The 72,089-nt window shown below is 44.6% G+C and overlaps 2 protein-coding genes across 2 annotated transcripts; one reads left to right on the top strand and one right to left on the bottom strand.

The window, feature by feature from the left end:
* Nucleotides 1–33,052: 33,052 nt before the first annotated feature.
* TRIR (telomerase RNA component interacting RNase) lies at nt 33,053–42,535 on the bottom strand. Its single transcript, XM_073622719.1, has 3 exons — nt 41,855–42,535; nt 37,915–37,995; nt 33,053–34,708 (listed from the first exon to the last, which is right to left on the bottom strand). Exons 1-3 carry the CDS (start codon nt 42,317–42,319, stop codon nt 34,601–34,603), a joined length of 654 nt encoding a protein of 217 aa, XP_073478820.1. The 5' UTR covers nt 42,320–42,535; the 3' UTR covers nt 33,053–34,600.
* A 259-nt stretch (nt 42,536–42,794) lies between these two features.
* GET3 (guided entry of tail-anchored proteins factor 3, ATPase) lies at nt 42,795–65,562 on the top strand. Its single transcript, XM_073622718.1, has 7 exons — nt 42,795–43,021; nt 48,710–48,857; nt 49,604–49,752; nt 57,118–57,268; nt 58,103–58,210; nt 62,533–62,730; nt 64,999–65,562. The coding sequence occupies exons 1-7, from the start codon at nt 42,879–42,881 to the stop codon at nt 65,128–65,130; spliced, it is 1,029 nt and encodes a 342-aa protein (XP_073478819.1). The 5' UTR covers nt 42,795–42,878; the 3' UTR covers nt 65,131–65,562.
* Nucleotides 65,563–72,089: the final 6,527 nt, after the last annotated feature.

Genomic DNA, 72,089 nt, shown 5'->3' with positions numbered 1-72,089 from the left:
GTAATTGTCAAAGTGTGAGAGCACTGAAAGCTGAAAATTGGTCTGGTCATGAGGGGGATTTAAGTGCCCAGTTGTCAAGTGGTTAAAAAAAAAAAAAAAAAAAAACAAGACTTTATAAAGGATAAGTTCACCTTTATAAAAGAAAAATAGGATTTTTTTAACAGCTTACCTGTAAAATCCTTTTCTTTGAAGTACATCACGGGACACAGAGCCATAGAAGTTACTATGTGGGATTTCCCATAGCAATGCCAACTGAAGGGAGGGACGCCCTAAATTAAAAAGTGCCCTCCCTATATAACCCCTCCCAGTGGTGGGAGTACCTCAGTTTTGTAGCAAAGCAATACACGTTTATACCAAAGAAGGGAGGGACCCCTGTGTCCCCTGATGTACTTCAAAGAAAAGGATTTTACAGGTAAGCTGTTATAAAAATCCTATTCTCTTATCGTACATCACGGGACACTGAGCCATAGTAGTTACTATGTGGGATTTCCCATAGCAAAGCCAACTGAAGGGAGGGAGACACAACAAAGTAGGGCACCAAGAGACTAGAGGACTCATACTGCAGCCTGCAGTACACTGCGCCCAAAGGCGATATCCCCATGATCTTTTACATCTACTTGATATAATCTGGTAAATGTATGGACTGAAGACCAAGTTGCGGCCTTGCAGATCTGAGCCATAGAGGCTTGGTGATGCACTGCCCAAGAAGCACTAAAAGCCCTGGGGAAGTGCGCTTTAATATGAAAAGGAGCAATTTTCCTCTTTAAACCATAAGCTTGAACAATCACTTGACGAATCCATTTAGAGATAGTAGATTTCAACGCTGCCTGTCCTCTTTTAGGACTGTCTAGCAACACAAACAAAACATCTGTTTTATGAATCTGAGCGGACACTTTCAATAGACTTTGACCGCTCTCACCACATCAAAAGAATGTAGTGACCTTTATTCCACAGAACAAGGTTCTGGAAAAAAATTAAGACAGAACAATATCCTGGATTAAATGAAAAAACGATACTACCTTCGGTAGGAATTCAGGATGAATAAACCAATATGGCTCTTTACAAGAACTCTGATACTCTTCCTGCAGAAGATATGGCAACCAAGAAAATTATTTTTCCTCGTCAAGAGGACCACGGGAATATCTCGTATTGGCTCAAAAGGCTGCTTCTGTAAAGCCGACAGGACTAAATTTAAGTCCCAAGGGTTCAGGGGTGATCCAACTGGAGGATCAATCCGCGTTATCCCCTGAAAAGGGTTACGAACCAGAGAGTGTGAAGCAAGTGGTCGTTGAAAAAACACAGATAAAGCCGACATCTGGCCTTTGATAGTACTCGAGGCCAGCTTTATTTATAAACCTATCTGTAGGAATTCAAGGATCCTACCTATGACATTTTTCCTGGGGTGCCAACCCCTGGATTCACACCAGGAGATATATGCCTTCCAGATTCTATAGAATATGACTCCGGAGGCTGGCTTCCTAGCATTAACCAAGTAGAAACTACTGAAGCTAACAGCCCACGATCTTTTAGAATGTGGATCTCAATAGCCAAACCGCTAAGTTTAGCGTTTGTAGGGTAGGATAGAATACCGGACCTTGCGAGAGAAAGTCTGGCCATAGCGGTAGGGTCCAGGGGTCCCCTACCGCCATTTTTACGATCTCTGCAAACCAAGATCTCCTGGGCCACGCTGGGACCACAAGAATCACCTCCTTCCCTTCTTGCTTGATCCTGCAAGAAGGCGCGGAAGCAGCAGAACAGGAGGGAACGCATAGATCCGTGAAAAACTGATCCCACGGAAAAAAACAAGGCATCTGTTCCGTATGTCATCGAATCCCTTGTCCTTGACGCAAAGTTGTCGATCTTATTGTTGAACCTGGACGCAAACAGATCCACGTCCGGAACTCCCCATTTTTGGCATATTGACAGAAGATGTCGAGGCGAAGGGACCATTCCCCCTGGGAACAATTGTTGGCGACTCAAGTAGTCCGCCTGACAATTCTCTATCCCTGAAATGAAAATTGCTGATAGGCAAGGAATGCTGTTCTCCCAAGATAGAATATGATTCATTTCTCTCTGGGCTGCACGACTTTGCCTGAGGAAAAAAACACCCTCTTCTGAGCTGTATCTATGATCAGCCCCAAGTACTGCAATCTCCTTGATGGTTTTAAGGAGGATTTTTCTAGGTTGAGGATCCAACCTAGGTATTCCAGGTAGCTGGCTGCGGTGATCAAACTTTGGTTTTAAGCAGGCTACTGATTGATCTATCAAGAGTAGATCGTCTATGTAGGCTAGTATTGTTATACCTTGAACCCTTAACTTGGCTAAAGGAGGAGCCAGGACCTTTGTAAACACTCGAGGTGCAGTAGCAAGACCGAAGGTAGAGCTACAAACTGAAATGAAGATTTCCTACCTCTAAGCGCAGAAATTTCTGGTGAGCGGGGAAAATCGGCACATGGAGAAATGCATCCTTGATGTCGATTGATGCCAGAAGTTCTCCCCCTTGTAGAATGGAGACTATTGATTGGATTGACTCCATGCGAAAAGAACGGATATTCAAAAACCGGCTTAGATCTTTGAGATCTAAAATGGGTCTGACATCCCCATTTGGTTTTGGAACCGTGAAAAGGTTTGAATAAAAACGCTAATCCTTGTCTTCCAAGGGGACCACCGATATCACTCTTTGAGCCAAGAGATGATCCAAAGCTAGAAAGAGAGACTTCTTTTTTTACTGGATCTCTGGGAATGTCTGAACTGAGAAAAACGAGGTGACGGGAATCCTCGGAACTCTAGTTTGTAGCCTAGAGAAAATTGAGGAAGCCACCCATCTGTCTTGACATTGTTCCTGCCAGACCCTTCATAAAGAAGCTTTAGTATCTTGTTTTGTGTGTTTCCTCCCCTAGGTCCTCTTTTAGCCCTGGGACTGACCCTGAGGTTTACCTCTTGAACCTGATTGTGGAGGCCGTCATGACTGCCTGGAGGCTGATGCCCCTAGCACCGGAGAAAAAGCGCGTTTTAAAGAAAAACCAAGTTAGACTTACCGGTAACTTGTTTTCCAGAAGTCTTTCAGGACAGCACCTGAGAAATAGCGACTCCTCCCACCGGACCATAGGAAACACCTTCTTCCTCCAGAACTTTTAAAACGGAGGCACCTCCCTACCATACCTCAGTTGTAGAAGAGAACCTCTGGCCCCGGCTGGAACACATACGTTAGTCACAGCATAGTATATTAAATACAGTAGGGCGGGATGTTGCGGTCCTGAAAGACTTCTGGAAAACAAGTTACCGGTAAGTCTAACTTGGTTTTTTCCAAGGCGTCTTTCAGGACAGCACCTGAGAGGATAACAGAGACTTACCCCCTTAGGGCAGGACAACAGCTTGCAGGACCTTCCTGCCAAACGCCTGATCGCTAGCAGATGTGAGGTCCAGCCTGTTATGTTTCAGGAATGTGTGAAAACCTGACCATGTTGCCGCCTTGCAAATTTGTTCAGGGGTGGCACCAACTCTCTCTGCCCAAGTGGCCGCCAGTGCTCTGGTTGAGTGTGCACAAACTCCTGCTGGTGGAGATAGACCTGCCTGTGAATAAGCCTCTAAAATGGATAATTTCAGACATCTTGCTAAAGAAACTTTAGAAGCCTGGCAACCTTTCCCGTTGCCCGAAAATAGCACAAATAGTGAATCTAAACATCTAAAGAGCTTTGTTCTTTCCAAGTAACACAACAAAGTCCTCCTGACATCGAACATGTGGAAAAAAGTTTCCTTCTCCCCTGCTGGGTTAGGGAAGAAGGTTGGAAGTACAATATCTTGAGCACGGTTCTGCACTGAAGCTACCTTTGGTAGGAATTTTTGGTCTGTCCTAAGTATAACTCTATCTGGAAAAATAGACAAATAAGGCTCCTTAATTTATAGAGCGTTTAGCTCACTGATCCTGCGTGCAGAGGCAATGGCAATCAGAAACATGGTCTTAAAAGTGAGATATCTGAGAGGCACTTCTTCCAAAGGTTTAAAAGGACTCTTTGTTAGAGACTGCAGGACTACCGACAGATCCCATTTAGGAAAAGACTTAAGCGGTGCTGGTCTAGATCTCGTAAGAGCCTTAAAAAATCTGATTACCAGCGGATTCGAGGCCACAGTCTTTTCTAAGAACACTGCTAGCGCAGAAACCTTCAGGGTACTAACCGCTAGCCCCTTGTCAGCTCCAACTTGTAAAAACTCTAGAATGGCAACAAAACTCCCTGGGTCCTGGGCAGATGAATTACACCATGTATTATAAACCTTCCAGACCTTGGAATAAATGTCCCCTGTCACCTTTTTCCTACTTGACATTAGTGTTGTAATCAACCAGTTTGTAAACCCCTTGCTTTTTAGGAGCTGCTCCTCAGATACCAAGCTGTGAGCGCCAAAGTGGCTACCTCTGGATGATTTACCAGGCCTTGTAACAGTAAATCGTGCCTGAGGGGCAGATGCCAATAAGGCCTGACCGCCATTCTCAGAACGGTTGAAAAACAGGCCCTTCTTGGCCAAAAGGGCGTGATTAGGATGACTGGTACCATTTCCTTTTGAATTTTCCCTAATATTAATGGAATTAACTGGAATGGGGGGAAGGCGTAGCAAAGATGGAATTTCCATGGATAAGCCAAAGCATCTGTCCCTAGTGACCCATTGTGATTGTTTAGGGAAAAGAATTGAGGAACCAGGGCATTCTCTTTTGAGGCGAACAGGTCCACCTCTGGCAGCCCCCATTTTTCGGTAATCATTGCGAAAACCTCTGGGTTCAGTGACCATTCTGCTTCCTGAATGGGGTTCCTGCTCAGGAAATCCGCCATCCTGTTTAGAGTCCCTTTTAGGTGGACTGCTGATAGAGACAGCAAGTGTTCTTCCGCCCACTGAAGAATGTCCATGGCTAGTACTTGCAGTAACTTGCTCCTTGTACCCCCCTGCCTGTTTATATAAGCCACAGCCGTGGCATTGTCTGTTAGTATCTGAACATGCTGAGAGTAAAGATCCTGAGCAAATGACCTCAGAGCCAAGTCGATCGCCTTGAGCTCCCTCCAGTTTGAGGACTTTGTTGCCTCTTTCCTGGACCAGTTTCCCTGAGTGAAATTCTTTCCTAGGTGGGCCCCCCCAACCCCAGGAATTGGTTGTCAGTCTTTTCTCAACCGGAAAAGCCCAGACTAACCCCTCCGATATGATATCCTGCCTCTTCCACCACCATAGTGACCTCTTCACCTGAGTTGGAATTTTTACTTCTGTTTCTAGGGATTCCAAATTGTGATCCCATGATCTCAGAAGAAAGACCTGCAGACATCTGAAGTGTAGCCTTCCCACTGAACCGCTGGTGTCTTGCTGAAAAAGTTCCCCCAGCAGATAAGGACCCCCCTGTTCTGCGCAGGCGCAGCGCTTGCGCAGTACAGTGTCTTGCCGAAAAAGAATAATGACCCCCATGTACTGCGCAGGTGCAGCGATTGCACAGTATGAAGCACTACCGAGCCGAAAATAGCCAAACATACACAGCTGAGCGTCAGCTGTACACCGAGCCTGTGCACATTTAACACCACATTCTACCACACGCTCCCGATGCTACCAGACAATGCCGCACGCTCCCGATGGTCGTGCTACATTGCAAGGTGCGAATAATAAACACATTATCACAGTAATACACCCACCTCTTGCAGAGTAGCACGAGCATTGGGAGCGTGCGGCAGCGTCGGCCACAATGTCTTGCTCAATGCGCAGGCGCCGTGGACAGCTCACACACAGCTGTTCAGCTTTGGATATTTTTGGCGGCTCCCTTGTTGTTCGTACTGCGCAAACGCTGTGCCTGCGCAGTACAGGGGGGGGGGGTCATTATCCGCCGAGGGGAACACCGGCATTGATGAAGTCAAAATACTCAAAGCTGACATAGCTTGTCTTACCGTCAGATGCTGGTTGGTCTGCAGCATCGACACTGTATCGAGAATTCTGTCCTTCTCTAAAGGAAGAAAGATCTTTTGATCTACAGAATTGATTACATACCCTATAAACCGAATCTCCTGAGATGGGTCTAGGGAAGATTTTTGGAAATTTAGAATCCATCCTAAAGACTCCAAATGGCTGCGTGCTCTGTCTAAATTGCTCTGCAACTCCTCTCTTGAGGGGGCGAAAAATAGCAGATCGTCTAAATAAGGAATTACTGCGATTCCCTGAAGACGAAGCGTAGCTAGTGCTTCCCTCCATCACCTTGGTGAAAATTCAGGGTGCGGATGATAGACCGAAGGGTAAGGCTCTGAATTGTAGATGATAAATCTTGCCTTCCATCCTCACCGCCAACCTGAGATACCTCTGGGATTGGGACGAAATTGGAATATGCAGATATGCATCCTTTAAATTTATTGACGCCATGAAGCAACATGGAGACAGTAGATTTCTGACAGAGAAAATTGAGTCCATCTTGAACTTTTCTGTATCTGATGGCTTCGTTTAGAGGCTTTAGATTGAGAATCAATCAAAATATTCCTGTTGTTTTTTTTTACCAGGAAGACATGAGAATAGAACCCCTCCTGCCGTTCTTTTAGTGGCACTGGGATTACTATACCCTGCTGCATCAGTTCCTCGAGAGAGGACTTCATGGCCAGGGCCCTTACTGGATCTCGTGGGGTATTTGTTATCAGAAACCTTTTTGAGGGGCTTCTGGAAAACTCAAGAGTATAGCCCTGCGAGAGAGTGGTCAGAATACACTGATTTGAAGTTATCCCTTACTACTGCGGAAGAAACTATCGTAATCTTCCGCCCACCCGCAGGTACAAGTCATTGTGATTTCTCGGCCTGTGAAGGAGGACGGAAGAGAATTCTGCCTTTACCCTTCGCTTTTTTTGTGCGGACCAATTTTTTCTCCTACCCTGAAACTTGCTGTCTTGCTCCTGAACTTTTTTAGGTAGAAAAAGGCATCTTGGGACCTGCTTTTTTTTTTTGACCGGGAAGGACCTCTTTTTATCAGCAGTTCTGTCTAGGATATTTTTCAGATCAGGGCCAAAAGGAAGGTCACCCGAAAAGGGAATACCACAAAGCTTGCTTTTTGAAGCTGTATCACCTGGCCAGCTCTTTAGCCATAAAGCTCTTCTTGCAGCATTTGTCAAAGCTGCTGATCTAGCTGACATTTTAATTGCCTCAGCCGAGGCATCTGCAATATAAGCAACCGCAGAGATCAGGGTAGGAAAGGAATCTAAAATCTCCTTCTTAGGGGAATCTGCCACTTTATGTGATCTAAGTTGGTTCACCCAGTATTCCAGATTCCTGGCTACACATGTTGTGGCCATTGTTGGCTTTAAATTGCTCATGACTGATTGCCACGATCTCTTGAGCAAAAGATCCATGCGCTTGTCCATTGGATCCTTCAGAACCCCCATGTCTTCAAAAGACAGGTCTGTGGATCTTGAGACCTGGGAGAATGCAGCATCCAACTTGAGCACCTTATTCCACACCGCAGAAGGGTCCTCCTCAAAAGGAAAACGCCTTTTGTGGGCTTTGGGAAAAAAAGGGTTTTCTCTCTGGATCCTGCCATTCTTTAGAAATGGCATCAGTAATGACCGAATGGACCGGCAATGTTCGCCTTTTAGGTTCGTTTAACCCTGCATACATGCGGTCATGAAGAGATAATTCCTTCTTTTCTTCACTTAAGCCAAGCGTAGCATGAATAGCTTTAAGGAGCCCATCAACCTTTTCTAGAGATAGCTTAAATTTGGAAGGGGCCACCTCAGCCTCCTCACCTGCCTCTTCTCAGTCTTTAATTGAAGGAGCAGGGGACTGCTCTTCCCTGGTTGAAGGGTCTTCAGGTAGAGCTTCCACCACGGGGATAGAAAGGGAACCCTGGGAAGACTCAGAAGTGGATGGTTGACTAGCAGCTGGATTAACTAAAAATCACAAAAAATTTTGAATCGTGGCATATAGTGCCTTCTTTACAGAGGCAACCAGGTCATCACAAACAGAAGCTGATTCCTCCTTGATTAAAGAAGTGATGCAAGCACTGCACAGGGCTTTTTTTCCAATTCTCTCCCATTTTGGCCCTGCAAGAAGGACATCTCTTTTTTGGGTCAGAGCTTTTAGTCTGTGAAAAAAAGACAAAAAAGGGAAAAAAAACAGGGGACCTTTTAGTGAGACCCAGTCTCTGCTTTCACAAGGACCACCACACAGGTGCACTAAGAAGAAACCAGTCAGCCTCTAGTGCCCAGACAGGCCCCTTGCCACCAAGGGGATAAAGAAAAAAAGAAAGAGAAACCATAGACCAGGTATTAGGAAATAAGGCAGAATTTAACTGCTGCTCCTACCTGAGCTTTGCTGGTGCCTGTGCCTGTCCCTACTGCTGCAGACGCTGACTCTTCCATGGCCGGTGTGCAGCTTTCCACTCGTGGCTTCACATGCTGCTTCCAGACTCCCATAGTGCCTCTGCACTGGACCGGAAGCGGAAATAGGCGCCAGCTCCTGTCCTCCCTCCTCCCCCCGCGTCTACGCCAGAAACCCGCTTTGTCACTTCAAGGGCGACTGCCGGCAAATATGGCGACAGTGCAGGAGCGCCACCGCTTCCTAGGACCGTGCCGGCCACCAAATCTTCGTCTCTCACCGAGCACCAGGAGGGGAAGAGGAGCCCGATTCCTACCACTGCTGATGCCTGGGTAGGCCAGGAGGACAGCGGGTCTCTAGAGGAGGAAAAAAAGAGAAGGAAGCCCTGTCTCTTAGGAGCACCCAAGAGATCTTGACTCCCCTCCCAAAGATGTTCCCTCGGGGTCGGAGGAAACGCAACAACTGAGGTATGGTAGGGAGGTGCCTCCCTTTAAAAGGTCTGGAGGAAGAAGGTGTTTCCTATGGTCCGGTGTGAGGAGTCACTATTTCTCAGGTGCTGTCCTGAAAGACGTCTTGGGAAAAAATGCTTAACTTCTTTTTAACCGGTAAAAGGGAACTTTTCCCATTAGAAATTCTTTGGATATACCTACCTAGATCGTCTCCAAATAACCGTTCACCATAAAATGGGAAACTGGCCAAGAGCTTTTGCATGGCGTTTTGGCTGACCAACCATAGGATTCTACGCACATGTACCAGCCCTAGCATGAGCCGTGAGGCCTGGAGAATAGAATCTTTCATAGCGTCTACTGTAAAACACAGCGCTTCTGATATCCAGGCCAAATCTTGGGCCTGCTGATCAGGAATAATCTTGAGTACCTCCATAAACTGGTCCTTTAAGGACTGAGATACTCTGATCGCTGCCAGTGCAGGCTGAACCTGCGAGCGAAAAAATTGTTCTTTTTTTTTTAAAAAAGGAATTCCAACTTATCTGTTGAGTCCTTTAGCATATGCGCATTGTCTACTGGACAAGTCAGGTTTTTGTTTACAGAGGATATAGCAGCGTTAACTGCTTGAAATCCCCATTTCTTATAGAACTCTTCCTCCATAAGAAAAAGTATTGAAAAACTTTTTTGGAGGAAAAAAAACTGTTTATCTGGGTGCTCCCACTCAGAGTACATAAGCTTTTTTAGCCATGAATGGATAGGAAAAGCAGATTGAGGAGGCTTTAGTGAACCCAAACCAGAAGTGGGCCCATCATTTGACTGCCTTATTGGCAGTAAAAATGTGAAGCGGACCAATTGTCATCTCTCACCCCTTGTTCCTCAGCATGAGGGTCCTGAGCAATGGACGGAGACCTGTTATCCTTAGTCCCACTCTGGGATGCGATTAAAGCATCAATTTTTTTGCTCCAAACTTAACCGGTTCAATACAGGGCATTTTCACCCCCTTCCTTCCCAGACCAATTTTTAGTTTTCAGCGCTGTCGCACTTTAAACGACAATTGCGCGGTCGTGCGGTGCTGTACCCAAACAAAATTGACGTCCTTTTTTCCCCACAAATAGAGCTTTCTTTTGGTGGTATTTGATCACCTCTGCGGTTTTTATTTTTTGCGCTATAAACAAAAGAAAAGCGACAATTTTGAAAAAAACACAATATTTTATACTTTTTGCTATAATAAATTTCCCAATTTAAAAAAAAAAACAACACATTTTTTCCTCAGTTTAGGCCGATACGTATTCTTCTACATATGTTTGGTAAAAAAAAAATCGCAATAAGCGTATATTGATTGGTTTGCGCAAAAGTTATAGCGTCTACAAAATACGGGATAGATTTATGGCATTTTTAAAACATTTTTATTTATTTATTTTTTGCGATTTTTGCGATCGGGAGGAGACCGATCGGTGTTCCTCTGTACTGGGAACACAGATCGGTCTCCTCTCACCTGACAGGACGTGGATCTGTGTGTTTACACACACAGATCCATGGTCCTGCTCGGTTAACGGGCAATCGCGGGTGGCCGGCGGACATCCCTTGTAATAGAAAAAAAGCATGACAGGACCTCTTAAATAAGAGATGTGGGGTCAAAAAGACCTCAGATTTCATATTTACACTTAAATGCAATTAAAAAATTAAAAATTTGTCATTTAAAAAAAAAAAAAAAATAAATTAAAAAAATGGCCTTTTAACCACTTGAGCCCCGGACCATTATGCTGCCTAAGGACCAGAGGTCTTTTTCCAATTTGGCACTGCGTCGCTTTAACTGCTAATTGCGCGGTCATGCAATGCTGTACCCAAACGAAATTTGCGTCCTTTTCTTCCCACAAATAGAGCTTTCTTTTGATGGTATTTGATCACCTCTGCAGTTTTTATTTTTTGCGCTATAAACGGAAAGAGACCGAAAATTTTGAAAAAAAATGATATTTTCTACTTTTTGTTATAAAAAAAATCCAATAAACTAAATTTTAGTCATACATTTAGGCCAAAATGTATTCGGCCACATGTCTTTGGTAAAAAAAATGTCAATAAGCATATATTTATTGGTTTGCGCAAAAGTTATAGCGTCTACAAACTAGGGTACATTTTCTGTAATTTACACAGCTTTTAGTTTATGACTGCCTATGTCATTTCTTGAGGTGCTAAAATGGCAGGGCAGTACAAAACCCCCCCAAATGACCCCATTTTGGAAAGTAGACACCCCAAGGAAATTGCTGAGAGGCATGTTGAACCCATTGAATATTTATTTTTTTTGTCCCAAGTGATTGAATAATGACAAAAAAAAAAAAAATATTTACAAAAAGTTGTCACTAAATGATATATTGCTCACACAGGCCATGGGCCTATGTGGAATTGCACCCCAAAATACATTCAGCTGCTTCTCCTGAGTATGGGGATACCACATGTGTGGACTTTTTGGGAGCTTAGCCGCGTACGGGGCCCCGAAAACCAATCACCGCCTTCAGGATTTCTAAGGGTGTAAATTTTTGATTTCACTCTTCACTGCCTATCACAGTTTCAGAGGCCATGGAATGCCCAGGTGGCACAAAACCCCCCCAAATTACCCCATTTTGGAAAGTAGACACCCCAAGCTATTTGCTGAGAGGCATATTGAGTCCATGGAATATTTTATATTTTGACACAAGTTGCGGGAAAGTGACACTTTTTTTTTTTTTTTTGCACAAAGTTGTCACTAAATGATATATTGCTCACACAGGCCATGGGCCTATGTGGAATTGCACCCCAAAATACATTTAGCTGCTTCTCCTGAGTATGGGGATACCACATGTGTGGGACTTTTTGGGAGCCTAGCCGCGTACAGGGCCCCGAAAACCAAGCACCGCCTTCAGGATTTCTAAGGGTGAAAATTTTTTATTTCACTCCTCACTACCTATCACAGTTTCGGAGGCCATGGAATGCCCAGGTGGCACAAAACCCCCCCAAATGACCCCATTTTGGAAAGTAGACACCCCAAGCTATTTGCTGAGAGGCATGGTGAGTATTTTGCAGCTCTCATTTGTTTTTGAAAATGAAGAAAGACAAGAAAAAACTTTTTTTTTTTTCTTTTTTCAAATTTCAAAACTTTGTGACAAAAAGTGAGGTCTGCAAAATACTCACTATACCTCTCAGCAAATAGCTTTGGGTGTCTACTTTCCAAAATGGGGTCATTTGGGGGGGTTTTGTGCCACCTGGGCTTTCCATGGCCTCCGAAACTGTGATAGGCAGTGAAGAGTGAAATCAAAAATTCACGCCCTTAGAAAGCCTGAAGGCGGTGCTTGGTTTTCGGGGTCCCGTACGCGGCTAGGCTCCCAAAAAGTCTCACACATGTGGTATCCCCGTACTCAGGAGAAGCAGCAGAATGTATTTTGGGGTGTAATTTCACATATTCCCATGGCATGTTTGAGCAATATATCATTTAGTGACAACTTTGTGCAAAAAAAAAAAAAAAAAAAAAAAAATTTGTCTCTTTCCCGCAACTTGTGTCGCAATATAAAATATTCCATGGACTCGACATGCCTCTCAGCAAATAGCTTGGGGTGTCTACTTTCCAAAATGGGGTCATTTGGGGGGGTTTTGAACTGTCCTGGCATTTTATGCACAACATTTAGAAGCTTATGTCACACATCACCAACTCTTCTAACCACTTGAAGACAAAGCCCTTTCTGACACTCATTGTTTACATGAAAAAGTTATTTTTTTTTTGCAAAAAAATTACTTTGAACCCCCAAACAATATATATTTTTTTAAAGCAAATGCCCTACAGATTAAAATGGTGGGTGTTTCATTTTTTTTTTTCACACAGTATTTGCGCAGCGATTTTTCAAACGCATTTTTTGGGGAAAAAACACACTTTTTTAAATTTTAATGCACTAAAACACACTATATTGCCCAAATGTTTGATGAAATAAAAAAGATGATCTTAGGCCGAGTACATGGATACCAAACATGACATGCTTTAAAATTGCGCACAAACGTGCAGTGGCAACAAAATAAATACATTTTTAAAAGCTTTTAAAAACCTTTACAGGTTACCACTTTAGATTTACAGAGGAGGTCTACTGCTAAAATTACTGCCCTCGATCTGACCTTCGCGGCGATACCTCACATGCATGGTGCAATTGCTGTTTACGTTTGACGACAGACCGCCGCTTGTGTTCGCCTTAGCGCGAGAGCAGGGGGTGACAGGGGTGCTTTTTTTTTTTTTTTTTTTTTCTTTATTATTTTTTTTGCTTTTTTATCTTATTTTTAAACTGTTCCTTTCATTTTTTTTTTTTTTAATCATTTTTATTGTTATCTCGGGGAATGTAAATATCCCCTATGATAGCAATAGGTAGTGACAGGTACTCTTTTTTGAAAAAATTGGGGTCTTTTAGACCCTAGATCTCTCCTCTGCCCTCAAAGCATCTGATGACACCAAGATCGGTGTGATAAAATGCTTCCCCAATTTCCCAATGGCGCTATTTACATCCGGCGAAATCTAAGTCATAAAATGCTCGTAGCTTCTGGTTTCTTAGGCCATAGAGATGTTTGGAGCCACTCTGGTCTCTGATCAGCTCTATGGTCAGCTGGCTGAATCACCGGCTGCATTCTCAGGTTCCCTGTTGAGACAGGAGAGCCAGAGAAAAACACGGAAGACGGTGGGGGGGGGGGGCTTTCCCTCCCACGGCTTGTAAAAGCAGTCTAGAGGCTAATTAGCCACTAGGATTGCTTTTACATGAAAGCCGACCGCTGGCTGAAAAGAATGATACCAAGATGATACCTAAACCTGCAGGCATCATTCTGGTATAACCATTCAAAGTCGTGAATGGCGTACCTGAAGACAAAAAAATGGTTAACAATAAAGCACAGTAAACGGTAAAGTATAAAAAATTGCATACCTGAAAAGCAAACATGATAAAACATAATAACAATAAAACATTGCAGAATAGAATACAGTAAAAAAGAGCAGAACAAGAGAGGGAGAATAGAGAGAGAGAGAACAATAAAACGACAACTATTTTTTTTTATTTTATATATTTTTTTTTTTTTTACACTTTTTTTGTAACTAACTTTTATAACTGTAACCGGTTCCAGGTTCGGGTCTCTCAAAATGCGATGGCATCTTGGGAGACCCTGTGAAAGTGTGTCCTAGTCTGTGGAATGCTGTACCCTACACTAATACTCAACTAGTGAATGGTAGCGTTCAAAACATTCACCAATGCAAAGACCAGGATTGTCAGGACAGGAGGGACAATAATAGAGGGTGTCACGCCTATATTCGCGCTTGCTGCAGACACGACATCTTTTTTGGGGGTTCGTTGGGTAGGGGTACTCGGGAGGACATAAAGAAAATGCCTCTCATGCAGCCGACTGCATTTGGTTGGGGATGTGAATGGGGGAAGTACGGGTGCTGCAGAAGTGGTGGGTTCCCAATTAGGATTGGCAAATGCAGCAGGAAGGGCATTATGGGTACGACGGGCCTGTGTTTGTCTTCTTGGTGGCAGCGGGACACTACTTGTGCTTGCCACCTCACCAGCTTGAACTGCACTTATGGGACTCGCCACGTCACCAAGTGTTACTGCAGTGCTGGTTTGACTACGACCGGGGTGTACTAGGCCGCTGGCGCTTGCCAGTTCAATAAAAAGCTACCAAAAAAACTGTTAGCGATCGCAGGGATCAGGCCTGACTCTGCGAACGCTGCAGTTATGCGTTAAGTGTTTTGTAAGTGACAGTGATCGATCGATACTGCACTTGGGTGGGCTGGGCCGGGCGGAGGGGCAAAATGCAGGTGCTAGCAGGTATCTGGGCTGATCCCGCTAACACTGCGTTTTTAGGAACCCTAAACTGCTGGGGACGCCAGTATAGATCTGATCGGATCAGATATTGATCCGTTCAGATACTATACCACTAAGGGAGGTGTACGGTGCGTGCGTGGGTGTTAGCGGTACTGGTGCTAATCTGACGCTGCTTGGGGCTGGTGCTTGCCAGTTCACCAAAATACTACCAAAAAAACTGTTAGCGATCGCAGGGATCAGGCCTGACTCTGCGAACGCTGCAGTTATGCATTTAGTGTTTTGTAAGTGACAGTGATCGATCGATACTGCACTTGGGTGGGCTGGGCTGGGCCGGGCGGAGGGGCAAAACGCAGGTGCTAGCAGATATCTGGGCTGATCCCGCTAACACTGCGTTTTTGGGAACCCTAAACTGCTGGGGACGCCAGTATAGATCTGATCGGATCAGATATTGATCCGGTCAGATACTATACCACTAAGGGAGCTGTACGGTGCGTGCGTGGGTGTTAGCGCTACTGGCGCTAACCTGACGCTGCCTGGGGCTGGTGCTTGCCAGTTCACCAAAATGCTACCAAAAAAACTGTTAGCGATCGCAGGGATCAGGCCTGACTCTGCGAACGCTGCAGTTATGCGTTTAGTGTTTTGTAAGTGACAGTGATCGATCGATACTGCACTTGGGTGGGCTGGGCGGAGGGGCAAAACGCAGGTGCTAGCAGGTATCTGGGCTGATCCCGCTAACACTGCGTTTTTGGGAACCCTAAACTGCTGGGGACGCTAGTATAGATCTGATCGGATCAGATATTGATCCGTTCAGATACTATACCACTAAGGGAGGTGTATGCTGCGTGCGTGGGTGTTAGCGGTACTGGCGCTAATCTGACGCTGCCTGGGGCGACGCATATCACCGCCGGGCGATCAGGGGGCTAAACCTTTATTCGGTAATAAACGGCGGGTGCCCTGACACTATAAAAAATAAACAAACTAACCAGCGTCACCCGTAACGGTTATACGGTGATCAGTGGTGAAAGGGTTAACTAGGGGGCCATCAAGGGGTTAAAACATTTATTGGGTAGTATATGGGGGTCCCTGTCGCTATAAAACGCTGACGGCGAACCTAAATATTTAGGTCCCTAACTAGCGTCACCAGCGACACTAATACAGCGATCAGAAAAATGATCGCTTAGCGACACTGGTGACAGGGGGTAATCAAGGGGTTAAAACTTTATTAGGGGGGGTTAGGGGGGTATCCTAGACCTAAAGGGGGGTAATACTAACTGTCCCAACACTGTAACTGTCACAAACTGACACCAATGCAGTAATCAGAAAAAAAACAAAAAAACTGCTGGTGTCAGTTTGTGACAGGGGGGGGTGATTGGGGGAGGATCGGGGGGCGATCGGGGGGGGATCGGGGTGTTTAGTGTGCCTGGCATGTTCTACTGTATGTGTGTGTGTTTGTGCACTCACATACCTATCTTCTCTCCTCGGGCCGGAACGGAAATTACCGAGCCGAGGAGAGATGACATAATTTCCTTTGCTGCTGTTTAGCATACAGCAGCAAAGGAATGATGTGATTGGCCGGCGGCGATCGCGAGGGGGGGGCCACGAACGGATGGCCTCCCCCTCACCTCTGATCGCCGCTGGACAAAAGACGACCGCCTCGGGCACCGGGGGGGGGTCCGATTGGACCCCCCACCCGTGGAAGGCAAATCACGTATATGTACGTGATTTTGCCTGTCCGTGCCACCTTGCCGACGTAAATCGGCGTGAGGCGGTCGTCAAGTGGTTAAGAGCTATGGGCGGAAGTGACGTTTTGACGTCGCTTCCACCCTGCATTGTTATGGAGACGGGTGGGGGCCATCTTCCCCTCATTCGTCTCCATGCCCAGCAAGATCCCATTGCCTCTGCAGACGGCTCTGGTAAGCGGCGGAGGGCACCGGAGCGCCGCAGAGAGACCACTCTTATCGGATACCGGACCGCTGGCTGAAGAAGAGGATACCGGGGGTTATGGCAGTTAGCTGTTGCCATAGCAACGATATCACCCTTCAAAGTAAGGACGTATATCGGCGTGCGGCGTGCAGCGGTCCGGAAGAGGTTAAAGTGGTTGTAAACCTCAGACATGAAATATGAACAAAGTATATCCCTCTATAGTGTGTACTTGTCTCAATCCAGAGCACTAAGTGTCTTTTTTGTCTGCTGCTCCCTTCCTCTGCCATCAGCATGAATCAATTCTGACAAGTTTTCCTGACACCAAGAGGAAAAAAAGGTTACAGAGGAGGAGCTCCAGCACAGCGCCTGTGCTTGTCAGCCTCAGCTCTGTTCCTGTTTGGTTGGGGGGGGTTGTCCCTTCCCTCCAATCAGCTCTCAGAGCTCTCCCCTCTGAGCTCTGCATAGTGTAATCTCAGATCTCTTCCCCCTTTCTTCTGAGCTCTCAGACAAGCTTTAAAATTCTGGACTTTGAATGCATGTAAAGAAGAGAAGACTGCAGATAAACCTGTACAACTTATGTAGGAGGATGTGTATCACCTGAGGCCAGTCACTTCCCTGGGGAAGGGTTCACAACCACTGAATATATAGAAATATTTTTTATATATTTTTCTGGGAAATTATTGTAGTAAGCATAAGCACCAAATAAAACCCCAATGTATCCAAGTTTTTGGCCTTTATAGTTGCTTATTGTTTTGGAAATGTTCATTTAAGAGAGGCTTGATGGAGTTTGCTCTTTTTCATTCACCATTCTTGTGTTCATATTACAATTGCTGTGATTGACATTTGAGTGATCTTTTCCTTCAATAATAAATATTTATATGTTTACATTCATGAAATATTTACAAATATCATCGCCTGGCCACTTTACATTTTCATTTGGAGACAAAAGTATTTAAATTGTGTATCTTACCGGATATTCAACCACATTGTGCCATCTGGAGTTTGCAGTGGGAATTACAGACACACAGTACAGCTGAACATACACCTGAAACTCTTTAAAAAAGAAAAAAAAAAGTTCTCTCTGCAAGATAATTATTATTATTATTACACGTACTTATATAGCGATATAGCGTCATAAATTTACACAGCACTTTACATATATATTGTTTACAATCTAAGGTCCCTAATTCGCATTCATTCATACACATACTAGGGCCAATTTAGACAGGAGCCAATTAACCTAAAGTCTTTGGAGTGTGGGAGGAAACCCACGCAGGCACAGGGAGAACATGCAAACTCCTGGCAGATAATGACATAATGTGCCAGTATGCACAGCATACAGGCACATTATAAAAGACTTACCTAAAAAATAGATCTCTCCAGCAGCGACCTGTCCCCGCTGACAGGGATTCCATCTTTACCCAGTCTTCGTCCTGGGTTCGCGGGCTCTGGCCATTTGAATGGTCGAGCCATGATGCATGTGTGGGAGTCACAGCCCTGGCACAGCTCCCTCAATAGATGGCATGCTTTCCATTGAGAGCACAGTGCTCATGTGGCCGGTGACGTCACCGGCTGCTAAAGCTGTTAATATCTCACACAGTGAACTTGGAGATATGTCCAAAGAGTGAACTTGGACATGTGTAGTACGTCCAAAGAGTGAACTTGGACATGTGTAATATGTCCAAAGAATGAACTTAGACATATGTAGTACGTCCAAAGAATGAACTTGGACATGTGTAGTACATCCAAAGAATGAACTTGGACATGTGTAGTACGTCCAAAGAATGAACTTGGACATATGTAGTATGTCCAAAGAATGAACTTAGACATATGTAGTACGTCCAAAGGATGAACTTAGACATATGTAGTACGTCTAAAGGATGAACTTAGACATGTGTAGTACGTCCAAAGAATGAACTTGGACATATGTAGTACGTCCAAAGAATGAACTTGGACATATGTAGTACGTCTAGAGGATGAACTTAGACATGTGTAGTACGTCCAAAGAATGAACTTGGATATATGTAGTATGTCCAAAGAATGAACTTAGACATATGTAGTACATCCAAAGGATGAACTTAGACATGTGTAGTACGTCCAAAGAATGAACTTGGACATATGTAGTACGTCCAAAGAATGAACTTGGACATATGTAGTATGTCCAAAGAATGAACTTGGACATATGTAGTATGTCCAAAGAATGAACTTGGACATATGTAGTATGTCCAAAGGATGAACTTAGACATGTGTAGTACGTCCAAAGAATAAACTTGCACATGTGTAGTACATCCAAAGAATGAACTTGCACACAAGTACTACGTCCAAAGAATGAGCTTGGACATGTGTAGTACATCCAAAGAATGAACTTGGACATGTGTAGTACGTCCAAAGAATGAACTTGGACATGTGTAGTATGCCCAAAGAGTGAAGGGTTAAGCACAAGCTGATGACAAGTAATAGATGCCATCAGGTTTGTGCTCGTTTTCCTCAGCTGGCTCCCGGCTGTACAATAAAAGTGATCAGGCAGCTGTATAAGGCACCTGATCACTTTTACAGTGCGGGCGATGTGGGTACCCCCTTCCCCCTGTATGGTTCCCAGGCTCTCCCACTCTTGCCAGAAGCCAGGGACCACATCAAATGGCTTCAGGATCCCGAGTGGGAGGAGACCGAGGAAAATCCATTCCTTGATCTCCTCTGCACTGAATGAAGTCAGAAACAACAATGATTATGTCCCTTTTGGTTTCCAAGCTGTCATTGTCTGACTGATACAGCCAGGGAATCCTCTAACAATCTTTGCTTGGTTGGATGCTTTGCAGGGCAGGAGGGACACTGGGATCTAATAGACCCCCTGTGTTTCTATAAAGAGTACCTGTCACCTGTCCAATGCATTCACATGATATTTGTGATAGCAATAAAGTTAATAATAAAAAAAAGATAATAAAATGTATTATAAACAAAAATAAATAAATGTATCCCCATTGCCCTGCACACACTCTGTATTCAGAAAGTATATAATATTCTGGGGGGTTTCAGTCATTTTATAGCATAAAATGCTGATTTTTTTTACAAGTATGCGAAAAAATGGTAAAAAAATTGCTCTAATGCTGAAGTTGTTAAATGTTTTTTTTTTTTTTTTTACAATATAAGCAGAATAAATACCTGGATTTCACTTCAGGTATCAGCGTGTTGCAGCCCCTGTGCAGCAAAGCGGGAGAGGAAGAAGCAGCACAGTGACCACATCAGTACTCATTAATACATCATTACATTTACAAAAAAAACAATATAAGCAACTAAATTTGTCTGGCTATGGGCTGCTGTGCAGAAGAGCTTAGAGTGGGAGAGGAAGAAGCAGCAGAAACAGCCAATCCGTTCATGAACTGACAAGAAGCATGCTGATAGGAGGAGAGTGACAGAAGGATGAGCTCATCACTGCACTGCTTCTCCTTCATTGTCCAGTCACAGGGGCGGGTCCATGACAGCACAGTGAGTGAGTTGAATGATCCTATCTGTTTGAGGACATCTATTGATCTATTGGTGGGGGAAAAAAAAGTACTGTGGGGGGCAGCTCTGGATTTACAGTGGGAATTGTAGCAAAAGCTGCTTGTTCTATTTTATCTTTTAAAGATTTTAATTTTGGATAGAGTCCAAAACCATCCGTGTCTCATTTCTGAGATTTCCCTTCACTTCCTGTCCTGTAGCCAAACAGGAAGTGAGAGGGAATCCCTGCAAATTAAGGGACCCCACCAGGTCACCAGAACTAGTGTCCACATTGGAAGATTTCTCCTCTATTACTTTTTACAACCCAAAAATTAGTGATTTTTTTCTTTTTTACACTTTCAATGACAATGGTAAACAGGACAAATAGAAAGGGAGAATCTCCCTAATGGGAACACAGACAGCAATAAAAACTGACAGGGGTTCTAATACCTCGCCACTCCATCCAAAACTAAAAAAAGTTTTGCCTTTAGTTAAACTTTGTTTTTATTTTTTTGTCTGGGGATCTACTATAACGTTTTATACATCTATGGTATTGTCCTCTTTGTTTTTTGTTTTTTTCTTTCTTCCTCTTTCAGAGTGAACCAAGCGTGCTTCAGAGATACCAGTCTAAGCCTCCTCTGTGCTGTACTGATGGCAAAGAAAGGGGCCCATTTCAGACATTTGGAAAAGCAAATAACAAAAGCATTATTGAGCAATTTGAAGAAAGAAAGAAAAATGGCCAAAGAAAAATATGAGAGGTAGGATGCCCCTCCATAGGTTTACCTCTATGGATTGTCCAGAATGTCGTTTTTCCTTTACAGATGACTGTGCAAAACTGGAGTCAAATTGCCCTTTTGTAAGTGAAAAACAATGATAGAAAAGGCAAAAGCAACATACAAATTTACCAGCATACCATTTCTTTTAACCAGCGAGCAATTAAACCAGCTGATCTTCCAGATTCATGAAACTATACAGGAGGTAAGCAAAAGATGAGCTGTGCCTCATTGTATATACCCATGAGCTATTTCAGTATAAATATAGTTATTTCTACACGTTGTTTTGTCAGTTGAAATGTCTCTCAGCCATGTGGAAGAAAACACAAACTTAAAGTGCAAGTCGCTTTTGGATTCTATGGATGCAACTTCTAAGGCCTGTGAGTGTGCTGCATTATTAGTGATGCTTTGTCTTTGTGATCCAGCAGAGGGCACCAAAGATCTGCAGTCAGTTCAAAGAGTGTAAAAAGAGAAGGGCAGTGTGGACCTGTAGCAGTGTAATGCCCGGGGTAACATACCATGTAGTGGGAGTTGTATAACTAAATAGTGTACATTTTTGTGTTTCCGTTACTATAAATCCATTTCTTTTAAAGGGAATATTTGTTTTTTCATTGAACTTTTCCAACCCGCAATCTGTTAACATTCCCCAGCATAATGCCCCATGCTGGGTCTATGCTCCCTCTTTAGGAGTCCAAGGGGAACATTTTGTGCTACTGGTGACTCTCAATCCTGGCTGTGACTGACAGCTCAGGTCCTCACTGATGACTGGGAACCAATCAGAGTGGTTTACTAAAATGTGATCACTAGGTCAGCTATGACCTAGTGATCACATGCAGGCCGGAGGTTTCATTGATAAAATAAGCCTTTAGGCTTATCTTTTGGTAGATGAACACTACCATCTCTGTGCTGCAGTGGGATCTGAATTGACATCCATTGAAAAGTTTATTTGTGAGATACAAGTAGAAATCAGAATTGACATCCATTGAAAAGTTTATTTGTGGGATACAAGTAGAAATATATATTTCTACTTGTATCTCACAAATAAACTTTTCAATGGATGTCAATTCAGATCCCACTGCAGCACAGAGATGGTAGTGTTCATCTACCAAAAGATAAGCCTAAAGGCTTATTTTATCAATGAAACCTTCGGCCTGCATGTGATCACTAGGTCATGGCTGAGATATATATATATATATATATATATATATACACACAGTATCTCACAAAAGTGAGTACGCCCCTCACATTTTTGTAAATATTTTATTATATCTTTTCATGTGACAACACTGAATAAATGACACTTTGCTACAATGTAAAGTAGTGAGTGTACAGCTTGTATAACAGTGTAAATTTGCTGTCCCCTCAAAATAACTCAACACACAGCCATTAATGTCTAAACCGCTGGCAACAAAAGTGAGTACATCCCTAAGTGAAAATTGTCCAAATTGGGCCCAATTAGCCATTTTCCCTCCCCAGTGTCATGTGACTCATTAGTGTTACAAGGTCTGAGGTGTGAATGGGGAGCAGGTGTGTTAAATTTGGCGTTATCACTCTCACTCTCTCATACTGGTCAGTGGAAGTTCAACATGGCACCTCATGGCAAAGAACTCTTTGAGGATCTGAAAAAAAGAATTGTTGCTGTACATAAAAAAATGGCCTAGGCTATAAGAAGATTGCCAAGACCCTGAAACTGAGCTGCAGCACGGTGGCCAAGACCATACAGAGGTTTAACAGGACAGGTTCCACTCAGAACAGGCCTCGCCATGGTCGACCAAAGAAGTTGAGTGCATGTGCTCAGCGTCATATCCAGAGGTTGTCTTTGGGAAATAGACGTATGAGTGCTGCCAGCATTGCTGCAGAGGTTGAAGGGGTGGGCGGTCAGCCTGTCAGTGCTCAGACCATACGCCGCACACTGCATCAAATTGGTCTGCATGGCTGTCGTCCCAGAAGGAAGCCTCTTCTAAAGATGATGCACAAGAAAGACCGCAAACAGTTTTCTGAAGACAAGCAGACTAAGGACATGGATTACTGGAACCATGTCCTGTGGTCTGATGAGAGCAAGATAAACATATTTGGTTCAGATGGTGTCAAGCATGTGCGGCGGCTACCAGGTGAGGAGTACAAAGACAAGTGTGTCTTGCCTACAGCCAAGCATGGTGGTGGGAGTGTCATGGTCTGGGTCTGCATGAGGGCTGCCGGCACTGGGGAGCTACAGTTCATTGAGGGAACCATGAATGCCAACATGTACTGTGACATACTGAAGCAGAGCATGATCCCCTCCCTTCGGAGACTGGGCCGCAGGGCAGTATTCCAACACGATAATGACCCCAAACATACCTCCAAGACAACTACTGCCTTGTTAAAGAAGCTGAGGGTAAAGGTGATGGACTGGCCAAGCATGTCTCCAGACCTAAACCCTATTGAGCATCTGTGGGACATCCACAAACAGAAGGTGGAGGAGCGCAAGGTCTCTAACATCCACCAGCTCTGTGATGTCATCATGGAGGAGTGGAAGAGGACTCCAGTGGCAACCTGTGAAGCTCTGGTGACCTCCATGCCCTAGAGGGTTAAGGCAGTGCTGGAAAACAATGGTGGCCACACAAAATATTGACACTTTGGGCCCAATTTGGACATTTTCACTTAGGGGTGTACTCACTTTTGTTGCCAGCGGTTTAGACATTAATGGCTGTGTGTTGAGTTATTTTGAGGGGACAGAAAATTTACACTGTTATACAAGCTGTACACTCACTACTTTACATTGTAGCAAAGTGTCATTTCTTCAGTGTTGTCACATGAAAAGATAGAATAAAATATTTACAAAAATGTGAGGTGTGTACTCACTTTTGTTAGATACTGTACTGTGCACATGGTAGCTGAAGAGGAATGGGATAGGGAGGCGGAGCTCTTAGTGCTGTGCTCAAGATGGGAGACTGCTGGCAAGCATCAGGGGTGGTGAAGGGCTTGGAAGGGGGAGCCCCCCTCCCCAGTACCCCCCTAGATTGGGGCATATTCTTACCACTGCTGTGCTGGAGGGAAGGGTTTCTGGATGTAGGGTGCTCTGAATAACAATACTAGCCAGATATAGGTCCATAGTGTAGATCCCGGTCCGGCCAGCAGAGGGCAGCCACAGATGGAGACACCCAGAGGACAGCCGCGCTGCCGGGACCAGCATGGATTGCAGGGCCCGGAAGTAACGTCAGCTGGAAGCGACCCTGCAACTGCTCTGATCCCTGCTGCTGGAGGGGATGAGGAGGCGTTCGTCTTCAAGTATCGGTTTCTGGTATCAGCTCATTTTCACGAGTACCGATACTCACGAAAATGCCTAGTATCGGCACCGAAACTAATACCAACATTGGTATCAGTGCAACCCTGATATTAATCACCAAAGTTTCTCAAATTATTATTATTATACTGGATTTATAAAGCGCCAACAGTTTGGACAGTGCTTTAAAATAGAAAGGAAGACAGTACAATAAAATAGTGTATCTAAGAGCTTACAATCTAATAGGGTGGGGCAAGTGGTACAAAAGGTAATAACTGTGAGGCCCGAGGGATGATGGAAGAGTTAAAAGTTCAGTAGTTAGGTGGAGGTGTGATAGGCTTCCCTGAAGAGATGAGTTTTCAGGGATCGCCTGTAGCTGGCCAGAGTAGGAGATTGCCGGACAGATTGAGGTAAAGAGTTCCAGAGGATGGGAGAGGCTCTGGAGATGTCCTGGAGACAAGCATTGGAGGAGGAGACAAGAGAGCAGGAGGTTACATAGTTACATAGTCCATCAAGTCCAACCAGTGTGTGCTTTTATGTTAATATTATATTGTATATCCCTGTATGTTGTGGTCGTTTGGGTGCCTATCTAATAGTTTTTTGAAATTATTGATGCTCCCCGCTGAAACCACTACTTGTGGCAGAGAATTCCACATCCTTACTGCTCGTACAGTAAAGAACCCTCTATGCAGTTTAAGGTTAAACCGCTTCTCTTCTAATTTTAGTGAATGGCCGCGTGTCTTTTTAAATTCCCTTGCGTGGAAAAGTTTTATCCCTATTGCGGGGTCACCAGTACAGTATTTGTACATTGAAATCATATCCCCTCTCAAGTATCTCTTCTCCAGAGAGAATAAGTTCAGTGCTCGCAGTCTTTCCCTATAACCATGGGCGTAGCATAAGGGGTTGCAGGGGTCACAATCGCAACCCCATCCCTAGCTCCAGGGGGCCCCAGCAGCCTCCCTGTCATATTATCATATCCTCCACAAAGTCCAGCTCTGATCTGCCCTAGGGCCCCACATATAGCCGTCCTATAGCCATGATAGGAACGATGTCACTGATGAGGTAAGACACCGCTCAGTGTCTTTTAATCACCAGCTGGGATTCTCTGTACCCCCCCACTCAGGGATGTCCGCTTACCCCACTTCCCTGACAACTGGGAAAAAGACACACACCTCCAGGAGGTGACCTTCCCCCAATACCTGCCAACACTGACAGAGAAACCTTCAGAAATTGCTAAAACAAATCCCTTAACACCTCCTCAGGGGGCCCTTGAATTGCTACAGACTCCAGATTTTATGTCACATGGCTTTGCCCTCCCAGATCTAAGTTGCACCCCCCCCCCCCCCAAAGCCCCCTGACCACCCCCTCTGCCCTGGATACTATGCCGGCTGCTGAACTCCTTTCCCATTACAGCACTCTATACTGCTCCTCCTCCGCAGGACTGAAATCACGTTCCTTTATAACACAGCCAGTTAGCCATGATCTGCACAGGATGTATCTGCCTACTGCAACTACACTGCCGTTCTGACCAGAGAATTTCACAGGTCAGAAGGGCAACATAAAAGTCAGAAACAGCCTGTGAAGACTGAGAGACTGTGTGTAAAGGAATGTGATTTCAGCCCTGTGTAGTGTGGGTGGGGGGAGCTGCATACAGTGCTGGTATGGGAAAGGAGCTCTGCCAAGTGACCTGCCAGGAGTCCCTGTCCTCTGATTCGCCAGCGGTGATCTATGTACTCTGATGTAAAGAGGAACTCTGGGAACTCAAAACTATTAAGCCACTTTGAGTATCTTGGTGTGCGGTGGATGTATCTGCACGCACGGTGGGGGGAGGGGGGGGGGGGCAGGTCAACTTTCGCATCGGGGCCCACAAGCTTCAAGCTTCGCCTCTGTGTGGTGTGGTCACTGTTTACATAAGTATGCAGGACCTACATGCGTGTTTACATTTGTGCATGAGCATGGGTGTATGGGGCGCTTACACTTTTAAATTTTTTTACACTGTACTTTTTTTTTTTTTTGGATCAACTTTATTGCTATTGCAAGGGATGAACAACATTCATGGGCTGTGACATATCCTGTTTTTTTGAGAAATCTGGGGTCAATTGTGCCCATATCTCTCCTCTGGCCTCCAAGGCATCTGATCAAAGCAAGATCAGTTTGATGAGATGCTGTACAAGCCAGTAATGGCTTCTAATCAAACCAAAAGTAATGTAACAGAAGAGGGGAAGGAACTCTTTCACAGTGATTGTGATTAGAGCGGTTATATGGGTACCGGGCTCCCCGATGGGACAGGAGAGCCCGGTAAAGGTGGAGGGAGGGCAGGTCCCCCTTCCGCCATCTGTAAAAGTGATCAAGAGGCTGTAGAGCCACTTGGACCATTTTTTTCCAAATAGGAAATCGCTCACAGAAAAAGAATAATACCAAGACCATTGTTGTAGCTGCATTGATCCTGATCTTTGCTGAACTTGAATCCATGTATGACTGGCTTTAGTTTGCCTCTGTAGATACCCTGTGCTGTTACTCCAAGCATAACAGGCCCCTGTGCACAGGTGGCATCTCACACTGTGTATTTTCGGCACAGGGATGACATCTAGCACCGTGTGTCACTGGCCGACAGACCAGGTGGCACACCGGATATGGCAGTGGTACACACATGAAAGGAGGATGGGAAACAGTCCATTATATAACATTTTTATAAGATATAGGCCCCTTTCACACTTATACGACTTCAAAGTCGCGCGATTTTACCGCGATTTTGCGGTGCGATTTTACCGCGATTTGGGAGCAGTACTACTTTGCCACATTTTTGGCATTAACAAATGAAAACATACAGTAGTTGGTATGAATCATAAGGGGGAACTCCACGCCAAGTTTCAAATAAAAAAACTGGCGTGGGTTCCCCCCCAGGGGCATACCAGGCCCTTAGGTCTGGTATGGATTGTAAGGGGAACCCCCTACACCGAAAAATCGGCGTGGGGGTCCCCCCAAAATCCATACCAGACCCTTATCCGAGCACGCAGCCCGGCAGGTCAGGAATGGGGGTGGGGACGAGCGAGCACCCCCCCCTCCTGGACCGTACCAGGCCGCATGCCCTCAACATGGGGGGTGGGTGATTTGGGGCATGGGGGGGGCCCTGCGGGCCCCCCCCCACCCCAAAGCACCTTGTCCCCATGTTGATGAGGACAAGGGCCTCTTCCCGACAACCCTGGCCGTTGGTTGTTGGGGTCTGTGGACGGGGGGCTTATCGGAATCCGGGAGCCCCCTTTAATAAGGGGGGCCCCCAGATTCCGACCCCCCACCCTATGTGAATGAGTATGGGGTATATGGTACCCCTACCCATTCACCTAGGCAAAAAAGTGTCAATAAAAAACACAGTACACAGGTTTTTAAAGTAATTTATTAGGTAGCTCCGGGGTCTTCTTCTGACTTCGGGGGTCTCTCCGGCGTCTTCTTCCGGTGTCCGCATCCTCTGCCGGCTCCACCACTATCTTCTGCCGTTCTTTTGCCAGCGGTGGTCCGGACTTCTGGATCGTCTTCTTCCCTCTTCTCTTCCAGAGATGTTGACACGATGCTCTCTCCAGCTGGAATGGTCTCTGAACGCTCCGCAACGGACTTATATAGGCGGTGACCCCGCCCCCTTATGCCGTCACAGTCCCTGGGCATGTCCCCTCCCACTCCTCTGGTATAACAACCGAGCGGCTTTAAGCCGCATCGGTTGTTATACTCGGGTAGCCGATCGCCCGCTGTAAACAACGGTACCGGGATGATGCCTGCAGCTGCGGGCATCACCCTGGTATAACCCCGGAAAGCCGAGTACGCATATCTGCGTACAGTCGGCGGGAAGGGGTTAATATCACAGCTTATGGACTATCTCTGTTTTTGCATATTTATTGTTTGCACATTGCTACTTACTGGGTGTGTAATATATATGTGTATTGTTTATGTTATCGCATTACCTAGCGCCACTATTTACTTTTAATCTATGTTTAGTAGATGCTGTTTTATTATATCATTTCTTTTAAAGTGGCCGCTATATATATATATATATATATATATATATAAGGTTTCTCTTTGGCGCAGTGATAAGATCTTAGGTAGCGGCTCATTGTGATCTGGTTGTGTATTATTTTTAGCAGTATGATGATGCACTTTCATAGTTAAATGAGTGGGCGGGTCACAAAGGAAGTTGTGACAGGAAGTAGTGGTGTCACCTGCCTGGCTGTACAGTGTGACAGGGGTTTGTTGAATCATCAGACCAGCTAAGCAGAGGCTTTGTTGAGTGGCAGTTTTGTCAAGAAAGTGTGTCATTTATCAGCCCTGAGACCAGAACACTGCAGCAGCAAATGGGACTCCCTACTTCTGAAAAAATCTGGAGCCATTAAAAGAAATACTTCTCCTGGCCCCATTAGTTCAGTGGGGAGGGGAGTGGGTGGGTGGGTGGCGGGGGGCGCCACTGCAGAAAGGAGACAATTTCTTCACTTTCGGGCTGAGAGCTCTGCTGTTTCTTATAATTTAACCTAAAATCCCAGCCTCTTTTATATCAATCTACCGGATTGCTCTGGTGAATTTATATAGAAGAGGCTGGGATTGAAGAATCGGATCAGGTGAGGACAGCTCTGGATGTTTGGGCAGGTAAAGTGTCTTTATATTAAAAGTTAGCAGCTATAGTATTTGTAGCTGCTGACTTTAAATTTTTTGGGGGGAGACTGGAGCGCCTCTTTAAAGTCCCGCAGCTTGCAAAACCTTGGGATCAGTGGACATGCTTCCTACAAGTGTGGTTTTTTTTTTTTGCTCCTTGCTCCTCACTGGCTCAGTAAAAAAAAAAAAAAAGCCAAAAAAAGGCAAATGCTATAAAAAAAACAAAACACTATTGCAAAAACGTTGAAAAACTCACTGCAAAGCTACTAGCATTTTTATACCTTTGTTATAACGTCCAGTGTGCATGAGGCAGCTTGTTTTTTTTTTTTCCTTTCTCGGCATTGCACAGAGCAGGTAAAAAATAAAAGAACAAGCTTCACCATCACTGTAATGTATGGCAATTGTTTAATATTATAGAACGACTCCTATTGTAAATGAAAATACATTCTCAGCCTATGGCTTTGCTACATGTGCAGCTAAAAACAGTTTATGTGGAATATTTATTTTTTTTAATTTGGGGACTATGTATACGTGTTATGTGGGTAACAAGGGGTTAAACGTGTATGTGGGGTCCTTTTTCTTTCCATATTGTAAATCTCTGCCATTTTGCTGGGTGGCACTGGGGTCATCAGTCCAGCCTGTAATAAGTGGCATGCAAGGCTTGTTCAAAAAAAAAAAAAAAAAAGTCAGTTAGTAGGTGACAGTTGGAAAAATAGGGGGGGGGGGGGGGGGGGACTTGGCTCAGAGTAAACAGATCTAAAAATAGCTGCTTGCTTCTCTTGATTTAAAAGTAAATCCTCAGAATGGTGTTTACAAGACAAAAGCCAGCAATGTCTATTATGGCCATCCCTATACATGTGTACATATGGGGGGTGTGTGATTGTCATCAATGGGAGGAATATAATATATAATATAATATCAATATCCATCAAACTTACCAGCCCTGTGTTCTTTTTTCCGGCGTGGTCCATTGGCTTTACAGCCGACATCAATGATTTTTAAGTACGGAAGTTTGCCGCCATTCCACAAGCGTGCGCAAGCGTGACATGTTAGGTATCTATTTACTCTGCGTAACTTCATCTTTCTCATTACGCAAAAAAATTGGGCTAACTTTACTGTTTTTTTTTTTTTAAACCATGAAACTGTTTTTTTTTTTTTTTAAAAACACATTTGAAAAATTGCTGCGCAAATACAGTGCAAGATAAACAGATTCAACGACTGCCATTTTATTCTCTAGAGTCTCTGCTAAAAAACACACACATATATATATATATATATATATAAATAAAATATGTTTGGGAGTTCTATGCAATTTTTCTAGCAAAAAAATGATGATTTTTACACGTAGGAGAGAAATGTCAGAATCAGCCTGGGTGGCAAGTGGTTAACTGTCAAACCAAGTACCCCCTCCCCCTACACACACAAATAATAATTTTCCATTTCTCACCCATATGTTCAGTTATAAATAAAGGAAAACGTTCTTATTGTTAGTGTTGGATGGAGTGGAGAGGGATTAGAATCCCTGTCGGGTTTTTATTGATGTCTACGCCCCCTTTAGGGAAAGTCACTCCCTCTGTTTTTCATGTTTACCATTTCCACCAAAAGTGAAAGATTCCAGATTTTTGGTTGTCACCAGAACAGGAAATAGAGGGGAAATCTTCCAATGGGGACACTAGTTCTGGTGACACCCGGGAATTATGTCACTTTGAGGGATTTCTCTCACTTCTTTTTTGGCTATGGGAAAGGAAGTGAAGGGAAATCCCCCCCCAATGGGGACACAGATGGCAAAAAAAACCTGACAGAGGTTATAGCCCTCCCTTAATCTATTGTAAATGAAAAAAAAAAGTTTGTCTTCAGTTCTATTTTAGCTGGTATGTGGAGGATGGTGGGGACTTGGTCCAAAAGAGGGTGCAGCACAATACACATGGGGCTATGGGGGGAGGGGTGTGTTGTGTCTGCAGACCCGAGCAACTGCCACTGCCAGACGAGGGGGGAGGGGTGAGCGCTCAGATAGTAATTTTGAGGGTCATTTTAGCCCTTTCACTGTTGGACATTTTTTTTTCTCCATTTTTGCACATGTGCTAAATGCTGATTTCTGCTCTCCAAGCATTCCATAGTTGGTGAAATGATGAAGGCCCCAGTTACACCTCTGACATACACCTGGATGGCAAACACCCATTTTCAATTTTTTTGCCCAACAAGTATAGAGCAGCCCATCGATTTCCGTGCACTTCCCTATGCGCGACAAGCAGGGAAAAGTAGTTTATGGTGTGTTTTGGTTTGTTTTACTTACAGCGGATTTTGCCACATTTGTTGTGTTGGCGTCTCACCTGCCATACAATAAATGGCACTACAAGCACGAGGCACATATTTTTGCATGTTCCAGGATCGCATGGAGACGTGCATTTCTGTGCGCATTACCGGAACGCGCAGATGTGAACAGAAACTAATTTTATATGGTGGAAATTTGTCACAGCGGCATGCGGTGTTCCGCCATATTTCCATTTTATCCCCTTTTGTTCCCTGTTACAATTTTTCCTTTTTCCCCAGATATGGGGCATGAGCAATTGTACATACAGAGCAGGAGATCTATGGACGGGGGAAGGATGTTCAGTAGATCAATAGAGCATATGACTGGAACCAGGGCCAAGACAAAGGGGGGGGGTCATATGACCTGGACACTATGCTCGGGGGCAGGGGCGGACTGACCAGTCGGGCACTGCCCGAGGGTCCCATGCCACTAAGGGGCCCCATCAGGGTTGCCAGCCTCAATAAAACCAGGGACAGTATGTAAAAATCTGTGTTTTTTCAAAAATAGTTCCCCTGCCTCTCCAGTACCTTTTCAGTGTGTGTATGTGTATTCTGTGTGTGTGTGTACTGTATGTGTGTGTGTATACTGTGTGGCCCCATAATCTATTGCCTGAGGGCCCCATAATCTCCTATTGCCTGGGGGCCCTATGAGTTGTCAGTCCGCCCCTGGATGGAAGAGATGGGACTGAAGAGTTCATGGGATGGAGCAGATGGGACTCGAGTAAGAGTACATGGGATGGAGGAGATGGGACTGCAGGAGGACAAGGATGTGGGATGGAGGAGATGGGACTGGAGAAGGAGTACATGAGATGGGATTGCAGGAGGGCATGGGATGGAGAAGGAGGAGGACATGGGAAGAGCCTTTGTGGAATGGCCAGTGGGCAGACTTGGTGGGACAGCCAGAGAGCAGGCAAGTGGGGAATGTTTATGATCAGTCCCTGGGGGGGGGGCTCAATCTCTAAAGCTGTGTAAGGGGCCCCAACATTTCTGATGGCGGCCCTGGCCCCAGCAGCAATGGTCTGTCACTCGAATGACGTGGCTCTGCTCCTGTTCAGTCTCTATACTCCAAGTGCAGATTATGCAAGGCTGTGCTTGGAACAAAGATCGATAATGTAGCAAGGAGGAGTGAATTTTTAACCCTCCAACAATCTGACACTTTCAGAGGTGTTTTGCCACTTCTCACTATTGCCAGCTTAAAGCGGTAGTAAACTCCTAGATTGTACGCTCTAACAAGCAGGGCCTTTTAATTCCTCCATTGAATTGTATTGTAATTGTACTGTCTGTCCTCATGTTGCACAGCACAAGCTATTGGTGCTATATAAATCCTGTATAATAATAATTTCTCCTAGGCAACTGCACACCGTGTAAAGTAGTATAAAATGACTTACAAGTAGGTGGCTTTAAAAGTATTTAAACCTGTGCCATTTAGGAGATATCGCCCGATGTTTCTGTCAATGACATCGCTTTCACATGTCCATTTTTTCCCCAATTACGGGCACAGCCAGAGTGCCGTCAGTCTGTGCATTTATATGCCATGCCTCTGTCAGCACTCTTGCGTGATTGCAATGCTGTGGAGTTATGCTGACCATTCACAACATCGTGAAACACCCCATGTGACTAGATCTCTCGGGGGGGGGGGGGGGGGGGGGGGGGGAGCGTACAGGGAGCAAGGGGATTGCACATTCTATTGCCGGGTTTTACATGAAATCGAGGCTTGGTTCTCGTTCATTGTGCACAGGCAAGATTCTGCCAATTACATACTGGAAAGGCGGAAGTACAAGCGTGGAAAGGATCAGAAAGCAACCACAACGAAGAACAGAAATAGGAAAACAAGCTGCACAAACCTGTTACGAGTCTACAGTGTATCCCTGTGTTTACAAATGCAAATCATAGTGGTCTTATGCTTGCTGGGAATTCTTTTTTACTACCGCTTTAAGTTAGTTAAAGGTGGTGATCGGGTCTCTTTAGTAAATAAATCTGAAATAGGACATGATTTTCAAAATAACAGGCACGCTCACTATATCCATCAAAAGGTGCAGAGGAAGACGGTATAAAGATCCCTGTAGTGATTTAAATCTTTGTGATAAACACTCATGGTAGAGAAGAAATTTATTTTTGGAGAACAAGCATAATGGGAAAAGAATAACACAGGGCCTGTCCATACACAGGCAATTACTTCAGCAGAACCTGCTACAGATCAAATCAGGATTTCATTGAGATATTGGGACTGTAACTCGTTTCCTATAAATAGGAACAAGGGTAGGGTTAGAAGAGGCTGGGAGTATTGCATTAAAATACATGTGATGTCCCAGAACCCCAAAGCCTGAGGCGTCCAGGCAGCCTTGTACAAACTAAGCACCCTAGTTTTGTGGGCCCATGGGGTGATCCTAAAAAAAAACCTGGTTACATCTCAAAAAAAAAAAAAAAAAAAAAAAAAAAAAAAAAAAAAAAACTTACAGCCAGCTGCAGTAGAAACTGCTAAAATACTTACTTCTCAGGTGGGCAGCATGTAAAATCTTTGTGGTCTTTTTAAGCCCTAGGCACCATTGTTACCCAACACTTTTGAGTAACAGATAGCGTGTCCCCCACTGGGCTGTCGATCCTCCTGCTGACTGCTATGTTACTACATAGTAGTGACCTGAAGGTAGCAGGAAAAAAAACAGTGAACACTGTGGGGGACTGAAGTAGTGAACACTTGCAGTAGTGCTGGTTTCCCAGCATACTTTGGGGTACAATTCCTCTTCACTGGAGCGGTATTTGGTAGTGCTTGTAGCAGAGAGGGCTAGGCTGCCAATCATGTTCCAGAAGCTACAACTGTGGTGAATGGGTACTATGCAGCTTGTGGTAAGGGTAACATTGCCCTCAAGGTCACGCTCACACTTACCCAAATTGGATGCGTGTTTCTCCGCATCCAATTCGCACGACAGGAGAGTGTGACCGGATCTCAATGGAGCCGGTTCACACATCTCCGGGGTGGCTGCAGTCTGCACTGGAAAAGGGTCATGTGCGTCTTTGGCTCCGTCTCAGGCCTGAGCTAATTTAGACCTGATGATTCGCTCCTGAAAACGGTGAACAGACACGCACCGGACCCCCCTGCTTCGAGCCGTGGTTAGTGTGAACCCAGCCTAAAAGGGAAACTAAAAAAAAAAAAAAAAAAAAAAAAAAATTTGCTAGGATGGGAATGTAATTAGGGTCAGGTTACCTTTCATGTCACAGGGCAACATTCTACATTGATATTGATCTGAATGCAAGCATTGTTACAAATGAAGTGAAAGAAGTCATGCCCACAACACAAATAAAAAACAAAAACAAAGTTTATATTCCTCCATTCTGCAGCAGCAGACAGGTTAGGGGAAAAAAGGTGCTCTAAGAGTCCAGGTAAGGAAAAGCATCCTCTTTGAGGAGTGAGCATTTCACCAGCACAGCATTTTAGCACCCACTAGGAAAGTCTCTTCTCTCCTTGGTAAAATTAGCAAGTCCAAAACAGATCAACAATATACACTCCAAGGTGACATTTGGGGGCCAGCAGAAGGATCCTGCAGTATATGCAGCTGGTGTTGGGAAAGAATTACTCTTGGGTTTGGGAATCCAAAGCCACCCCCTAAATTCACTCGGCACAAGTCCATACATTTTTCTGTGTTATTTGACAAGCGGTCGAGTTTTGTCGTCATCACTGCACTGGTGGGCTTTGTATTTTTTAACTTCTGCCATGTACTGTGCCCAAGCCCCTCCTTTCTGTACCACAACCTGGAGGAAAAAAAAAAAAAAAAAAAAAAAAAGTAGTATATTACAGTGAGGCACAATTAATAAATAATTTTTAAAACAAGGTATAATAAAAGGGGTCTCCCTTAGAAGATGCTTAGTGTATTCAAACTGGATATACATGGTAAAAAGGGAAGAAAAGAAAGGGATCCCCCCCAGCCACACAAACAAGGTGGATGGAGAAAGCCTCGCTGCTGCAACATTATATTCAGACAGTTGGACTCTCTGCTAGAATACACCAATCAGCGGCCGCAGCTGGTGGTCGATGAAAGTGTTCCATCGTGACCACGCAACAAAAGTCAAATGATGAACTTCTGTCAAACAGAGGACCACACACACAGATCAAAATTAAATTCGTCTGTACCCACTTTAAAAAGACAAGTACAGCTTTTGACAAAAAAATATATGCAGGGGAAGAGAAAAAAAAAAAAAAAAAAAAGAAAAAAGGGTACAGTTATTTTTTGTTGCTGGACACTGTAGGTATTGTAAAGCATTGCACCAGTGATCAGCAGATCGCTGATGCCATGCAGGTCTCCTACAGACCTGTCAGTGTACCTGCTTGCCAGTACCTCATACAAGCAAGCCGATATACGCCAACAGGAAGAAAAAAAAAAAATATATATATGAACTACCACAGCGCCATTGTAGTTCATTGAAAGCTGCAAGCCAACAGCCACTAAAAGGTGGTCAGGACTTTTAGTTTTCCATTCACAGGACACCGTGAATGAGTGATGACACTGGGAGGGAGGAGCTCTGCACAGCCACTTTTTTTTTTTTTTTTTTTAATTGTTAAAGCTAGGGGGGGGGGGGGGGGGGGAGATCCCTCACCCACTAGCTATCAAAGTGGGGAAGCGGGAGCTGGTCCTTTCATACAACTTGTTATGAATGTTGAACTTATCCTTTAAATTAGATCAGACGGATTGCGTTAAGGCAAACAGATTCAGTTCTTTTAGGCTGGGTTCACACTGCTGCGGTGGCAGACATTGTATGTGATTCGCAGTGCACTGCTGTTCACATCACATGCGATGTCTGTGCTGTGCGATATCAGCCATACAGATAGTATGGCTGATATCGCACTGCATTCGGTCCAAACTCGCACAGGACCCTTTTTTTGTTCGGACCAGAATCGGATCGCATGGGTGTTCACACCTATGCGATCCAATACATGTCCGAATTGTCAGTTCGCAATGCGATATGCGGGCTGAACTGGGGGTGTCATTAACATTGTATGACACTCCCCAGCAGTTCGCATATGGCAGTGTGAATGACAGTGTGAACTGCCGTGCGAGTTGGTGCGATGCGGGATCCCGCAGTAAATTCGCTGCGTTCCCGCACCGCAGCAGTGTGAACGCAGCCTCAAGGAAAGCCTATTTTCAGCAAGATTTGTTTACTAGCAGATTAGTGCCCATTCATGAAGGAAGTATTCTGGAGGGGGTGCAGCCTGTTAAATTGTTTATGTGGATTTTTTCATAGAAGAGGAGATTTTAATTCTATTTTGGGTAGACGTTCTAAAAATGTTACAAGAAGGTCTCATGTAAAGTGCTGCTGGTAAAACAGACATTTAGGAGCAGTTGGGTTTTTTATTCAGCTGAACTCTCCTCCAAGTTATCTTATCAGTACATGTACACAGGGTCATTTATAGGCAGTTTAGAAGCATTTTTTTGGAAAGAAAAAAAAAAAAAAAGTGTTAAGGACGAATGTTCAGAGGCATTTGAAATGCCTGTAACAGCTTGTAAAAGTGGTAACTTGCATTTCGTTTTTCAGGCATTTTTAATGGAGATATATTTTTGACTATTTGAAAAAAAAAAAATGCTTCTAAAACGCGGCATGTAATTGCAGCAAAAATGCCGTTTTTAAATGTCGGTTACTATCTGTCAAGTTAAATCGTTCAGGAGAGGCTTCAAAACGACCCGTGTACATTAAGTCCAAGTTACATTTTAAAAGCAAATGTGAGCAATTAAAACAAGGATCAAGGTGGTACTTGCAAAATAAATGGTACCAGAGTAATTATGGTATATAAAACACTCAACAGTCAGAAACACAGAGACTCTGCAGCAATGCCCAGAGTAATGTTGGGTTCTGGTGTGTGGTTGTACCTTTTCTGGAGATGAGGGCTGCCTCCATGTTACCCTGCCTGCTCTCCATACATTGCTATAAAATATCCCATAGTTAGATACAAGTTTTGAGTTATGGGGCCACACTATTCAGAGGTGCCTTGATTCAGCATTAAGCTTCACATATATTTAAAAAGCTCAATGCAAGATGGTTTGCCACCGAGCTACCTCATCTTGGCACGGCCAACGGGATTGACACCCAGAGAAGCCACCCAGCTGAAAATGTCAGCAGCCGCCGTGGAGCTCCTGGAGAACAGGCGAGTAAAATTCCATTTAATAGCTGAAATTTTTTTATTACATTTTAATGGGTAGAAATGTTACGGAATTGGTAATACTAAGCCAGTCAGTAGTTGTAGTTTGTTTTTTTTTTTTTTTGATTAGCTGGAAAGTGTGCTGGGGAAATTTTGTACAGCTTTTAGGCCTCATGCACACTGGACGTTAAAATAAGGTTCTAAAAAACGCCAATAGCTTTGCAGTGAGCTTAACGTTTTTCAACAGCGTTTTTCCACCAATGGATCAAAAACGTCAAAAAACTCTGGTGAGCCGCATTTGAGCGTTTAACATTAGAGTGTTTCTACAGTTGAAAACAGCTGGAAAAAACTCCTCTCAGAGCCCACTAGTTTTGTTTTTTTTTTTTTAAAGCCAAAAAACGCCTAAGCCAAAAACGGCTGACAACAGCCTGTGTGCATGCACACATAGGATAACATGATGGGGAGTTTATTGACTGTAGAAAAACACAAAAAAAAACATCCAAAGCCAAAAACAGCAGCTGTAAAAATATCCAGTGTGCATGAGGCCTTATAAATTTTCTTTTGTTTTGCAACAGAAAACCTGCAAGTATTGGACTTCCTGGATCAGACAGTATGAATACAATGACCCTCAGGAGATCAGGCAGTCGTAGCATTCTGCATCACATCCAGGTAACACAAAAATGAACACTTCTAAGTCAAACTATTGGGTTTCACAAACAGGTATCCAGAATTGCCAGTTTATTACAAGTACTGGGAACACTGGTTACCACATTCCAACTGTTCTTACAAATGTGAAGCATGGACATGCAAAGTAGAAGCTTCTTACCTCCTCCTCGTCCGTCTTTGGCTTCTTGGCTACCAGGCCAGTCTTCAGGGCCAGCTTCGCCCCTCCTCTACGCCTGCCCACCTGGGGGTGGAAGGAACAGAAGACTGCAACCGTTATACGAGCCCTTGCAGCCTCTCTGAGTCCCTCTATATAACAGAATATAAGGGAGGCCTCAGTTAGACAGGCACAAGACACTCCCCAACTGCAATGCTTAATAAACCAAACAACTCTCCACACTTCCTTCTATACATCCCAGTTGTGGGGTGCTAAAGCCTTTAAAGGTCAGCTGAATATGAACAGGGGGACTCTCTCTCAATTAGCATGCACTCAACTACATCTGTCAAACAACCCCAAAGGACAGCTTGCACCTTTGTTTTAAGAATCCATATTGTAATGAACCTTGCACTTATTAAACACATATGCTAGAGCTGCACGATTCTGGCCAAAATGAGAATCGCAATTTTTTTGCTTAGAATAAAAACATCACGATTCTCGCAGCGTAAAATCTTTCACATTATACAAAAAAAAAAAAAAAAAAAAAAAAAAAAAAAAAAAAATTGGGCTAGCTTCACTGTTTTTTTTTTTTTTTTTTTTAATTCATTGAAGTGTAATTTTTTCCCAAAAAATTGCATTTGAATGACTGCTGCGCAAATATAGTGTAACATAAAATATTGCAACAACCACCATTTTATTCTCTAGGGTCTCATATCCTATATCTCCCCCCCCCCCCCCCCTTACACAAACTAAAATTTTGCCCTGGATAACTTGGCTATTGCTAAAAATTAACCAAAATTGTGGCCACTTAGGACATCACTAACTGACCATCCAGACTCCTGTGGAGGAACAAGTAGACAGGTAGTACTATCCTATGCTCCACAAGTCCCACCATTCAATGCACCTGATGAAGCCAACTAACCGGCTAACAGATGGGTGAGATGGAAGAGGAGATTGGTCAGAATTTGACCAATAAAATTTTTTAGGGTGCAACATGTGCCAGTATCCGCAACCTCTCCCCCGTCCCCCCTCTTACTGGTGACAACGGATCCTCTCTGTACGGGGCTCCACCCACACAGCCGCATCTTTCATTCATAGTTTCTTATGAATGAATAAACTACAAATACCATCGTCTACTGCGGCTGACAACTTGTAGTTCTGATTAAACTACAAGGGCGCTGGTGAGCGCTCTAGTCGTTGACCGATTCTTCCTATTCTCAGGTAACTTCCTGCTTGTACAAGGAGACAGCTAAGCTGCATGTCTGCGGGAGCCTGAGATTGCACCCACGATCTGCTAATCACAAATGCAATGCCCTGCAGGCTCCTTAGGAAAAAAAAAAAAAAAAAAATTAACTAAAATAATTTTTATTTTTTTTTAACCTGTCAAAAAAATAAAAGTGAATTAAATTTTTAAAGGTGAACTTATCTGACTACCTCAGAAAGGCGTTTACTCATCACAGCTCCTTGCTAGTGACTGAGATTCCACCATTCTGATCAGCGAGGGAGTGACTGCAAGAGGGCCAATAATCCAAAACTACTGATTTGGCCCAAATGAGCAGAGAACGAACTTCTTAAAAAGCAGTCCAACCGATGCAAAAATTCAATAAACGCACCCATAATAATAACATTAAAAAAAAAATAAAAAAATTAAAAAAAATTTTTAAAAATACATGTTTAATAAATTTTTGCACTGGAGCCCAAAGAGCATTGCAACCATAATCTGAGTCATGAGTGCAACGTACGGTCCTCCCGCGGACTAGAGCTGCATGATTAAACAAATAAAAAAAAAAATTTGCGATCTCGATTCAGTCCCCTTCACGATCTTAATCTGGCATTTCCACCAATTCATTCAAGCAACAAGTGCAGAGCTGTTCTCCGCTCACTCACAGCTGTCAAAAATAAAATAAAATACATAACCCAATTTTTTTGTAATATAAAAGATGTTACAGCAAGTAAATAGATGATGTGCTTAAAAATTGCACAAATCAGTGCAACGGTGACAAACAATGTAAATTTAACTATTCTTAATACACTTTAAAAGTCTTTACAGGTTGCCACTTTCCATTTACAGAAGAGGTCTGGTGCTAGAATTACTGCCCATGCTCTGACTTTCACGGGAATACCTCTTATGTGTGGGACAATCGCTGTTTGCTCGTGTGCGGGACCAATGTACGCGTTTGTCTTTGTGTGCGAGTGCTCACTTAAATTATTTTTTAACATTGTTGCTTTGTTTTTTTTCCATCACTTTTACTGCTGTCATAAGGAATGTAAACATCCTTGTGACAGCATTAGGCATTTGACAGGTACGCATTATGGAGGGATCCGGAATCCACAAGACCCCACATCTCTCCTTTACACTAAAAGCGGAGCGCCACCCAAAAGAGGAATCCCCGCCTGTTTGTCTGAAGGAGCTCCTCTTTAAAAGCGTTCAAAAACACTGAGATTGGCGTTTTTGAATGCCTTTGATATTTTGAAAATGGCACCGATGACATCCCAGTGAACTGGAAGTGATGTCACGTCATCGCTTCTGGGTTACTATACAGAACAGCCAATCCCGGCTCTGTCTGGCCAGCAGGGGGACGAGCCGGCTGGTAGCTCAGGTCTCCCGGTCGGACGGGAGAGCTCGAGCAAGCTCCAGAAGGTGGCGGGAGGGGGACGTCCCTTCGCACTGCTTGTAATAGCAATCCAGCGATTGTTATTACAAGAGAGACGATTGCCGGCTTTATAAAAAAAACGGTACCAGGAGCCGCAGGCATCATCCTGATACAACCACCTGAAGACCGGTGATGTACAAAGTACATGACTGGTCAGCAGGTGGATAACCTAACCAGCATGTCTTTGGAGTGTGAACATGCAAACTCCATGCAGATAGTGTCCTAATTGGGATTCAAACCAAGGACCCCAGTGCAGAAAGGCAGACGTACCACTAAGCCACTGTGCTATCCTGTGAACTATATAGAAATGAATCCATCACTATACAAAAACGGTTTATTCTGTATAGAGTAAGGGAGGAGTATAACTCATGTCAGTGTATTTTTTTTTTGTCATTTGTGTCCCCATTTGAGGAGATTTCCCTTCACTTCCTGTCTCATAGTCAAAACAGGAAGGGAGTGGAAACCCTCCAAAGCGAGGGACTCCTCAGAACTAATGTCCCCATTGAATGAGTTCTCCTCACTTCCTGTCTCATAGCCAAAACAGGAAGTGAGGAAATCCTTCCAAAGTGAGGGAATCCCCAGCACTAATGTCCTCATTTGGGGAGATTCCCCTTCACTTCCTGTCTCCTAGCCAAAACAGGAAGTGGAAGAAATCTCTCAAAGGTGAGAGACTTCCCAGAACTTGTGTCCCTATTGAATGACGACTTCTCCTCACTTCCTGTCTCATAGCCAAAACAGGTAGTGAGAGGAAATCCTTCCAAAGCGAGGGAATCCCCAGCACTAACATCCCCATTTGGGGGGATTCCCCTTCACTTCCTGTCTCATAGCCAAAACAGGAAGTGAGGGGAAATTCTTCCAAAGTGAGGGAATCCTCAGCACCAATGTCCTCATTGAATGATGATTTCTCCTCACTTCCTGTCTCATAGCCAAAACAGGAAAAGAGAGGAAACCCTTCCAAAGCGAGGGAATCCCCAGCACTAACATCCCCATTTGGGGGGATTCCCCTTCACTTCCTGTCTCATAGCCAAAACAGGTAGTGAGAGGAAATCCCTCCAAGGTGAGAGAATCCCCAGAACTAGTGTCCCCATTGAATGACGATTTCTCCTCACTTCCTGTCTCACAGCCAAAACAGGAAGTTCAAGAAAATCCTTCCAAAGTGAGGGACTCCTCAGAACTAGTGTCCCCATTGGAAGATTTCCCCTCACTTCCTGTTCCGGTGACAACCCAAGATGTGGGATTCCGGTGACCACACGAATGAGTACAATGGAGGGGTGAATCTCCGGGGATCTTACAAAGCTGATAGGCTTCCTCTTCTGGGGCTCGGGGGGTTTCTTCTCCTCCGGGGCGGTGGCGGCCTCCTCTTTGCTCCCGGCCGGGCCTTGCTCCATCTTCTTCTTGAAGAGCTCCAGGAAGCTGCCGTCGTTGGCGAAGACGTTGACCCCGGGGGTGGTGGAGGGGAAGGCCGGAGCCGCGGGGGTGTAGTAGGCGGGGTAGGCCGGCATGGTGAGGGGGAAGGCCGGGGGTGTGGGTAGGAGAGGCTGGGGCGCGGTGGAGGCTGGTGAGGCCTGCTCCTTCTCTTCTTCCTCCTCCTCGGGCGGCGGTGGTGGAGGTTCGGGGGTGGCGGCAGCCTCCTCTTCCTCCTCGGACTCCGGAGCCTCCTCTTTCTTCTCTAACACCGGGGCCTCTGCGGCTTCCTCTCCCTCCTCCTCCCCCTCGCTCTCCTCCCCTGACTCCGGCCGTGGGCTCTCCTCTGCCATCCCGGAGCCTCCAGACCTCACCGACACTCCGCCACAGCCGCCCCGGTCTCTAGGCCGCAACGTTCAAGCCAGAAAACCAGCGGGAAAGCTTTTCCAAGATGGCGGACAGCGGTAACCCGCAAGAAGAAATTTCTAGACTTACGCAGAGTCGGTGACTGGCAAGCAACAGCCAATGGCAGCTTACTCACGACGACGCTACGTAATGACGAGCCCACAGAGGAGAGAAGATGGACAGAAAAACTAGCCAATCTGTACGCTGCTTTTGCAAGCACAAATCCAATCAGAAGATCGACTGCGAAGACGCATCTGGGCGTGTTTTCCCTGACGTGCCCAATGATCACTTCCAACCAATCCTGTATTAGAAGCGCCGTGCAGTCCATCAATAGGACGCCGCTTATGAAAATGAAGCGACTGACATTGATTGGCGTGTCTCCCGGCCAATCAGCGCCAGGGACGTTTCGGGATTGGTGACAGCTGAGGCGGGGCCTTCCTTCTCTGTGTGATGTGGTGCGGGCCCTGTGTGGGTTGGCTGTCTGTGGTCACGTGAGTCTGACTGAAGATGGCTGCGCCGGTAGATGAAGAGTTTGAGGATGCCCCAGACGTGGAGCCGCTGGAACCTACCCTGCTCAATGTGATAGAGCAACGCTCCCTCCGCTGGATCTTCGTAGGAGGGAAGGGAGGAGTGGGCAAGACCACGTGCAGGTGAACGGCGCAGCCTGTACTGCGTAGGCCAGGCAGGAGATGGGTGTAGGTGGACCGTACCAACTCAGCATCTCATGGGGGGAGGAGTGTGGGAGAAACTATCTGTGTAGGAGGGGTGTCTGATTGGGTTTCCCTAGCAACCTCTGATGGCCTTATTCTGAGGGATCTGTGCACTGACAGCTGATGGTCAAGGCATGCTGGGAGATTGGGGGACCTTCCTATATGGAGTGGTCAGGGCATGCTGGGAGATTGGGGACCCTCCTATTTGGGGTGGTCAGGGCATGCTGGGAGATTGGGGGACCCTCCTATATGGGGTGGTCAGGGCATGCAGGGAGATTGGGGGACCTTCCTATATGGGGTGGTCAGGGGATGCAGGGAGATTGGGGACCCTCCTATATGGGGTGGTCAGGGCATGCTGGGAGATTGGGGGACCCTCCTATATGGGGTGGTCAGGGCATGCAGGGAGATTGGGGGACCTTCCTATATGGAGTGGTCAGGGCATGCTGGGAGATTGGGGGACCCTCCTATATGGGGTGGTCAGGGCATGCAGGGAGATTGGGGGACCCTCTTATATGGGGTGGTCAGGGCATGCAGGGAGATTGGGGGACCCTCTTATATGGGGTGGTCAGGGTATGCAGGGAGATTGGGGGACCCTCTTATATGGGGTGGTCAGGGTATGCAGGGAGATTGGGGGACCCTCTTATATGGGGTGGTCAGGGTATGCAGGGAGATTGGGGGACCCTCTTATATGGGGTGGTCAGGGCATGCTGGGAGATTGGGGACCCTCCTATATGGGGTGGTCAGGGGATGCAGGGAGATTGGGGGACCCTCTTATATGGGGTGGTCAGGGTATGCAGGGAGATTGGGGGACCCTCTTATATGGGGTGGTCAGGGCATGCTGGGAGATTGGGGACCCTCCTATATGGGGTGGTCAGGGGATGCAGGGAGATTGGGGACCCTCCTATATGGGGTGGTCAGGGCATGCAGGGAGATTGGGGGACCCTCTTATATGGGGTGGTCAGGGTATGCTAGGAGATTGGGGACCCTCCTATATGGGGTGGTCAGGGGATGCAGGGAGATTGGGGACCCTCCTATATGGGGTGGTCAGGGCATGCAGGGAGATTGGGGGACCCTCTTATATGGGGTGGTCAGGGTATGCAGGGAGATTGGGGGACCCTCTTATATGGGGTGGTCAGGGGATGCAGGGAGATTGGGGACCCTCCTATATGGGGTGGCCAGGGCATGCTGGGAGATTGGGGACCCTCCTATTTGGGGTGGTCAGGGGATGCTGGGAGATTGGGGACCCTCCTATTTGGGGTGGTCAGGGCATGCAGGGAGATTGGGGGACCCTCTTATATAGGGTGGTCAGGCCATGTTGGGACTTGTAGTCCTCTCCCTGTGGATGTGGGGACTGGGTTTCTGCTGAGCATCTACCAATCATTTATGAAGTAGAATCTGTCCCTATACTCATTCACAAAGACAGGTTCTCTTGAAGGCCCATCCACCAACACTCCCCTGCTACATGTCTGCTCAGCACTGTCATTATAGGGGATCATGAGACCATCTCCCCTCCTCCCAGAATGCAGGCTTGGACCTGAGCGGCCAATCACTGCAATGCAAGGGAGGGGAGAAAGTAATTAAGTTGATATTAGACCCTCTTCCTTTTACATTTTTATGTTCAATCTCTTTTTATTTAGTCTTATACATTGCATACATAAAATGGGAAGAACAGCAGGTTGTGATCTATACATGCGACCATCATAATAGTAATAGAGATACATAAGTGACAATGGGTCATATAATGAAACGTAGAACACATAGGTACTCTCCAAAGTGAAAAGAGAATCAAACAAGACCATCTCATTCATAAATGAGAGTGAACTAAGGCTGTATAGATACGGTGCATACGGACATTATTCACAACGCTTCACTTTTTCCACATTTTGTTATGTTACAGCTAGAGCTGCACAATTAATCGTTAAATCGTGATCTCGATTCACCCCTCTGACGAGCTGTCAAAAGAAAGCATCCGGGCAGTCTGCCAAGTTTAGAACTTGAAACATTGTAACTAACTTCCTTCTTAGATCAAAGGGATAGAACTTCTCTGTGTAAACAAATGGGCAATCTGCCAAGTTTTAAACAACGTGTAAATGCAGGAAGTTTAACCACTTAAAGTCTAAATCTTTTTCTGACACTTCTTTCTAGAACCCCCAAACTATATATATATATATATATATATATATATATATATATATATATATATATATATATATATATATATATATATTATCTCTATCAGGGGCAGACTGACCATTTGGCCACTCGGGCACTGCCCGGGGGCCCCATCAAGGTTGCCAGCCTCAGTAAAACAAGGGACAGTATGTAAAAATCTGTGTTTATTTTACATCCTGTCTCTGAAATGTCCCCTACCGACATCCTTTTGGTCTAAAAATCTCGAGATTATAGCTGCCCCACCTCTCCGGTACCTTCTTAGCAAATAGAAACATGTGTGCGTATACTGTGTGACCCCATAATCTCCTATAAATTAAATCTCAATAAATTAAAAAAAAAAAAACGAAACAGTAAAGTTAGCACAATTTTTTTTTTTTTTTTGTTTTAATGTGAAAGATGATGTTACGCCGCGGAAATCGCGAGAGAATCGTGATCTATCCTCTAAGCAAAAAAATCGTGATTCTCATTTTAGCCAGAATCGTGCAGCTCTAGTTACAGCTTTATTTCAAAATGGAGTACATGAATTATTTTCCTCAAAATTCTACAAACAATACCCCATAGAGACAAAGTGAAAGAAGTTTGTTTGAAATTTTTGCAAATGTATTAAAAATAAAAAATAAAAATCACGAGCAAAGTATTTATAGCCTTTGCCATGACACTCAATTAAGCTCAGGTACATCATGTTTCCACTGATCGTGATTGAGATGTTTCTACAACTTGATTGCAGTCCACCCATGATAAATTTAGTTGATTGGACATGATTTGGAAAGGCACACACCTGTCTATATAAGGTCCCGTAGTGCATGTCAGAGCACAAACCAAGTCATGAAGTCCAAGGAATTGTCTGTAGACCTCCCAGACAAGATTGTACTGAGGCACAGACCTGGGGAAGGGTACAGAAAAAATTCTGCAGCACAGTGGCCTCCATCATCCATAAATGGAAGAAGTTGGGAACCAACAGGACTTTTCCTAGAGCAGGCCGCCCGGCCAAACTGAGCAACTGGGGGAGAAGGGCCTTAGTCAGGGAGGTGACCAAGAACCCGATGGTCACTCTGACAGAGCTCCAGTGTTTTTCTGTCTGTGGAGAGAAGAGAACCTTCCAGAAGAACAACCATCTCTTCAGCACTCCACCAATCAGGCCTGTATGGTAGAGTGGCCGGACAGAAGGCACTCCTCAGTAAAAGGAATATGACAGCCTGCTTGGAGTTTACCAAAAGGCTCCTGAAGGTCTCTCAGACCATGAGAAACACATTTTTCTGGTCTGATGAAACAAAGATTGAACTCTGACCTGAATGGCAAGCATCATATCTGAAGGAAACCAGGCACTACTCATCACCTGGCCAATACCATCCCTACAGTGAAGCATGGTGGTGGCAGCTTCATGCTGTGGAGATGTTTTTCAGCGGCAGGAACTGGGAGAGACTAGACAGGATCGAGGGAAAGATGAACGCAGCAATGTACAGAGACATCCTTGATGAAAACCTGCTCCAGAGCGCTCTGGACCTTAGACTGGGGTGAAAGTTCATCTTCCAACAGGACAACGACCCTAAGCACACAGCTAAGATAACAAAGGAGTGGCTATGGGACAACTCTGTGCATGTCCTTGAGTGAACTAGACTTGAACCCGATTGAATATCTCTAGAGCGATCTGAAAATGGCTGTGCACTAACGTTCCCCATCCAATCTCATGGAGCTTGAGAGGTCCTGTAAAGAAGAATGGGAAAAACTGCCCAAAAAAAGGTGTGCCAAGCTTGTAGCATCATACTCAAAAAGACTTGAGGCTGTAATTGATGCCAAAGGTGCTTCAACAAAGTACTGAGAAAAGGCTGTGAATACTTATGTACATGGGATTTTTTTCGTTGGGTTTTTTTTTTTTTTTTTTTTATAAATTTGCAAAGATTTCAAACCAACTTCTTTCACGTTGTTATTATGGGGTATTGTTTGTAGAATTGTGATGGAAAATCCATTTTGGAATAAGGGTATAGCATAACAAAATGTGGCAAAAGTGAAGCGCTGTGAATACTTTCTGGATGCACAGTACAATCAAGTAGCTAGAAGGTTGTATGTCAAAAGCAAACCTATACAAAGGATATGAACGGCATCAATGTTGGAACAAGTGATAAGTATATAAGTACCTCCTATCCATACCATTGTTACTTGGTATTATAGAATTAACAGTAGGATGATGGAAACCGGATGGTTGACCTCATATTATGAAACCGAGAAAGTAAGTAAGACTTAAGCAGAAACACAAAGTGGATAAAAAGGAAGGAAGAAAAAAAAGGGGGGGGGGAGAAAACACAAGAAGTGTGATAAGGAGTAAGTAATGAGGGGTAAGGGCCCAAGCACTATGGCATATCCATGTCGGAGCCACTGACTGAGGATGACAATTCGGGTAGTAAGTGAATCAGATATAAGAGGTAAACTTGTGGGGTTGTTGTAAGTGATTCCAGACTGACCATGTTAATGTATAATCGCCAGTTATTTTATTTTTCCAGAAAAACATTTTTTTTCATGTGGCAAATAGAATCCATTTCACAAGTCCACTCAGTAAACGATGGGGCATTTGGTGAGGCTATCACAGTAGGTGAAGAGGTGAGAGTGTCGGAGTAGGGCTCCTTTTTATTTTACTTATAGGAACCAGTCAGAATCAAGAGCAAAGTAATAAGAGGGGAGTTGTGTATTCTGTCTCCCACTAGATCATAACATAGGCAAAGTATTTTATCCCAAAAGGAAGTTCTGAGAGGACAGGTACTCCAGATATGATTAACGGTGCACAGGGCCTGTAAACCTCTCCAGCAGGTGCCGGGGATCAACAGGTCTGTAGTATGCAAAGTAGTGGGGCACCGATACCATTTGGTGAGGATTTTGTAGTTGCGCTCTTGTTGAAATGGTAGTTTTATATGTAAACGCCAGTATATACTGAGGCATAGATACAAGGACACACAGGAATATCCAGGCACACGTACAAAGACACACAGGAATACCCAGGCACACGTACAAGGACACACAGGAATACCCATGCAAGAACACAAAGTAATAGAAAGGCACACTTGATACACATGCAGGGACACGCGGGGATACTGAGGCACACAGGCAGGGACACACATGCAAGGACACAAAGGGATACTGGGCCACATGGGGAATACTTGCAAGGGCACAGATCTAAGGGCACACAAGCTAGTGAGGCACAAGGGACACACATGCAAGGGCACACAGGGATACTGGGCCACATGGGGAATACTTGCAAGGGCACAGATCTAAGGGCACACAAGATAGTGAGGCACAAGGGACACACATGCAAGGGCACACAGGGTTGCTAAGGCATGTGTGCACGCTTGGCTCTAGGAATGATGGGATATGTAGCCTTGATAAATGTAATCATATGACATGGGTGCACACATGGGTGATATGAGGGTGGGATAGTAACCAATATCTTTTGTCTGTGCCCCACAGCTGTAGCCTGGCCGTGCAGTTGTCTCGGATTCGGGAAAGTGTTCTGATCATTTCCACAGACCCTGCCCATAACATTTCTGATGCCTTTGACCAGAAGTTTTCCAAGGTCCCCACGAAAGTGCGCGGCTATGATAATCTCTTTGCTATGGTGAGCAGACTCTCCTGTCTAATGTGAATACAGTATAGCACACGTCTCACATTTTTCATCTTTCCCTTGAGTAGGAAATAAAAATGCATTAACAGCCAAAAACAAATATACCTGTTGTAATTTATTTTTGGGAACATTGTTTGACCACCGGCTTTTGTGGAGACTGCGATTTGTGTTTGACCACAAACATCAGTGCTTGGTCTCTGGAGGAGGACATGGTTGGACTGGTGACAGAGCTGTCCATTCAGTGACTTTGCCGGAGGTTCAATAATGAGTTAAACAAGTGAAAGCAGTATTTTTTTTGAAGGAAAATGACTTAGTTTTTACTTAGTATCAGATATGAATCAGTTGGGGTTTATATTTACTGAAAAATCAGACAACCTAAGCATTCCAATGCTATGGACATTGCCCGAATCTTTTCAGGGCCTTCTCTGTTCTGTCAGTCTCCTATGGAGTGTGAAGGGTACCCTTCCACCAGGAAGTACCAGAAGGCCGGTCAGCATTTTGTTCATGAATATCTCCCTGCAATCATCGCTCTAAATGATGAATTAGTAGTGTCAGATTAATGACATTAGACTTATCAGATTAGTAGCAGAAGAGGACAGCAACAATTCTTTCTCTTTTTAAAATTAAAAAAATATGTCTGCTTTTATCCACTTTTTGTTATTTTGGTTAAAATAATTCTGTTCCCCTATTTTCTACCTGGGAAGAACATTTGTATAACTCATTGTGTCATGTGTATGCAGGAGATTGATCCCAGCCTGGGAGTTGCTGAGCTACCGGATGAGATATTTGAGGAGGACAACATGCTTAGCATGGGCAAGAAGATGATGCAGGAAGCCATGAGCGCCTTTCCTGGAATAGATGAGGCTATGAGTTATGCAGAGGTGATGAGGTGAGCAAAAAAAACAGAGACCTAGTTGTCAGCTGTCTTTATACTAGACATTACCCTTACCCTTACAAAGGCAGCGACTGAGGGGACATTGAAATAAAGAGGACCATATGTTTTTGTTTTTTTTAATTCTTTTTTTATTGCGGGTTTTCAATTTAACAGTACATAACAGAGCCTATTGGGCATACCTAGGCTTGAATGCATAACAAAAAACAAAAGCACAATGAAAACAACCTAGCTAAAATCAAGGCACTCTAATCTAGTAAAAAGTTGGTATGCTCTAACCGCCGTGCAGGCTGAAATATTAGGATTCTTATTGGTCACTCCCCCTCTCAAACATACAGAGCTAACTTGGGAATTGATGAAAATACACCCTCTCCTATATCTTATGTATCAGGAATAACTCCCTCGAATGAAGCATAAATGCAGAGTTCTATAACAATATCCACAGTTAATTACATATCTAAGTGCTAACTAGTCATCCGAAGAATCAGCATTAGTATAAGAGGATTCCACCCAAATTTTCCACACTTTTTATGAAATTTCTTGGCACAACCTCTAGACAGGTAAGTGGTTTTGTATAATGGTAGGGCTGAATCGACCAAACGTTTCCATAAGTTAATTGATGGTGCAGAGGAGGACTTCCCTCATGATGATGGCCTTGCATGCATAATAAATTAGTGTCCCCAATAGGGTTCTAACTGCCCGACTAGGAGCCAGAGGAGCTACAAGCCCCAGCAGAAATACTTCCACCTTCAGTGGAATCTGAACCGTAGTGACTGTCCGAATAAATTGTGGTAACATCATTCCAAAAGGTCTCGACCAGGGAACAGCTACAAAAAATATGTATAAAGTCCGCTTCAGGTGTGGCACACCTCCAGCAGGAATCTGGAATAGATGGGTATATTTTGTGTAGGGGCACGGGTGTAAAATACACGCTATGTGCAATTTTGAACTGGACCAGTTGTGAGAAGGAGCACTCCCAGAGGTGTTCCCACTCTTCCGTGTCCACTTCAGGGAAGTCCCCCACCCATTTAGCTTTTAGAGCTTCTAGTCCCGTGTGCACGTTGGACAGTAACATTTTATAGATGCTGGACAAGGGCTTGGACATGGATTCGTCCCTTAGAAAATCTTCCAGAGTTGATGTATAGAGGGCCATTTGGGAATTATCAAATTGAGTATTGAAGGCATGACTAAGTTGCAGAAAACCTAACAAATGTGAGTTAGGGAGGTTGTATCTTTGTTTTAGATCATCAAATGTTTGTAGTTGGCCCCCAGTACATATTTGGTCCGCGTATTTAATACCTTTGAGTGCCCACAGACTGGGATCAGGTATTGACATAAACTCCGACAGCTTCGGATTATACCAAAGAGGATTATGTGGTGAAATATGTCCAGGGGGTATAGGGCATAGGGAATTGGCTACTAGCCATGCTCTCACAACAGCTTTCATAGCCATTGTCAGGGGAAAAGTTGCACAGGGCACACGATAGATCAGGTTTCGCAACACTTCGTAAAAGCCCAGGCAGGCTGCCTCCAGAACCACTGCCTCATTAGACTCATCTTAAATTAACCAATTAAGTGCGTGCGACAACATAGCAGCCAGAAAATATTTCTGGAGGTCAGGACAAGCAAGATGTAGAGATAAGCTTTTCTCACATCAGCTAACTGACTGAAATGATACGGAGTTGGAGAGTCAGAAAAAAAATCTCTGCTGTCTTAGATTCACCATCTTCAAGTTGTTGAACTTGAGAGGACATCTCAAAGCAGACCGCTTTAATAGCTAAGATGTACTCTCCCCTGGCGGTGGCTTAAAGGCTTCCTATACCACAGGAGGCGAGGTGGAGCCTTCATTTAATTTCCAGCACTGTTGCAATTTGGAAGAGACCATCTCTTCAACCTTAGGATCCTGCAACCACTTAGTTGCCAAACGCCAGCACCTCTGTTCCCTGTTCTCCGTCAACGCCAAGGTGACCTCCCAGAGGTGCATGATCAGAGAGGTCCGCAGGCAAATACGAGACTTCCTGCACTGTCGCTAGAGCACAGGCGTTGCCAAAGACCAGAACAATATTGGATCCTGACATGAGTGGAAGGAGTAGGACCTAGTGGTCTGGTGCTTCCAACTCCAAATTTCAGTATAGGTAAAGGCTTGTGCCCATTGAAGTAAATCAGGCGTGTTAGTCTATTAGGATTAGACAAGTCCAGAGATGGATCGAGGGTGGAGTTAAAATCCCCAGCTACAGTTGCAATAAAAAGTATGTGAACCCTTTTGGAATGATATGGCTTTCTGCACAAATTGGTCATAAAATGTGATCTGATCTTCATCTAAGTCACAACAATAGACAATCACAGTCTGCTTAAACTAATAACACACAAAGAATTAAATGTTACCATGTTTTTATTGAACACACCATGTAAACATTCACAGTACAGGTGGAAAAAGTATGTGAACCCCTAGACTAATGAGCTCTCCAAGAGCTAATTGGAGTGAGGTGTCAGCCAACTGCAGTCCAGTCAATGAGATGAGATTGGAGGTGTTTGTTACAGCTGCCCTGCCCTATAAAAAACACACCAGTTCTGGGTTTGCTTTTCACAAGAAGCATTGGCTAATGTGAATAATGCCTCGCACAAAAGAGCTCTCAGAAGACCTACGATTAAGAATTGTTGACTTGCATAAAGCTGGAAAGGGTTATAAAAGTATCTCCAAAAGCCTTGCTGTTCATCAGTCCACGGTAAGACAAATTGTCTATAAATGGAGAAAGTTCAGCACTGCTGCTACTCTCCCTAGGAGTGGGCTTCCTGTAAAGATGACAGCTAAAGACTTACAAAAGTCTCTGGCATATGCTAACATCCCTGTTAGCGAATCTATGATACGTAAAACACTAAACAAGAATGGATTTCATGGGAGGATACCACAGAGGAAGCCACTGCTGCCCAAAAAAAACATTGCTGCACGTTTACAGTTTGCACAAGAGCACCTGGATGTTCCACAGCAGTACTGGCAAAATATTCTGTGAACAGATGAAACCAAAGTTGGGTTGTTTGGAAGAAACACACAACTCTGTGTGGAGAAAAAAGAGGTACAGCACACCAACATCAAAACCTCATCCCAACTGTGAAGTATGGTGGTGGGGGCATCATGGTCTGGGGCTGCTTTGCTGTGTCAGGGCCTGGACCGATTGCTATCATCGAAGGAAAAATGAATTCCCAAGTTTATCAAGACATTTTGCAGGAGAACTTAAGGCCATCTGTCCACCAGCTGAAGCTCAACAGAAGATGGGTGTTGCAACAGAACAACGACCCAAAGCATAGAAGTAAATCAACAACAGAATGGCTTAAACAGAAGAAAATACGCCTTCTGGAGTGGCCTCAATCTGATCTGCAACTACAGGAAATGTTTGGTTGAAGTTATTGCTGCCAAAGGAGGTTCAACCAGTTATTAAATCCAAGGGTTCACATACTTTTTCCACCTGCACTGTGAATGTGTACATGGTGTGTTCAATAAAAAATTGGTAACATTTAATTCTTTGTGTGTTATTTAGTTTAAGCAGACTATGATTGTCTATGTATGTGGTTCACATACTTTTTATTGCAACTGTATATAAAGTCTGGAGAATTGTGTGGCTAACTTTTCATACACGGCGTACAAGACCTGCTGGTTGAAAGGAGGAGGAGCATGTACATTGACCATAGCATACACAATCGTTTTAATTTTCAACAACAGTATAATATAACAACCTTCTGGGTCAGTCACCAGGTGTAGAACCTTTATACGGAAGGAATTTAGTAGTATAGCCACTCCCTTTGCGTAGCTAGAATAGGTTGCATGGAATGACTGTTGTATCCAGGGCCTATGAATAGCAAGGATCTTGTTGCCAAGAAGATGCGCCACCTGTAGGAACAAGATATGGGGCTTATCGTGGCTCAGGTACTTAAACATCAAAGCTCTCTTAATTTTGTCATCTAAGCCCCAGACATTCCAAGATACAAGTTTCAGTTCCATACCAAGTAGCTAGGTAATACACATAAGTGAGGCCTATTTGGAGACAGAGTGCAGAACAGGGCCACACTGGAGATGATCCCAAGTAACATGTCATACCAAAAGAGCCAGTTGGCCGGTGAATATATAGCGTACACAGCATAAAAACAGCAATAAAATAAACTATAAACACACTACTGGTCATAGGTGGGGACCTCATCGGCTTACCACCCTATAACCAGCAGTGAGCTGAACTCTCTACTGACAGGAAACCTCAACAACAGTTCCAGTCAGTTTAATACCCTGAACTCTAACTAGATCATCTTCTTTTTGAAGTTACTCCAGGTAGATGGAGAACAGCCGTTCAGCAACCTCTGTTGTTCTATATGAAGATAAACCGTGAGGGGGTAAGTGTGAAGCAATCTCAACTTTGCACATGAGGTAGCTCCGGTGTTTGCAGAAAATATAGTAGGATAAGGCAAATCCAGGATATGGAAGATCCATGCATCTGGTGAATATAAGGGATAAGATTTTGTTAGTGCAAGGCAGTAAGACAGTCGTCAGAATCCACAGGGGTATCAAAGAAACAAACCATTCCTTCATGCTTGACACGGACGCGGCTGGGGTAAAGTATGCTGTATTTAATATTTTTATCCCAGAGCCTTTTACGGACATCATTGAAGGTTTTCCTCTTCCTCTGCAAATCAGCCGTATTTGAGTGTGGGGTGTTTGTGGGCTTCAGAAAAGATCCTGTCTCTGTCTCTGTAGTTGAGAAGGTGGACTAAGAAAGGTCTGGGATTGGTCCCAGGGATGGCTCGGCCTGTGGGTAGCCGGTGAGCTCTCTCAACCACATAAGCGGGGGGGGGGGGACATCCGTAAGATCCAGCAGGCTTTTAAAGAACCCCTCCGTGAACTCTGCTGGGCGATACCCCTTCGTCCCCCTCAGGGAGACCCAGGACTCTAACATTTATTGCGACTCAGCCGATTTTCAGCATCATCTGATTTTGCAATAAGCATCTGTACTGTGTGCTACAAATTTGCTATGGAGGTGACATGGTGGCGGTAAGATCTTCTGTGGCAGATACTCTGGTCTCGGTCAGCCCCCCCCCCCTTATTTTGCCTAGGTCGTTTCATATAAGATTTAAGATTGCACTCTTCTGCAAGGTGATCTATGCGCACCAGCAGCAAGGTCCTGCTCTGCTCAATGGTGGCGAGGATCATGGCTGTGCTGTCTTGAGGCAAAGGGGCTGATTCCGTCACCATTGGGACCTCCCTGGGATTAATTTCCAACTCAGCCAGCAAGGCTTGGAGACTCCCACCCAAGACGGCGTCAGGCCACTGAGAAGTGGTCTGTGGCAGCTGAAGTGGTGTGACAGCTTTGTTAGATTTGGTATTCCTTTTTTTTATGACATCTGCAGGGGTTATGCATCGGGAGGAGACCGCAATGCAGGAGAGTAGTCTGTACCCTGTTAGAATACCCCCCAGGATATGCAGGATCAGCCAAGATGGCGGTGGTCACAAGGCCCCAGGAGCCCGCAGTCGGTTCAGACAGGCAGATTCAGCCAAGCAGCCCCCTCTACTGCGGTAGTGAGATGAGCAGATGGAGGAGGATGTCAGGTCTGTGTGCCGGGATCCGGGGTGGATGAGGCTCAAAGCAGACCGGTGGGATGGAGGCTGGTAAAATGGTGGCTTCCGCGAGTCCGTGGAGCCTATGACGGCCTGTAGTATGCAGCCAGCGGACAGAATCGCTGCACTTTTGCAGCTCAGATCAAGGCAGGGGATGGCGAGCGACTGGCTGGGAGAATATCTACGCTCACCAGGTAGGTAGGTGCACGGATGGCACAGGATTTAGATTGGGATCCCCAGAGCTCCTCTCCAAAACGTCCACCGCTGCTCGCATCAGGACACGCCCCCCTCATCACTGCTAAAGCCTTGAGCTTGGTATTGATTTTTACGGCTGACTGTTGGCTTTTTGGTGATCACAAGTGATCAATCTTACAGGGCTCCACAGGTGCCATCTCCCCCAGCCCCCCAACCCTTCCCCGTTCTTGTTCGCAGTGGTTCTTTGGCTCTCCTGTTCCTCGGAAGAGCCCAGGACTATGGTAAACTGCAGTAACTTTGAGAGCAGGAAGTGAAGGTGTTCCCTGATCCCCATTAAGACTAATGATCCCCGAAGCAACATATTACGTCACTACCAGGTTCACAGCTGCCATTCCTCAGCTACTGTAACCAAGGATGCAGCTAATCATTTACTACTTGTGAGGGCAGATAAGACATTGGGAGACACCTGATGTCTCCATAAACAGGACCTGTCACATGCCAATGCTATATCATATAGGGGGGTTGTTTGCCTCCATGTGATGGCAATATGTTTTTAATTAAAAAAAACAAATAAAGTGTAAAAAATTAAATAAAATAATAATTAAAAAAAAAATTGAAAGTACCCCCCCTCACCACCGTACACACTCCAAATGAACAGCTGGTTGCTGGGAGTAGTGCCTGGAGAGGGTGAGGCTTAACCCTGAATTGAAAATAAATGTATAGAAAGAGCTGCACTACATATAATCTACATAAATTAATCCAATTTAATTGAAAGTGCCAGTTTCATTAATTCATTTGGTGTTCACCACAGGTGTCAGTCCATATAAAATAATGCTGTAATACACACTAACTTTTGCTTTCACAAGTGATCAAAACTGTGATTTGCTCTTCCCACCACCATACAGGTACACTCACCAGAACTCTAAGACCCCAAAGAGGTTTATGCTGCTTAGTTTCCTCCAATGGTCATGGGTATTACAGCATATACTCCCAGGAGTTTCAGTTGGTTCCTCAACAAGATGCCAAAAAGACACAAGAGAAGCCATTGTTGTGCAACATGTTTAATAAGATAAAATCTTTGTATTAATAACAAAATGGTTTACTCACATTTTGATGGTGCCCTCTGAATTGGCACCTAGTTGATCCAGCGATCGTTCACAGCAATATACACCACCGTTCCCACAGTTTGGGCCGGAGTGCGTTCCAATTACAGGAAGTGACGTATCGGGAGATGCCGGATCTGACGTCTGGATCGTGTCATGCTGCTGCACCTCAACGCGTTTTGCACACATTGTGTGTTCTCAGGAAGCCAGTGGACATTTGTATTCTTGTTGTTAATCTTGAATTAGGAGTCATGACTTGGAGTACTAGCTAGATTAGACTCTGGGTGATCCAGAGGGAAATGGGCTTGAATACAAAAACCTGAATCAAAAATGCAGCAAGTGAAGTCAGGATGTCTTTTTTTTGGCCGTCCACTGTGTAATAGGCATGCTGCGCCCTCATTAATTTGTTTTTACTGTCCGTTTTTGTGGGTTTGTGACAAATGCTGTTTGCTCTGTTCCTCTCAGGCTGGTAAAAGGAATGAATTTCTCAGTAGTGGTCTTTGACACGGCTCCTACAGGGCACACGTTGCGACTCCTCAACTTTCCAACCATTGTGGAGCGAGGTCTGGGAAGGTTGATGCAGATTAAAAACCAGATCAGCCCCTTCATATCCCAGGTGAGACCCCCCTCTTCATTCACTAGGCTATATTAAATAAGTTTAAATAAAGTGGTATTAAACTCTTCATAATTTTTTTTTTTTTTTTTCTTAATGGGCCCACAGGAGGTTTATTTCTTATTGCATATTAACACATCATGGCAGACTGACCTATCATACCAGCTGTGCTGTCACTGCTGCAGCTGTTCCCAGGTGCTTCTATCTTCGCCCCTGGTTTTCCTTCCAGGTTCACTCGCTCAGGTCAATTGATTGGCCAGGCTGTGATGACATTACTCCTGCATATGCACACAGGATTCACTGCATCTTGGTACAGAGCGGGTCCCATAAATGTGGCACATGTACCACTCAGATTGCATTACAGCTAACAGGCTGGGACAGGCGTTTATGACAGAAGAGACAACTAGGGTCTCTTCTGTTATAAAATTCTTGCCTGTCAGTGGTTTTTCAATGATTGACTTCAATACCCCTTTAAATCACAGTACTGTACTCCATCACAAGAAATGAGCATATGCTTACCCTCTTCACCACATCTGCTAATAGTTACATTAAAACGCAGCAGGGTAAGCTCTTCTTGCATTCCATGTGCTGAGAATTCTTTCTTTGGTTCAAAACTGTGCAGCTGTTACATGCTGAGGAATGGTAGTGGTCATGCAAACTATTTGTTATGCTTTTGTGTTTTTAATTTCAAGATTTTTGTTACTAATGAAAAATGATAATCAGAAATTTTGGCTTTGACGTTTCCGAAACAAAATGAAATTGACCTGGGACCATTAATGTTTCACTTTAATCCCAACATTCCACTCTTTTCTCCTACTTTGTCTTTCTGCTCTTCAGATGTGCAACATGCTGGGACTTGGGGACATGAACGCCGACCAGCTTGCTTCCAAGTTAGAAGAGACTCTCCCCGTCATCCGATCAGTCAGCGAACAGTTTAAAGACCCGGTGAGATCTGTAGCAGTGGCCACTATGATTGAGGTCATGGTTAAAGTGTAAGTCCACCCTAAAACTAAAACCCCCGCATCTAGACATCCACATTCTAGTACTAACCTATCTAGCCTTGTAAAGAAGAAATCGGTAAACATACCTTTTCAAAGTCGATTCGACCAGATCTTCAGCGGCGGAAGCTCTGCAGAGGAGACAGCCGACAACAGCTGTGAAATGAATGGGGAGTGATGTCACCCGTAGAGTTACTATGGGGCTTCCGTTGCCGGACGTGTCCTCTGCACCCAACTCCACAGCGAAGCCATGGCTGACAGCTCAGCGCGGGATCGGGTTGGATTGGCTACAGAAAAGTTATGTATACTGACGTTCTTCTTTACAGGGCTAGATAGGTTAATGTTAGATTGTGGATGTCTGTAGATGCAGGGATTATAGTTTTAGGGTGGGCTTCAACTTTGAAAAGTGTTCTTAATTATCTTCAGCAAATATGTACAGCAGTTTTTTTTGTTTTTTTTTATCTTTTATAAATTTCAGTAAGAACAAGTAGGAGATGAGCTGCTCAACAAATCCAGTGCCAAAATGCAGTACAGGCAGTCACCGAGTTACATACATCCAACCTACATACATACTTACAAATTGAGCGAGACAACAGGAAGTGAGAGGAAATCTCCCCCTAGGAAGGGAAATTCTTTCCTGTAAGAGTTATTATGGGGAAAAAGGTGTCTCCGTTGAAGCTTTATCACCAATCCTTGTTTCCACAACAACCCAAAATTTTCAAAATTCAATTGTCACGGACATAAAGTGAGGTCAAATCTTCTGAACAGGGGCACAGACAGCAAAACAAACATTACAGGGGTGTTAACCCTTCCCTATGCTATCTCAAACGTCAAAATTATTTTTTTTAGCTGGAGTTGCACCTAAAAAATATACCTGATCCAACTTGCATACAAATTCAGCTTAAAGCGGAGTTCCGCCAAAGTCAGCAGCTAGGAATACTGCAGCTGCAGACTTTAAAAATATGGACACTTACCTGTCCAGGGCGCCCGCGATGTTGGCACCCGAAGCCGATCTGTCCCTCGGCTCTCGGGTGGAGGCCCACCACCTTTGGTAAGGGAATCAGGAAGTGAAGCCTTGCAGCTTCACAGCCTGGTTCTCTACTCTGCATGCGCGATCTCACTGGTCCCTGCTGTCTTCTGGGACCTTTGTGTCTCCCAGAAGACAGCGGGGGGGGGACGGAGGAGGCACCATACATGGCGTAGATATCCACAGATACTACGGCTATCTATGCTTGGAAGTAGGAGCAAATACCTGGATTAGACAGGTATCTCCTCCCCCCTGAAAGGTGCCAGATGTGACACCGGAAGGGGGGGAGGATTCTGAAAAGCGGAAGTTCCCATGATGCTCATGCACTCTGCAGTTTAGATGAGCATCATGGGAAATGAAGTTCCAAAACATCTGGGGTGCCAAGGTTTGCCATCGCTGGCCTAGGCTATAGTCAGTGGAGCTAAAAGAGTATGTAGCTCATGGTACCTGAGGTAGCTCAAGAAGAAGAAGAAGAATCCTCGGGCATAATGCTACTAGGCATACACCTGGACCAAGTTGAGGGCCCTCTCATACATACCAAGAAAGTAGAAAGACCAACAAATAGGCCAGAAAGGAAGAGGAAATCAGGGGAGGGAGTGGATATCTGTTATGAAGGGAGAGGTGGTAGGGGGTGTGCAATATCTGGATGCTTTGTGGGAGGAAAGAACTGGCCTGAATCATCAAAAGTATACGGGATGTTGAACTATGTCTGTGAACCTACGATTTCTGGGTAGTCCAAAGAGCAACTAAACTCGGTCCATCGGAAGCACGCTTTATGGCAGCGTTCTTCCCGATGGTTAGCTGTTGCTACAAGCCATTTCCATTTTGGTGAGTTTCATTCACTATGGCGAACCACAGGCTTATGGGTGGTGCTGTTGCCTGCTTACAGGACAGTGGAATACAAGCTTTTACCGTATTTAAATGTGTACAGCAGTGTTTTTAAGGATACTTTACCATTTGAGGATTTTGAGTGTAAGATGCATCATAAAAAATCTGTGGGTTCAACAAAGTGTGGGTGTGTTTTTTTTTTTTTTTTTTAAGAATCGTACTCCCCCACTGGCTCTAAGACAGAGAACCGAGTGATCAAAGAGCGCTGATCGCTCAGTTCTCAGAGCTGTGTGAGCAGAGAGCTGATGACTGTCATTTACCGCTGTCTGCTCCGCTCACCGTCCCCCACGCTCACTGGAACGCTATACTGTAGAAGGGGTGGGAGTGGCTGGCTCAGCCTCTCCCTGAGAGGCTGAGCCAGATGCCGGTCCAGGGTTGTGGGCTGATCCCGACCATAGTGTTGCAATCTTTCCAAAGCTTGGACCAGCTCTGTGATTTAAGCGGGTCACAGAAGTCCAGAACAACCTGCACTCCTGTGATCCACACAAATGAGCTTTGGATGTACTTCTGCTTTAATGATTTTAATGCTTTATAATTTTAAAGGTAGGATTATTTTAACAGTGAGAGACAGACAGAATAAACATTTTTAAAAATCCAGAAAAACACATTTAAAAAAGTTATAAATTGATTTGCATTTTAGTGAGTGAAATAAGTATTTGACCCCTTCGCAAAACATGACTTGGCACTTGGTGGCAAAACCCTTGTTGGCAATCGTAGAGGTCAGACGTTTCTTGTAGTTGGCCACCAGGTTTGCACACATTGCACAGGGATTTTGTCCCACTCCTCTTTGCAGAACCTCTCCAAGTCATTAAGGTTTCGAGGCTGACGTTTTGTTAACTCGAACCTTTAGCTCCCTCCACATATTTTCTATGGGATTAAGGTCTGGAGACTGGCTAGGCCACTCCAGGACCTTAATGTGCTTCTTCTTGAGCCACTCCTTTGTTGTCTTAACCGTGTGTTTTGGGCCATTGTTCTGCTGGAATACCCATCCAGGACCCATTTTCAATGCCCTGGCTGAGGGAAGGAGGTTCTCACCCAAGATTTGATGGTACATGGCCCCGCTGGTCCATCGTCTCTTTGATGCTCTGAAGTTGTCCTGTCCCCTTAGCAGTTGAGTTGATGCCAAAGAACTTGATTTTGGGCTCATCTGACCACACTTTCACCCAGTTCATTAGCAAATTTCAGATGGTCCTGTACATGGGTCTTCTTGAGCAGGGGGACCTTGTGGGCGCTGCAGGACTTCAGTCCTTCACAGCGTAGTGTGTTACCAATTGTTTTCTTGGTGACTGTAGTCTCCTGTGTAGTTCTGGGCTGATTCTTCACCGTTCTCATGATCATTGAAACTCAACGAGGTGAGATCCATCATGGAGCCTCAGACCAAGGGCTATTGACAGTTATTTTGTGTTTCTTCCATTTTGCGAATAATCGCACCAACTGTTGTCACCCTCTCACCAAGCTGCTTGGTGATGGTCTTGTAGCCCATTCCAGCCTTGTGTAGGTCTACAATTTTTGTCCCTGACATCCTTGGACAGCTCTTTGGCCATGGTGAAGAGATTGGAATCTGATTGATTGCTTCTGTGGACCGGTGTGTTTTATACAGGTAACAAGCTGGGGTTTTTTTTAGCACTCCCTTTAAGAGGGTACTCCTAATCTCAGCTCGTTACCTGTATAGAAGGCACCTGGGAGCCAAAAAACTTGCTGATAGGGGTTCAAATACTTATTTCACTCATTAAAATGCAAATCCATTTATAACTTTATTGAAATGCATTTTTCTGGATATTTTTGTTATTCTGTCTCACTGTTAAAATAAACCTTCCATTAAAATTATAGACTGATCATTTATTTGTCAGTGGGCAAACATACAAAATCAGCAGGGGATCAAATACTTTTTTCCCCTCACTGTATGTACATCCACATTGGGGGAGATTTACTAAAACTGGAGCACTCAGAATCTGGTGCAGCTGTGCATGGTAGCCAATCGGCTTCTAACTTCAGCTTGTTCAATTAGGCTTTGGCAATAAAACTTGGAAGCCGATTGGTTTCTATGCACAAGTGCACCAAATTTTGCACTCTTTAGCTTTAGTAAATTACCCCCATTACAGTACATATATTAGAGCTTAGTAATATATTTTGAAGACATTTATTTAGGTATAATGCGAAATAGACAAATGCAGTATTGTACACCTTTTTTTTTTTTTTAATGTTTAGGAAAAATCTAAGCTTATTATTATTTTTTTTTTTTTTTTTTAAGTAGGAATTTTTAAGGTTTTATTTCTTTATCTCTATTGCTATACACATTGATAAATAATAGCATAATATTGCTGACGGAGCTGGTATGATATCCCTCCATACAGGAGCAGACGACGTTTATCTGCGTTTGTATTGCCGAGTTCCTGTCCCTGTATGAGACAGAGCGATTGATCCAGGAGTTGGCGAAATGTAAAATAGACACTCATAACATCATAGTGAACCAGCTGGTGTTTCCTGAACCTGAGAAGCCATGCAGGATGTGTGAAGCCCGACACAAGATCCAGTCAAAATACCTTGACCAGGTATGCCAATGATGGGGGTGGGGGGGTAGTAAGGGGGGAATCTATTATAGTTGAAGGGAGTGCTCCTTGGTAATAATTGGGAAATGTGTGTGCAGCAGGGAGAGGGAGCGGTCTAAAAGGTAATGAAAGGGTTAGAGCTCAACAATTAATTGGCCAAAGGGTGGAATTTTGCTGGTAATAATAGGAAGGTGTTGGAACTGTCTTGTATTAAAAGGTAGATCGGATGAGTATTCTGGTTTGTAGAGTGGATGGAGCTGCCAGGATAAATATGGGTGGGGTAGAGAAACCTTGGATATCTCTGAAACCGGGTGGAGTATCCTGGTATTGGAAGTACATAAAATTACATAGGAAAAATGAGAAGGTGGAGATTATTTGCATAAATGAGGAGTAAAGTTATTAGGGAGGAGGAGGACCTTCCTGGTATTAAAAGAAACCTCTACTAAAGCTGGATTCACACTGGTGAAAGCAGCGGCTCAGCAGGAGTCAGGTGCGTCTCCTTTTACAGTTTCAGGTCCAATTTCAGTCCAAATTTTGGGCTGAATTTGGACCTGAATGGACCAAAAGATGCACAGGACTCCTGTGCAATTTGCCATGGAGCTGCTGCGAAGCTGTGTGAACTGGCTCCATAGAGAGCCGGTCACAATCTCATGTTATGCGAATTGGATGTGGAGAAATCTGAATGTAATTCGCAATAATGTGAACCCAGCCTGAGGCTTCAATCACACCATGTTGGATTTGCTTTTCGTAAACTTGCGTTCGCACCCAGCGAATCCAGTTTTGCTCTGGAGTAACCAACTATTTTGCTGCTGTTCACCCTGTCCTCTCTTGCGTCATCTGGGAGCTGGCTGTCTCTTCCTGGTAGTTGCAGCAAGCCCACTGATGACGTGATGCGCGCATGTGCTGTACATCACCCTGTGGCCTCCTGAGATGTCGGGCACGAGTATCCTAGAAGGCCTTGGGCAGCAGGGAGACGTCATGCTAGCCTTGGTGTGAAATCTGGTTTTGCAGGAAAGTTTTCCCAAAAAGGTATTGAAAAAAAAAAAGAATAATGTGCAGTTGCGTGAATGGTGGGGGGGGGGGTGTATGAGGTAAAAGGATTAAGTGGTTGAGGCTAATCAGGCATTCTGTGCTACCATGTATTTAAACCTATATGTAAAAGACACCAATGTGTGCAGATTTTTATTAAAGCGTAACCTCACCCAAAAGAAGAAGTTCCACTTCTCTCAGCCTCTGCCACATTTGGCACTTTTTGGAGGGCTCTTGTGCCTAGTTGTGACAGGTAACTGCTCCCATTTCTGGTCAGATCGCCACTGCGATCTGAGTGAAACTTGGACCCTCCCCCTAGGCTTTTAGTACACATCACAGGTCCCGGAAGACTGCGGGACCATTCACAAAAGCGTAGCGTGGCACAGTGGGAGACCGGTTTTGAAGCTGCAAGTCAAGATGCCGGTGCCTGGACCCAAAGCCGATTGAAGCATCGGTTCGGGAGAGGACAAAGCTGGATCCTTGGACAGGTAAGTTTCCGTTTATTTGTAGCTGCTGACTTTTAGCCCAAGTTCACACTGATGTGGGTTTGAAATCGTGTGAGTTCAGCTGAACTTGCACATGGAACTGAACGATTTCAAACTGGCAATGCAGTCTGACTTTGGGGCGGGGAGGGGGTGGGGGGGTGCGGGTTCATGCACAGATGTCTTTTCCAATTGCCCCCGAAGTCGCCAAAAGTAGTACAGGAACTACTTTTGGGAATCTGGTGTGGCGCCGCAAGGTCTGCGTCCGTCACACTGATTAGGACGGTGCCATTGTCAGTGATTTGGCATGTCACATCGATCTCAGAGGAACAGGACAAGGCAAGGCTTATATGTTTCACACCACAAATGGGTGCTTAATCATAGCTAATGCCAGACCAGCTATATATACTCTGTATATGTAGGAGTCATCTACCAATCAAAACAAGTGACTGGACGGTGCAGCCCACACACAGCAGGGAATCCGGTCATCAGAACATAAAGTGATACACCTGATGCAGCATCAATGCATATTATAAGGGAAACAAAATGCAACAGAACGGCAAAAAATAAAATAAACAAATCATTCAGATGTCTGTATTCAAATGCGAGACTAATTTAAGGTGTTACCACTGGCAGAACATATTTCTGCTTCTTCCTCCCTGTATCTCTTACCATCTCTCTCATCCCTTTTTTTTTTTTTTTTTTTTTTTTTTTTTTTTTTTTTTTTCCCATTCTGTAACATTCTCTAATTCTATCTAAGATGGAGGACCTGTATGAAGATTTCCACATCGTGAAGCTCCCTCTTCTCCCGCATGAAGTTAGGGGAGCAGAAAACGTGAACACATTCTCTAACCTTCTACTGGAACCGTACAAACCTCCAAGTGGGAAGTGAGGGGTTGGGATGCGGGGTGGTTACCCCCACGCCGGTTCATGAACACTACAGAGGCAAGCAAGACAGATGACCTCCCTCAGACAGATCAGGTTTTACCCTTCCAAAAACCTCCTGTCATCCCCACCCTTTATATTTTTTTTTTTTTTTTTTTTTTTGTGGAGGGCTTATTTATTGTTTCTGGAATTTGGGGACCCAAACAATATGTACATCTCACTCCGATCTCCTTATTGTCTGTGTATGTGTCTCAGCCTCATTCTATCTCCCTGGACATTTGTCTTTTCATATTCTCACAAAAGCATTGAGAATGCTGCAATATAAACCAGTACTAAGCATGACACCACTCTAGTTTCAGGGTATCACTAATATACCGCCTCTCCCCAAAAAACACATGTAGTGCTCTGGGAGCAGAGTATTAAATTCTCTTTATACAAATCTGTGTTGTGTGTTTATTATCAGAGTACAATATTTATAATCATCATACAGTTACCATTGGATAAATACTTAGTATTTTTATACTGTACAGTGTGATTATCGGTGTATAGATAGTTGGTATGATCATATGGTGTAATCATTATGGGGAATATAGGTGTTCAACATCCTTATAGGGTGCGGTGTGGAAAAAAAAAAAAATATATATATATATATATATATATATATATATATATATATATATATATATATATATATTTATTTATTATCACACACACACGGTATCATTATATGGTGTGGAGTGATTGGTGTGTGTGTGTGTGTGTGTATATATATATATATATATAATATACTTAGTGTTATTACACAATGTGGTGTGATCATTATTTGCTTATACTTACTTGACATTATTATACAGTATACTGTGATCATAATCAACCTACCGATACTTGGTATTTCTCAAATATCAGCTTTTGCGAGAGCCTTGTTATACCTGAAAGTACTTAAATGATAATATATATATATAATTTGAGACACCTTACTGTGTGATTATACGTAGCAATAAATCGGCCATTAAGAAGAGCAGTGAGAAGCAAAGAAAATAAAGATGAGTGCTGATTGGCTCTTATGAGATACTATGCCTCATTGCATAGTACCATTAGTGCAGAATAAATTAAGGCAGTTTCTTAACCAGGGTTCCACGAGGAGTCCCCAGGGCTCCTACTGTTGACCACCAGCCCAGCAGATTTATATTCACCCAATGATGGCTTCAGAGCTCTTCTTAAAGGAGTTGTAGAGGCATTTCTCCAGCGATGTCCATGAGTGTCATAGCCGTCTGGGACTCTCCTCCTGATTGACTGAGACACAGCAGTGGTGCCATTGGCTCCCACGGCTGTCAATAAAAGTCAGTTGGCCAATCAGGGGAGAGAGGGGATGGGTCAGGGCTCCATGTCTCAATGGACACACTGAGCTGTGACTCAGGTGGCCATAGCAAGCTGCTGCCTGTGGGGGCACTCAGCAGGAGGGAGGGGCCAGGAGCAGGGAAGAGGGACACGAGAAGAGGAGGATCGGGGCTGCTCTGTGCAAATCCACTGCACAGAGGAGGTAAGTATAACATGTTTTTTTTTTTTTTTTAAAAAAGACTTTACATTCACTTTAAGCTATCATTTAAGTACCAAGCGCTGCTATGCAGATTAATCTCCATCCAATGATACTTGTTGAGTTCAAGCTCCTGGCATTACCACAATGAGCCAGCAGCACAGGATGATGGCAGCCGTTCATATCTAAGGTAAGTAACGGTATGCACTTCTTACTCTATGCAACACTTGCTTTTTGACATCTCAGGTCAATATTATTAGATATTATTTACACTACTAGCTTTTTCCTTCACCCAGGAAATAATCTATTATCTCTCTCCTTTCAGCATATCCTCTTTTGATTCTGTTAATTAGCATCACACAGTCAAACATGGTTAGAGAATTTGTATTTCTTAATCGTAGATTACAAGACACGGGATCCCACTTCCATGGGTTATGCAGCTGCCTTCAGGAATTTATTTTGGCAGCCCTGTATAACCCCTCCCACTCCCAGAAAGTCTCTGTTTTTTTTTTTTGCTAGTGTCCTTCGGAGAATGGATGGATGAGGGCAGCAAATTTTTTTTTTTTTCCATTTTCAAGATTCTAGCAAGCTTCCCTAGCTGCTATATCTAGCCATTAGAACCCTTTTTTCCCCTGCAGCTTGCCAGTTCTGTTGCTGGTCCAGGGCTATGGTCCATCCACAACTAAAACCGTGTTCTTCCATACGGGTTCTGATTTTGCTAGCCCAGTTCACTATCCTGAAGTCCCTATCCTTCTCAAAGGCCTCCATAGCCCCTTCCATGACACCACCTCCTCTTGCCTATGTGAATTTATGGGCAGGCTTTCAGTCCTTTTTAAGGCCTCAGGCTGCAGGGACCACAAGCAGGCACCCTCCTCCTGTTCCTTTAGAGTCTCTCTGTGACTTTACTCTGCTTCTGTACTTCATGAAGAGGAAGCTGAGGATGGCACCTTGTTGGGTTTGTAGGACTTGGTACAGGCGGCCAAACCTGCTGATTCTTCTAAACTTATGGATACCAGCTCTATCCTAACTGATGCATATGCCTTGCCTTAGAGCCCCCTGCATCAACCCAGCCAAAGGTCACAAGCCTAGGTTCACTAAAAACGCCTTAGCCTGCTGAAACCTTCGATGTACACTGGCATTGCTCACAGTGCTGTCCATGTGTGCTCCATCGGATGCCATGGGATCTAAATCTGGTTCTGTCTGTCCTCCAGAAGCTATTTGAACCTATCAGATATATTCCCCTGTCTATTTTGACAAGGTTGCCTTCCTTGTTGCTTTCACCTTTTGCTACAGGTATGCCACGTACATACTTACACTGGTCCAAGCTCGATCAACTTAACAATGTAAAAATTAAAACCATATCTGGAATGTATCTTTAAGGTGTGGCTGGATACGGTTTAGAAAGGGCTGATGTACATTTGAAATGGGGTTGCTGTGTATTCACACTTGCTTTTAGGCCTTGCTCTCATGGGTGTACACCTGTATAAAGGGCCGTATTTGCCTGCACGGGGATGAACAGGTGTTGCATGCATCAGTGAGCAGTCAGTCCCATTCATGTCAGATGAGACCCAGTGACTGCATGGACACAGCCGCTGCTCTAAATTTGACATCCATATGGGTGCTGGTGCACAGCCCCCTGAACTCACACTGGGGTTGATTTACTAAAACTAGAGTGCAAAGTCTGGCGCCGCTCTGCTTACAAACCAATCAGCTTGTTCAATTATGCTTTGACAAAAAAAAACACCTGGAAGCTGATTGGTTTCTATGCAGAGCTGCACCAGACTTTACACTCTCCAGTTTTAGTAAATCAACCCAACTGTCTGTGTTCAGTGACATGCACCTGCACCCACATGAATGTCAAACTGGTAGAAGCAGCTGTGTACCTGCAGCCATTGCGTACCAATTGACATAATCTGGACTGCCTGCAAAATGATGAAATGTTGCCCGCATGAATGAGGCCTTATGGAGCAATGAAAGCAAAGCACAATCTGATCCCAACTGCCTTTGTACACAGCTACTTAAACAAGGAAAACCGATCAATGTTTATTGAACCAGATCTGGTTGATTGCCCTGAGTTCCTGCATTTTGCAGTCTTACCCTATCCTCCCTCCCATGCAATAATTGAGCTGAGATGTTCTGAATGAGGGTTTTTTTCTTGTACAGCTGGTGCAGCTATCCACTCGGGGTCTTCTGTTGCGGGAACAGGTCAATCAGTCTGTCCCTCCTCATCGCTCTCCCCTCCACTCTTCCCATATTTGGATTTTCTGCTTAATTACTCTTAAACAAAGCACAGGAGGGAACCCCAGAGAGACGCACAGTTCTGGACAGAGAACAAAACAGAAAACGTCTGTGCCCCTTACATAACCTGCCGGGAATGTCCAGGCCCCCCCATCCCCCCCCCTCCAAAAGTGACATCTACTATAGGGAACCACTGATACAGATGATTGCAAAACGCAGCCATAGTGTACTGCACACAGTCTTATCCCTTCTCTCATCCCAGTATGTGAGCCTGAAAGGATCTGTATGCTAAGGTTAACATCAACTGCAGCGGCCCCCCTATGAGACACTTTGATGACTGTTCCTTGGTTTCACCACCACCCCAAATAAATAAATTAAAGGAAACCTTTACTGGCAGAAATACAGACTGCCATTGGTGACCCCCCCCCTCCATTTTTTTTTTTTAAATGCCAGTTGCCTGGCTTTCTTCGGGTTCAATACTTTTCAAGTCACTGACCTGGAACAAACATGCATTAGGTAACAAAGTGATTGTAAAGGATCCGTTTTTATTTTTTTAAAATAACAAATATGTTTGTTGTTATGTTATGTTATGGGACAATTGGCTGCTCAGCTGAGCCATGGCCAGGAGTGTGTTATACCCTCATTATCCCATTTATAAGGAGAAGATAAAAGGTCCAGAGTTCATTTCAAGTGTTCTATTTGCATTTGGAATCTGTTGCTGTCAACTCTCAATATGAGATCCAAAGAGCTGTCACTATCAGTGAAGCAAACCATCATTAGGCTGAAAAAACAAAACAAACCCATCAAAGAGATAACAAAAACATTAGGTGTGACCAAATCAACTGTTTGGAACATCCTTAAAAAGAAAGAACGCACCGGTGAGCTCAGCAACACCAAAACACCCGGAAGACCACGGAAAACAACTGTGGTGGATGACTGAAGAATTCTTTCCTTGGTGAAGAAAACACCCTTTACAACAGTTGGCCAGATCAAGAACACTCCCCAGGAGCTAGGTGTATGTGTGTCAAAGTCAACAATCAAGAGAAGACTTCACCAGAGTGAATACAGAGGGTTCACCACAAGATGTAAACCATTGGTGAGCCTCAAAAACAGGAAGGCCAGATTAGAGTTTGCCAAACAACATCTAAAAAAGCCTTCACAGTTCTGGAACAACATCCTATGGACAGATGAGACCAAGATCAACTTGTACCAGAGTGATGGGGAGAGAAGAATATGGAGAAGGAAAGGAACTGCTCATGATCCAAAGCATACCACCTCATCAGTGAAGCATGGTGGTGGTAGCAGGGCTGGTACAAGGGGTGGGCAGAAGAGGCGGATGCCCTGGCCGGGACCATTTACTGGAGGAAGGGGGGTGCAGTAGAGGCCACGCTACAGACCGCTTTGATCTGTGGCTGCAGCGCTCCCCTCCCACCTCCTCCTCTTGTTTGACACACAGCACCGGGAGCGCTGTGTGTCACACAGCTGGGTCTGTGTGTGTGTTCGGCGACGCCGTAAAAAGGACCCGCCCCCCCTAGACTGGCTCATGTGGTAGCAGATTGAACCAGTGTTCCACCTATCACACGAGCCAGTCTAGGGGGGCGGGACCTTGTTACACCGCCGAACACACACACAGACCCAGCTGTGTGACACAGCGCTGCAGGAGATGTCGGCTGTGTGATCCATCCAGGGCAGGCTATGGTGAGTCTGCATTCATAGGCAAAGTGAGGCTGAAAATATGGTCACAGAGAGAGAGGCTGCGATTATGGTCACATAGGCTGCGATTATGGTCACAGATAGAGAGGCTGTGATTATGGTCACACAGGCTGCGATTATGGTCACAGAGAGAGAGGCTGCGATTGTGGTCACAGAGGCTGCGATTATGGTCACAGAGAGAGAGGCTGCGATTATGGTCACAGAGACTGCGATTATGGTCACAGAGAGGCTGCAATTATGGGCACAGAGGCAGCAATTATGGGCACAGAGAGGCTGCGATTATGGACACAGAGAGAGAGGCTGCGATTATGGTCACACGGGCTGCGATTATGGTCACAGAGGCTGCGATTATGGTCACAGAGATAGAGGCTGCGATTATGGTCACACAGGCTGTGATTATGGTCACAGAGGCTGCGATTATGGTCACAGAGAGAGAGGCTGTGATTATGGTCACAGAGGCTGCGATTATGGTAACAGAGAGGCTGCGATTATGGTCACAGAGGCTGCGATTATGGTCACAGAGAGGCTGCAATTATGGGCACAGAGGCTGCGATTACGGTCACAGAGAGGCTGCAATTATGGGCACAGAGGCTGCGATTATGGTCACAAAGAGAGAGGCTGCGATTATGGGCACAAAGAGAGAGGCTGAAACTATGGGCACAGAGAGGCTGCGATTATGGGCACAAAGAGAGAGGCTGAAACTATGGGCACAGAGAGGCTGTGATTATGGTCACAGAGGCTGCGATTATGGGCACAGTGAGGCTGCAATTATGGGCATAGTGAGGCGACATTGATGGACACAGTGGTAGGCTGCATTTGATGGGCACTGGTGAGACTGCATTGATCTCTTGTATTATGTCTGCAGTCTCTGAGGGGAGTTTACTTAATTAGCAATGGTATTGGTAATATGCAGCTGGAAGGGGGTTAATGCACTGTCACTGATGCATTAGTATAGATCCCATGTCTGTAGGCGCTGTAGCTTTTCGCGGGGGGCGCAGTTTTTCATCTTCACCCTGGGGGGTAGTGACATGGAGTGGGCAAGAATGGCTGCCAATGGAACTTGTTCTCTTGTATTTATTGATGATGTGACTGCTGACAAAAGCAGCAGGATGAATTCTGAAGTGTTTCGGGCAATATTATCTGCTCATATTCAGCAAAATGCTTCAGAACTCATTGGACGGCGCTTCACAGTGCAGATGGACAATGACCCGAAGCATACTGAGAAAGCAATAGAACAAATACAAAAAAAAATTACCGCGCTTCAAAGACCCAAAACAAAGTGAAATAAAAAGCTGCAGTCCCTATTTGTGAGGCATACACAAACATAGAAACCAAAAAATAAAACTGAACTGCGCTAGACAAAAATTGAAATAATATGCATTGAGACAGTGATGTAGATAGCAAATAATCATGAATAGTCAAAGGCAAGTAACAAAAAAAATTGAAAAATAAAAAATAATGTGTGAAAAAAAAGTCCCAAA

Source organism: Aquarana catesbeiana, linkage group LG03 (genome assembly GCF_042186555.1).
Source record: "Aquarana catesbeiana isolate 2022-GZ linkage group LG03, ASM4218655v1, whole genome shotgun sequence".
NCBI lineage: Eukaryota > Metazoa > Chordata > Amphibia > Anura > Ranidae > Aquarana > Aquarana catesbeiana.
This window is presented reverse-complemented; position numbering and strand designations above follow the sequence as displayed.

Coding starts and splice junctions, on each gene's coding strand:
- GET3 (XM_073622718.1), top strand. CDS start 42,879: ATGGCTGCGCCGGTAGATGAAGAGTTTGAGGATGCCCCAGACGTGGAG. Junction 48,858..49,603: donor ATGATAATCTCTTTGCTATG/GTGAGCAGACTC, acceptor ATGTGTATGCAG/GAGATTGATCCCAGCCTGGG. Junction 58,211..62,532: donor GCGAACAGTTTAAAGACCCG/GTGAGATCTGTA, acceptor CCCTCCATACAG/GAGCAGACGACGTTTATCTG.
- TRIR (XM_073622719.1), bottom strand. CDS start 42,319: ATGGCAGAGGAGAGCCCACGGCCGGAGTCAGGGGAGGAGAGCGAGGGG. Junction 37,996..41,854: donor AGAGGAAGCCTATCAGCTTT/GTAAGATCCCCG, acceptor TTCCACCCCCAG/GTGGGCAGGCGTAGAGGAGG. Junction 34,709..37,914: donor CAAAGACGGACGAGGAGGAG/GTAAGAAGCTTC, acceptor TTTTTCCTCCAG/GTTGTGGTACAGAAAGGAGG.